At 37.9% G+C, this 72,089-nt stretch overlaps 1 pseudogene; it reads left to right on the top strand.

Moving 5' to 3' along the window:
- Positions 1-9,034: 9,034 nt before the first annotated feature.
- Positions 9,035-54,231, top strand: LOC149207630 (cation/H(+) antiporter 19-like; annotated as a pseudogene).
- The last annotated feature ends 17,858 nt before the right edge of the window (positions 54,232-72,089 follow it).

The raw sequence follows: 72,089 nt of genomic DNA on the forward strand, positions 1-72,089 counted from the left end.
TAAACAAGTTAAAAATGAGTTGAGATTGATAAGTTAATTTTGTAAATATAATTTTTTTTTTTGGTAATTCACAGGATTCAATAATTTGCTACGTAATTATCAGTAAACTTTTGGGGGCTTTATGATCTGTCCAACGGCTCGATTTGTCCAGCTTCATGTAGGCACGCGCTTTCTGTCTAGCTTCCTGTAGGCACTCGGCTTTTTCTGCAATCTAACTATTAGTAAACTTTGGGGCATTACGATCTGTCAAGTTCTCTACAGGCACAAAGCTTTCTTTTGGGAATAGTATTAGATTTTAACTTCCCAAGATATTTGAACCCAAGGCTTCTGGTTTGGTGAGACTTTATTTTCACATATGTAAATATAAAATTTAAATTTACTATAATAATATATTTATTAAAAATTTAATTTGTAGAAATTAATTCTGAATGAGAGAGAATCAATTTTAAGGAATTTAGACTTCTGTCATCCATAACATTGTTTAGATAATCTTCGGCAAATCACATAACCAATCTTTTGTCGACGCGTTTCGAACCAACAAGTGTGGTTCATCATCAAGACAAGTTGAAGAACCGATTCAGCCGAGCTTGTTTAAATAGAGTGTGTAGAGACTCCAACGGCTATATTGCCAACGGCTAATTTAGACCTAATAGTCCTAGTCAAACCACTAATATTCTAGATATATCATTAAATTATGTCTAGTATAATGATTCATATTAAATAATCTCTATATATTATTATTCCAATATTATTTAAAAACAATTAGTATTAAATTACCAAATAGTTACATTAGGTAATTGTATATTACTTAATGATAATTAATTAAATCGAATGGTCCCTTGGTAAACTAAATATATCATTTTCTATTTATTATTTAAATATAATGGCCCATTCAAAATTAATAAGTTATATATAATAATTAATCTTAAATAATCTATATTAACTTAATAATTCCACCATTATTAAGATATAAACAAATAGTATTTAGTAAATAACATAGTTAAGTTATATATAATAATTAATAAGTTATATATAATTCAAAATTAATAAGTTATATATAATAATTAATCTTAAATAATCTATATTTACTTAATAATTCCACCATTATTAAGATATAAACAAATAGTATTTAGTAAATAACATAGTTAAGTACAAGATTATTAATAATTGTCTTAAAAAGAAACTATCATAAATTTATTAATAATATTTTCTTATTTATCATTTAAGTCTAATGGTAAAATTAGATATTATCTCACAATTTTATAATAAATATACTAAATAATATTCGTTAATTAATCACTATGTAATTAGGAAATATATTATTACTTATGAGGAGTAAAAAGGGTTTCTTACTATTAATAGGGATGATGGCTGGAAGATTAGCAGTTGTTGGGTCCCAGCCTTGTCTTCCTAGCCTCCTCATTCCCCTTTTGTTAGGTCTTAGGGTTTCCGTCTTTCCTCTTCTTAGGATTTGTTGTAGGCAGTTAGTCCCCTTTTTTCCCGGGTTTCTCCCCGTCAATCCTTGCATCCTATAGTATTAGTGCGGTTTAGTCCTATTATTATGGGTTTATGTATTAGTAATAGGTTAATTTGGGTATATTATTATCAGATTAGATTTTTGTTTCCATAATTTCATTATTTATACATTTATATTTATTTCTACTATTCATTTAATCATCGAAACTAAATTGAATTAACATTTTAATTAAGAACTTTGTGTAATGATTATAATATGATTCTTATTATTGTGTTTGGATAGGGAATGCATAATTAGATATTTGGGGAAGGTTTCTTATTTCAACTTAAGGTGGATGCGGATCTCTTGACTATCTTTTTTTTAAATTGAGGGCCTAGATTGACACCAAAGGGAATATGCTCATCATATGCTTAGTCTTAATGTTTATCAAGACTTGTTATAAAGTTTGTTAGGTTGCATTGACTTTTAATAAATTAAAAAAAAAATTATTGGCTCCCTATCCACCAATTTCCTATGGATTTGAGATTATCTGAATTCTAATAAGTTCATATTCTAATTAGATGGGGAAATTAACATATAACCAAATTTTGTTTTCCAAAATGGTCCATTTTACAATAAGGTGTGTAATTCCTTTTTTTTCTCAAGTTAAAGGAGACCCATAACCTTTAGCCTAGAGGCTCGTTCTACATTAAAATTAAAAATTATGTTCTCAATAGAAAAATTATATATATATATATATATATATTGGCATATACTTATGTTGTTACACTAAACAATACTAGAATTGCTTTGCAAGAACCCTAGCAGACCCGTGACTGCCATGAACTAAGCTGAGCCCAACCTTAACCCTCTGACGGTATCAACAACGCGGAAAACCAGGGAGACACGTGCCAGGTTGGGATGGCAAAGGAAGCTGGGGGGGAGAGATCCCCTCCTACCAAGACACGACGACAGGGGACTCTCGCCAAAATCTAAGCAACCAGCCGCAAGCGCAGGAGACGAACCAAACGACAGGACCTGTCCTTGGGGTGCGGTGGCAAGCTCATAGCAGGGGAAAATGCCTGCCATGTGCAGCAGAGAAATCGAGATTCATCATTCCGGTGAACCAATTGGAGAGGTACAGAAGCTTTATGAAGGACCACGTGTTGATCTGCAAGTTCATAGGAATGTGGCTGACGGAGAAAGACCTTATCAAGTGGATACAACAGAAATGGCAACCCAAGGGCCATATCAAACTTAAGCTGGGAGCTAGAGGCTTCTTTATGGTAATATTCTCAAACCTGCAAGATAAAGAAAGAATATTTGAAAATGGCCCATATTTCCATTATAATGTTGGTCTGTTTATGAGATATTGGGAAGAATGTTATGACCCAGACAAGGAGAAATTCCTGGTAGCCCCGGTATGGGTAAGATTGTTTGGCATCCTAATGGACTTTTGGGACACATAAATACTAGAGGGTATTGGGAATACGATAGGACAATTTGTCAAAATAGAAGAAATGACAAAAAGAGGCAGATATACATCCTATGCGAGAATCTGTGTATATATGAACATAGTTGAACCCATACCTGAATCTGTGGAGCTAGAATACCATGAAGAGGTTTGGCAACAAACCTTAGACTATGAACATATCCCATTCAGATGTCGAAGGTGCCATGAATATGGACATTTATTTAAGGAATGCCCACTGAACATGGAGGAGATGGAGAATAAGGACAAGCAATAGAAGAAACCACAGGATGACAAGGAAGGGTTCCAAGAAGCTAAAACTAAGAGGAGGCAACCGAAGGAACCCCATAACCCAGGAAAAGAGCACCAAGCCCAGTCGAGTAGTAAAAACAGATTTGAAGTATTACAGGTGGAAGAAGAAGAAGAAAGCGAGACCCAACCCATGGATTATCAGGATAAAGGAAAAGAGAGCAGCTCGATTGAAGTCAAACCAACACCCAAGCAGAAAGCCCAAGGAGATCTCACTGACAAAGAGGACAAAGAAGAATGGGTTGGGATGGAAAACACCACAATGGAAATCGATCCAAGTAAGGGAGAGGAACTTAGCATGGAAGAAAAAGTCCTGAAGAAACTACTAAATGAATGGAGACACTTAGATGAAAGATTCATTCTGGAAGACCAAAAAAGACTGTACAAAGAGACTTTCCAACAATATCAAGCTAAGCAAGGATAGGAACAAGTCGAGACTACAAAACAACTAGGGACGTACTAAGAAACCCAAAAGAGTATCGCAACAAAGCAAAAGGGGGGAAGAAAAGGGGTCGGAGAAACCTACAGGAATCCATACATATTATGGGAGAAATGCTGGTGAACACACGCATGATGGTACCTTTATCAGCGGTATACCAACAATTAAATAAAGTTACCCAATGATAGTAACATACTGTAACATAAGAGGCCTAAACAGCCGAGGAAAACAGAGATACTTAGCAGAGAGACTGAGAAAAGAGAAACCCCAATTAATGTTTCTTCAAGAAACTAAGATCACAGGAGGGAAACTAGATGAAATTCTAAGTAAGATGAAACCGAGGTATGAGGGAATGGAAATAGACGCAAGAGGAAGCGCAGGAGGGATATCAATTTTGTGGAATCCAGCAAAGGTAACTGTAGACTACTGGATAGGCATGCAATGTATCCTCACAGGGCAGTTTCGCCTCATAGGAAATAAAGAATGGTTCCTTCTCTCTAATGTTTATGGACCGCACATTCCAGTAGAAAAGGAAAACTTCCTTCAGAGGATAAATATTTTAAGACAAATGCATGAGGAAAAGTTATGGTTATTAGCAGGTGACTTCAACCTGATAACATCGTTGGAGGAGAAAAAGGAGGAATGCGAAGGGAGGAGCCAGAAATGGAGAAATTTAGGGATATCCAAGAAGAATTGCACCTGGTGGATATCCCAACAATCAATGGTAAATATACTTGGAACAAAAAAAGGGGAGGAAATAGGCAAATTGCATCTCGTCTTGACAGATTCCTGGCAACAGAAAATCTTATAAGCCAAGATGTTTACTATGAGGCATCTATCCTACCATGCCTGGGTTCGGATCATTGGCCTATTAAACTAGAAGTGGAAATGAAACAAGGACATTCAAATAGACCCTTCAGGTTTGAAGCCTTTTGGCTAAGAGAACCGACCTTCATTGAGAAAATGAAGGAATGGTGGAAAGGGAGCGAGAAAGAAGGTAGAAATCTAATGCATACTTTCCAACTCCGTCTCAAAGAGCTAAAGGGTAAAATTAAAAAATGGAACAAGGAAGAGTTTGGCAACATTCAACAGGAGTAGGAATTGATCCAGGCTAAGATGAGGAAAGTACAACATCAGATCATCAATGAAGGTAGAACTGAATCTCTAGTGGAGGAGGAAGGATAGTTGATAAATAAATTGGAGGAAAGGAGACAACAAGAAGAAATATTGTGGAAGCAGAAATCAAGAATCCAATGGTTAAAGGAAGGGGAAAGGAACTCTAGGTTCTTTCATAAAGCCATGATCCAACACAGGCAGCAAAATAGGATATTCTCCCTAGTCGATCAGCAAGGTAACCGCTTACTCAAAAGGAAGACATGGAGAATCTGTTAGTTCAACATTTTCAAAGGCTACTAACGGAACCCAATCTAGACATGGGGGAGAATATAAACAAAATCACTCGGCACATTCCCCACCTGGTGAGCAGGGATCAAAACATGGCCCTTCTAAGGGAAATCTCTAAGTCAGAGGTATAAGAATTTATCAAAGGTCTGGTAAAAAACAAAGCACGAGGCCCAGACAGTTCACAGCTGAATTCTTTCAGGCTACGTCGTCATTCATGGGGGACGATATTGTGAAACTAGTGGAGGAGTCCCAACGCAATAAAAGAATGCATCCAGCCCTAAATGCAACCTTTTTGGCCCTCATCCCTAAAATGGAACACTCGAAAGAACTGCAAGGTTTTAGACCTATAGCGCTCTGTAATGTAATTTACAAAATCATGGCTACAATCATGGTGAATCACCTCAAACCTATCCTACCTGGTCTAATCTCTCAAGAATAGACAGGTTTTGTTAAAGGGAGACAAATAGTGGATGGTATTGTGATGGCACAAGAGGAAATACACTCATTAAAGACCAAAAAAACCAAAGGGATGCTGGTAAAATTAGACTTATCAAAAGCCTATGACCACCTGAGCTGGAAGTACCTACAGGGAATTTTGAAGGCGTTTGGCTTTGATGCAAGATGGATAAGCTGGATAATGTCGATGATATCGACCCCAGTTTTTTCAATCCTCCTCAATGGGACGCCCATAGAGGCATTCAATGCAACCTGTGGGCTCAGGCATGGTGACCTGATATTCCCGTTCCTATGCATACTGGCTGCGGAAGGACTAGGAAGGTATGTAAAAGAGAAAGTTCAAAGGGAATAGTATACAGGCCTCAGAATGTGGGGGAATGACTTACCTTTAACTCACCAATAGTTCGTAGATGACATAATGATGTACGAACAAGCAACCCTTAGGGAAGCCAGAGGGTTGATGGATATCCTAACTGACTTCATGAGCGCCTTGGGGATGAAGATAAATAAGGAAAAATATGATATCTTTTTCTTTAATACGAAAAACCCATCACAAGCTTTTCTAGCAAGAATAATGGGATTCCGCATTGGTAATCTCCCCATGAAATACCTAGGAATACAGCTAAGTGACCAACAAACTAGAGTGGCAAACTGGAAGGCCTTGCTGGCAAAGATCCAAGGGAGAATGCAGAATTGGACATTCAGATCACTGAATATGCTGAGTCGTGTTATATTACTAAGAGAAATGCTCCAAGCGATCTTGATTTACCAATTATCTAGCCAAGAGATGCCTAAAATAGTTTTCCAAAGGATGATTGACATCTTCAAAATGTTCTTGTGGAAAGGGCCCAAAACAGAAAAAAAAAAAAAAAAAAAAAAAAAAAAAAAAAAAAAAAAAAAAAAAAAAAAAAAATGGGCCCTGCTATCGTGGAATTGGCTCAGAAAACCCCTAAAAGATGGTGGATTAGGTCTCAGAGACCCATACATTCTCAATTAGGTCATGGGGGCAAAGCTCTGGTGGAGATGGATCCAGGGAGGAGCAGATCTATGGAAGGAAATATGGGGGAGAAAGTATGGAATGCCGAGCTCGATTGAAGGAAGGCTGAGAGTCCAGGATAATATTAAGGGATCGACCATATGGAACTTAGCCTCAGAAAATAGAGATCTGATAAGAACCCATAGCTTCTAGGAAATAAGGGGAGGAGACAAAGAAAAATTCTGGGAAGAGGTGTGGCAACAAAGAGAAAAACTCAACAATAGACTTGAGCTAGGAGTAGTATGTCAGTATACCAATAACCCTGTAGACCAAACAGTAAAAAAAAATTGGAGCTTGGACCCAAGAGAATACTGGAGAAAATGGAAATAGAAACAAGATTGGCCAGATGCTCCAGAAACCACCCAATGGGAGGTTTATGAGAAAGAGATGGAAACTCGAAAAATTGCAATAGTGGAAGGGCTGGACATAATAAGATGGGGGTATAGAATCAAAGGGATGTTTACGATTAAAGAGCGCTATCATCTGCAAGCAGCGCACCACCTGCAACAAGGGACACAGATATGGGACGGAATCTGAAAAGACAAGTCATGGCCAAAAATGGCTTTCTTCATGTGGATATTCTGACATGGGCAAGCACTTACTTGGGACCAACTTCAGAAAAAAGGTCTACAGGGACCCTCGATCTGAAGTATCTATGCCAAACAAGCAGAAATAATGGAACACCTGACTAGTGCCTATAGATACATTGAAAACCTGTGGAGAAACCATGAACAACTCTTTGGAGTCAATGACAGGAACCAACCTAGTATGAAAGAAACAATGGAAAATTGGCAAGAAAATCCTTACCAAAACCCCATTCTGAATTATGCGTGGAGAATATCCTTAGGCTTCATATTATGGGCAACCTAGAAGGAAACAAATAGAAGGATCTTAAAAAAATAAAAAAGATCAGAAGTAGAACGATGGAAAATGATACTCCAGAACATAAGGGAAACAATCATTGTCGAGAAATGGTATGCAGAGGAATGGGGAAAAAATCCACAGGAAGAATGAATAATGATGGGACTAAGCTTGAAGCCAAGCATGATGAGCCCCACTGCGTGGAAACATCATCCCCCCCATTGTGAGATTGTGAATAGTTTCACACAGCCCCAAAAATAATTCATTAAACTCAACTTCGATGGAGCTGTGAAAGGGAATCTGGGGGCAGCAGGGACTGGAGGAGTGTTTAGAGATGACAAAGGGAATACGATTCACCTGTTTTCCATGGATTGTGGCATTGTGAGCAACAATGAAGCAAAGCTCTAGGCATTGAAGCGGGGATTGGAAATCGCAGTAAGGGAAAGGTTTTAGAGGCTGGAGGTGGAAGGAGACTTGAAGCTGGCAATAGACATGATGAAAAAACTCCAGCAAGGAACATCATGGGAGAAAATTAGCCAAAGTTGGAGGACTACAAGGCTCATCCAAGAGGTTGGTAATATAATTCGATAGATTGGCTACATTATCCTGACACATGTCCGCAAGACGGGCAACGTGGCAGCAAATAATCTTTCCAATTGGGGTGCGGGTAGGTAGGTAGAAACCTGGATATAAGGGGAGAAGAGTTAAGACAAATGGATGGGATAAGAAGGCTAGAGGAGATTCTAGAAAACGACAAGGAAAAGGGAGAAAACCCTCGATCGGGGTGTGGTAGGGAAGAAGGGGAGAAGACAGAAGAGGTGGGCCAGAGGGGATGGGAGCTAGTTGCACCAAAAGCTAGCCACCTGGGCCCAAAGAAAGATGGGGTATTGGGAGGTGGCAGGATGCAACAGCAGGCGGGGCAGCACGCTGGACAAGGCAGGGTAGAGGATGGTACTGAGATAGTACAGGTGTGGTCGAGGATGGAAGAGAGCGACAGAGGCTTGGAGTCAAGCGAGAGGGTGGGCAGACCAATGATGGAAAGTGGCATGGAGTCAGAAGGAAACCCACGGCAGGAGCAGCGGATGGCACGAGTGAAGTAATGGAAGGGTCAGGGGAACCTCATTCCAAGGAAATCGAATGAAATATTGGACGACGGGAAGAGGAAGAGGGCAAGTGGGGGGCCGGATGGAAGTTAGGTGGGGCAGCTGGACAAAGCAACAAGAGGCAAAGGCAGATGAGAGAGAAGGTAGCTGCATGCAAAGGGAGAAGGAGAAAGAACGTGCAGCAGAAGGTGGTGGATGCAGGTTGGAGGACGTCGAGAGGATAATGGGCTTCACTGCAAAGCATTGGTATGTTTTTTCGGTTTCCTTTCTCGTTTGCATCACAGAAATGAATGTTACAAAGGAATTCGGGGAGTGGGTTGAGGGAAGGCAAGACTCAGAATGAGTCGAGCCCTGGGTTGTCTAGGATTCTAACCCATCCAAATGGAGAGTCTATGCCTAGAATGCTAATGGAGGGAGGGGGATCGGGAATTCTATAGTGTATCTCTGGGTAGATGGGATTCGAGGGAATGATCACATGTGGACCTTCATAAAAGCGTATATGGTTGGAAATCAGCCGGAGGTAAGAGCTCAAATTGCAGAGTGGGAGAGGGAACTGAATGACAATATAACCAATCAGGATATAGAGACAGAAGAATGGGAAGCCATGGTGAGAGATCCAGGGAACACCATAGGGAGACACGTTATTTCGGCAAACAATCCAGCAATACTGGGTTATGAAGAACATAGTGGCCCGAGAAATGACATTATACAAGGAATAAGAGGAGCAGGAGGAGGCCCGGAAAAAAGAGGAAGCCCGAACAATGGAACCCAGTATGAAGGATCTTCATAGAGAAATTGATGTTGTCCATATTCAAGTGTAGAAACAATCTCGCACTGAATAGGATAGAGCAAAGCTTACAGGACATGAAGAGGAGCGAAATCTCGGGGTCCAGCGTGAAATCCCCAGCCCTAGTGGACTCATCTGACAAATGAAATAGGTCCTGAAACATATTTTTGTTTTATGCCGGATAGCCTTTAATTTTTTAAGATGAAATTTATAGTAGATAGAACTACAAATGTTGCTTGGATGGTGTTGAAAATTTTATTCAAATTTTGGACAGCATTTAACGCAGACAGGTGGCCAACAAACCTGGTTTCCTGCCAGCAGGTTGAGACCACCTACAAATTTTGTTAAAAACACTTCTATGGTCTGGAAATATTAATAGAGAAAGTACTACCAAGCTTACAAAAAAAAAATTTTATTGACATATGCTTAAAAATATATTAATAATAAAAAAATAATTTTAATTTGAGTGATAGAATTTCTCCATGTACATGTTATATAAAATATTTTAATGTCAATTATGTATTGTATTATATATCATTTTTAATAAATTTATGTATACATCATGAAAAAATTAAGTTTTTATGGTTAAAATGTTTATTTGGTCCTATATATCTTGTATTTAGCATTCAAAAAAATAATTTAAACAAAGAAAAACAACATTGTATTTTTCACTCTAAAGAAGTTTGTATGTGAAGAAATTTCAATTGTGTCAGCTATGTGAAGAAATTTGATCTCTCTCAGCTCATGTTAGATCCGCATTTAAAATGGGTCTATGTTGGTTAAGATATATAATGTACACATTGTTGTAATTATTTCCTTAAGTATTTTGTGATGTATAAATATTCTTTTTTAATTAAGGTTTCATTCTAACAATAAGTTATAGTATTTCTCTTTATCACAATATGATTTTTAAGAGATTATCATTATTATTGTAATAAAAATTTAAATAGCATTTTAACAAATTATGGATAAATAATTGAAATTGAATTTTAAAAGTATTTCTATGGTAAAAGTAATTTTCAAAGGTATATATGTTAGATGTATTTGATTTATTTCAATGAATTATTTTATAGTAATATAGGAAAATGGCATACATAAAGTTTAGTGAATATAATAATACAAAAATTATTAAAGTAATTGTTGTCACCCTCTGTAAAAAAGTTCTTTACCCGTCAAAAAGGTGCAATAGAGAAGAAACGTTTACAGTCATATTTCTAGCTACAAAAGAAATCAAAGCTAAATCAGCCCCACTCTATTTGATAGTGCTCAGAATTAGCTTTCCAACGGTATATGGAAATCCCCGAATGGACCCCAGAATGAAAAGTTAGAGAAAAATGAAGTTTCCTTTTGAAAATCTAAGGACAAGGAGAAATTTTCCTAAGTATAAAATCTCGGATCCCACATATCAGAGTTTTTAAAGAAGTGGTATTGGAGGTCAAATAAAATCAGTGATCAACGATCATTGATATCAGTAATCAAGAATTAGAGGTCCTGCATATCGACGATCCTGCATATCGACAATCCCAAATATTAGAGGTCCCAAGGCGCAACACAATAGCAGAGGCATTTCACCGATATGCGATTAGCAATCCCGCACATCGGCAATCCCACACATCATAGGTCTAAGGAATTGGGGCATCAAGAGATCGGTGCATTGCAATTAGCGATCAAACAGGTGACAACCTTTTAAAGTTGTGACATCACATATAGTTTTGATTGTGATTAAATTCGCCAGGATTTGAGCCTCTAGTGTTAAAGCATCGGGAATGCCTTAATATATTTAACAAAGAAATCAGTCGCAAAACTAGAAGAGGGCTAAACTTTTCTCTCTCCTCAAGGGGGCCACGTGGCTGAATATCATTGGATCCGATAAATGAAACATGGCTACACATGATTGTTTCTGATACATGAAACTTGGAAACACATGGTTGGTTACAATATGGGACATGGGACAGATAAAATTAGCATGGTGTGGCAGTACGGTGGACACGTGATAGGTAGATTTGGAATTTTGAGGGGTCATGAGGGACCAAATCAGTGTGACACATGTCACCACTCACAAGGTGACATGCGGTGGAGGATGACGCCAAATCAGCAATCGGTGATTAGAGGATGAGCATTGTCACTCCTAGTGAAACCTCCAACTGCGATCTACCAATAAGGGGGCTCCGACATAAGGGTTGGCCTGCGGTCACATAAGGAGCTAGAGAAACAAGGGCTAAACAGAAAAGGTAATCAATGTTCAGCGATCAAAGAGGTGAAGTGTTATAAACCCATGTTATGAAACTGTCGATTAGAATTTTCCGATAGAGGCACTCTGACGTGGGGGATGGCCCATGGTTGTAAAGAGATTAAAGGACAAAAGGCATGGGGCTAAGAACCAAGGGTGATCCCTCATATCGGTGATTGCAGGATTTGGAAGGTGCAACCAAGTGCAATGCTATGAAATCACCGATTGCAATATCCCGATACTATGGGCCCAAGGCGATGCATACAAGTGGCATATGTTAAAGGTACGATAGAGGGAGCTCCGATATCGAAATAAGAACAAAGATTTTTTTAGTTTAAAGAATAAAGGGCTTGAAGTAGTTTATAAAGAAAAACAACTCCCAACAAGAGCCTAAATTCCTTAGCTCCTGAGGGCTAAGTTGATGGTCATAGCCCCCGATCATATGATGAAAAAGTATTGAAAGGGCTCAAAGCAAAGGGGGGCTAAAGGGATCAGAGTTTGTTGTTTCACAGAGCTTATTGCAGGTAAATATTGTGATAAGCATAATCTTTAATATTACATTGTGGTTGTTTTATGAGTCATGTTGCGATCCGATAACATGGTACAGAGCTTTGAAAGCATATGGGTCAACAACTGAGGCATTAAAGGAAGACATGGATCAGGTGGAAATTGGGATGGGCTAACCCTATGAAACCCCTTGTAACAAGAAACTAGGGTCAACACTGATAGGGGAATGAATTCGACTGCACTATGCCCATGTCTGCAGTGAGTAAATGAAGGTATGGGGGTTCAGGAGGATTTAATGGCTCAAGCATGGAGCTCCATGCAGTGAGGATATGAAGTATCACCTAGATGACCTCAGTTTTTGCACCATGGAATGTGTTAGGTTCCTATACCAATAAGAGTGATAATTTTGAATGAATAAGGTTAAGCCTTGTAATATTGTACACACCTTTTCTTTCTGCAAATTTTTTCCATATTAAAAAATTAAAAAATGTAAAGAGGGTATGTCCTAAAAGAAATATCAAGGGACAAAAAAGAAATAGAGAAGGTCAAAAAAATGAAAATATATGAACCCCAGAAAACAGAAAAAGACCATGGAGTGAGCAAGGCTAAATGCCACTACTTTTCACTTTTATGCATAATAATTATTGTGTGAAGCTTGTTATTCATGCCAAAATCCATGGTAATCAAATTGTTTAATATTGATTATATCATGCTTTGAATTTTATGTCTATAGTTAGAGAATAAAATTTGACCAAACAATTTAATCTTAGCATATCATTAGATATGTAGAGAAAATAAAAGGAGCTCATCAATTTAATTTGAGCCCTTGGATGATATAAGGTTAGAAATAGATAGTTTGTTTTATTAAAGAAACGATAGAATAAGGGTTTGCTATCCTAAATGCACCCAAAGAAATGAAGAAAACATGTTAAGGTAAGAAATGGGTAAGTAGAAGAAAGGTTGCTGAACTACAAAGTTGATTGGATCAAAACACATGCATCAGGCTTAGACACATATTTCAATATGTATGATCAACTGTGAAAGAAAAAACAAAGGTTTGCAAGTTAATGTGATTAACTCCCTGTCATTCATTTTTCCCCTTACTTACTAATTTCCTATCCACAAGTATGCTCTAACACTTTAAATCCTTCAAGTCAAAGAGGCTCAGAGCATTTATCTGAATTTTGGTGGGACCGGACCCTCGGCTTAATGACTTAAGGACATCAAGTGATTGAATCCCCTTCATAAAATTCATCTCGCCCTCATTACCCTAATAAAACCCCTTTTCCTAAGGTTAAAACTCTTTTGCCTAGGAAAAGTAAAAACAACTCCATGTTAAAGCCCTCTTCATTCAAAAAACCCACAAAATCATCTTATCCTAAGTATTGAGTATATGTAAATAAGGTGCGCAGATATTACATTTACATTTATACTTAAAGTTATACCCACTCCGCTCATCACATTTCATACTAATTTTTAATTTAATTATAGAAATCTCGATATACCTATCCCCGTATATTAAATAAATGCCTTAAATAATATCCCAACCCTTAGTTTTGATAAAAACTATACAATTTACCCCTTATCCCAACAAAATAAATAAAACAGGTCATTAAACCCCACCCGATCAACTAAGTCTGTGATTAAGTCTTAAATGAATCACAAACCGTCGGGAATTAAAGCCTTGGGCCCCCCAAAACCCATGGTCTTATCACCCACACACCTCCCTTGCACGACTGTCGTCTAATCATCTTCCCCTTCATCCAACAGTCCACAGCCATATCAGTCGCACCTGATGGCTGACCGTTACCCGCCCAATAAAGTGATTTTCTCCGATCCCCCGACTGCTATGTGTCACGCTCTGGAGTAGATCAGGTGACCCCTCTGAAATACTGCCCAACCTCCATAAGCGGTGTGATGGCCTGGGAAACTGCCTCCCCGCTCAACTTGCCAAACTGCCTACTGCTCATTCATAAAATTTGCTACCAAAAAGTAACCATCACTCCATAAAAAGGCTGAGAAGCCCTTTTTCAAATTTTTTGCTCGTTTTCTCTATGAACCTCTGTGAAGCAGTGTGATTCTTGCAAATGCTGAATTCACCATTTGAACTCTGAATTCACTCCTGAAGAAAGTTGCAGAGACCCCAGTCGACCTCTCAGTCTGTACCAGATCCATTCAAACCTCTGCAGCTATCGTGAACTCCAAATTTGCAAATAATTCACCCAATTCCAGGTATTCACCGTAAGTTACCACTCACCCTTTCAAATTTGGAAAACGTTCAGCCTGTGAAGTATTTTAATTAAGTAAAATTAATTGAAAAATACTTTAAATTTGAAAACCTGTGGCCAAACCCTCTGAAAAATCCCAGTTTCCGTGAAAAACCTCTGAATTAAACCTTTAAAGCCAAATTTAAATCCACAAGAACTAAATTATGGCTGCCCCTATTGCCATGGATGTTAGACCTATCACAACTCCACATTTGGACCTGGACCACCTTCCCCTGGCTGACAGGGATTTCCAAATTAAAGATACATCTACCCAGACCCTTCGGCTTAAAATCCATTGTTTAAGTAGGGAAAGATACCTCAACCATGCTAATGATATTGGCCTTTGGGAGTCAAATTTGCCCAAATACCAGTTCCCAAAGGTACATGTTTTCCCTGAAATTGTCCACCAGTGCCATGCCTGTTACATTTCCAGCCTGAGAGCTATTATGTCCCATGACCAAAAGATTATGTTCACCATTACAGCTGATTCCATTAATCAAATATCGCAAATCCAACCAGGTCAAAACCTAACCCCGCTCTCCATTGGGATTTTCTAGACCAGTACTCCAAGTTCAGTCTGTCCATGTTAGCCCAAATATTCTAGACATTCATTATAGAAGAGCAGTATATTCCCAAAGATCCCCCTCCATATGTTTCTGCCATGTTCTCCGAAAGGGGCAAACAAATCATCACCATGATATCATGTGTTCTTGGCTACACCACTAATGAATTAGTTGATAAACTTGTCCTAGCCTTCATGTCAATTTATACCCCAGAACAGTCTCCTGCTATTTTGTACAATTATGTTGAGTTCATAGCTTAGAGAATGCATGAATAGTTCACCAGGATGCACATCAAATATACATATGAGACCAGTCAGAGCAAAACACATATGCTAGATCATGTTTCAGAGCAGGAAGACACAGAAGGCTCAGTAGAAATAATTTATACTGATCTATATAGAAGTAAAGGCACAGCTCCATCTGAGGAAACACAGGGGCCATCCACATCACAGACCCAGATTTTGGAAAGGCAGCTAAGTGTAGAAGTATCCTCATTCAGTAGGCCTGCTGATAAGGATAAGGATATAAAAGATAGATATAAAGATATCAAGATGAGAAATGAGAAACTAAAGGCCCAAACTTATGCTCAGTATCTCAAACTCACACCTACTAATCAGACCAGGTTGATGTCTGCTTTCGACATCAAAGAAGGAAAACTACAGATGTCCTTCATAAAACCAACTGCACAACAGCCAAGGACATCAGTATAATACAAGCGAATTGATTTTGAAGTGATGGCAAGGGATATTCATCCCATAGACCAAATTGAGTTTCATAAATAGGCTGGAGAAATGATTTACTCCACCCTTACAGGTAAAGCCATAGCTTCCCATCAACTGAAAAATTCATTGACCAACATCTCAACTCAATATCAGTTAGAGAAGGCCTCCTCACAGGCCAAGGATACTAGAATCAAGTCTTTGGAAGACTTAGTGATTGAATTGGGACATGATCCCAAAGACATTAAAGCCACTGAGCAGCTGATTAAGAAAAAGAACGATGACATTGTAGCACTGAAAACAAATTGAAGATACCTCAGCTGTAGCATCCCCAAACACTGGAAGTTTTGGAGAACCAGACTAGACATGAAGAATTGATGGACCTAGTCCTGAAATTGAATGATCAATTAAGGGAGACAGAGAAGGAATTAGACACTTTAATTCAATTGAAGCAAAGTGATATTGCCACTACATCTGCAAATGTCATCCCAACAGTCTCAACAACAGTCCCTTCCACGTTGGTAGCCTCATTGGCTCCCACAACTCCTATGCCTACAACACAACTAGTTTCAACAGAGTCTACATCAGCAGCAGGTGCATTAGGTGAAGAAGCAGCAAAGTTGGTCAGAACCATGGAGGAAATGTCCATACAGGCTACAAAGATGAATAAGATGAAGGAAAAGATGACAAGCTTGGAAACAGAGTGCAAGCTTGCCAAGATCATGCACAAGGAAGAAGTGCAGAAAGCTGCCAGAATGAATGAAATATTAAAGGCCATGGAGAAAGATCTAACACTAAAGGAACCCCTTGGGCAAGCCAAGGAACTATTATGGGCCAATATCATTGACTTTGTCAATGATATTTGGCCATCCATTCAAGTGATTTTTGAACAGATAGATCTGATAAAGATAGCTATAGAAGCTATCCAAAAAGTCAAGGAAGAACTAGGAGACATGCCTGAAGATGCTACCAGACTTATCCACTTCCTCAATAGTAAAAACAAGTATGAACTTCAGGAATTGGATATAGAGGATAGGACAGAAAAAATTTTGGAGGTAAGAAAGGTCCTTTCCAAGAGAAACTTAATGTTAAACTTGGAGGACAAGTGTCAAAATATGCAGGTAGCAGTTGATAGATTTATGGCCAAGTTTCAAATTTTGAGAGAGAAAGGGTTACCTAGTCCCTTGGTCATAAATGACAAGCTCATGACACAACAGGATTATGACAACAAAATTAGAGAGCTAGCTAAATAACAAGCCAGTACATCATTGATAAAGGCATTGCCAACAGGCAAACTTCTTTACCAGACATTTGAAAACCTATTTTTCCTCCAGCATGAGGTGAAACACCTATTCATCACTAGGCCTAGTTTTGCTAAGTACAAAGAGGCAGATGAGATATATAGGAGGATCTTGAAAATCAATTTACCTAGTGCTGAATTATGGAAAAAATTGATTGATTTACTATAGTAAAATGTAGTAAAAAGGTTAATGTACAGCCAGCAGGGTAAAAGGTAAAGGAAGGTCAGCATGAGAAACGAGTATCAGTGTCAAAGTGTATCAGATGAAAGCCAAAACTAAACGTAGCTTCCAACATAAAAAAACCAAACAGCAAGGCAGCATAAAAGGATAGAAACCCAACTATAAAGGTCAGCAAAACCAAAATACTAGGGACAGCATGAAGCAGTTCAATAACTGTCTCTACCTTCTAGCAAGAAGATATTTTTATTTCCTAGATTAAATCTCAAGTTAGTTTGGGATATTTTGTAATAAACTTTTATATAAATACTTCACAATTCAAAGTATGTAGGGTGGATTCTTAGACATTTCTATAGACTTCTTGATCAAAAGATTGTAAAGTTATTGTATCACTGACTAGGCTAGCAAGCTGGATTGATGAATAAAGACAAGATATTTCACAAGATTCATGTATTAAGCGAAGTGCAGACAAGTATTTTCTCATGTTGTTGTTATCTTTCTTAAAGTTTTCCACAATCTTTAATGTATTTCTGAATCTGAATGCTATAACTGGAACAATATCTCAGAATTTGTTTAATTACACTGTGTTTTAGTAGTCAGGCATTTAAATTTTTTCTACTGATATCTAAGTTAAGGAATTCTTAATTTCTCCTTAGTTTAGGTTATTTCTTGCTAACCCATATCAAAGGATTCTTAGATGCCCTTTGTTCCGACTACCCTCTATTCCTCCTTTATATCTCAGTCTTAGAATTCTTAATTTCTCTATCACCTTGATTAAAACCATTTCACCCTCCTGTTCAAAAGACCTGCACTTTACTCTACTAGCTTTCCCTTTGAAAATTCCCTTTAGTAAGTTGATCCAATCTGGCTACCCTTCTATTGACTCCATAGCCCAATGATCTAAAGACATCATGTTATCCATATGTTTTAAGGATCCCACCATCCAATCTTCAATACAAATCAAAACCCCCCCTAAACATTCATAACTAACCTGAAATCCCAGCAAGCAAAGCTAAATCACATAGAGAGAGCCCTCTCTGAGCCTAGGTTTGCTAGAGCCTATGCCCAAAAGTTGGTTTGTGGTTACCTTGATCATTTTCTTTCTTATAATAACTTCTAGAGAAAATTATAAGTGATAACATAGTGTCAACCACACTGGGGAAATCGAGTCCTCAGTCCTAATAAAGCTTTAAAAAAATTCTAAATCTACATTCTGATCCTCTTAAAGTCATTTTTTATAAGTTATCTTGAAAATATCTTGCAAAAATAATTAAAAATTTTGAAATTCTGGCTTCCAGGAAGACTCATTTTACTAGGGCTTATCCAGAACCAAACCCTACCCTAGTAGTTGATAATCCCAACCTAATTTCAAGAAAATCTAAAAAGGAAGAATGTTCAGCTAGTCAAATACCATTAGTTAAAGCTAATTCATGTCTTGATGAGTGGTTATTTTTAGAAAAACTTCCCTTTGATGTGCTATTTGATCTTTCATTATTTAGAACAAAATCTGAAAGTGCAATCGATGAAATTGTTCTAGATCCTGATTTTATTGCAGACCTTGAAGTTCAACAAGCCAACAAATTAATTGATGAATACATTTTGAAATCTCCACAATCATCCATTAATACTGCCACAAACCCTGAGCTTTCTAAACAATTGTCGATTACTTTGAGTTCACCATTGTTCCCTTCAACTTCCACAATAATACCTTCTAAAGTCAATTCTTTACCACCATTTATACCTACACTCCTCACCAACCTATCATTACCCATTCATCATCTACTAGTCCTAGTTCTTCATCCACTACTGCATCATCTCCAAGTACCTCAACCCCACATCTTAGCCCCTCCCAGCTTACAGCCATGGCAAATAGATATGCTCCTCTTGTTTTACCTGCCCAACTTGGTGCTATGCCAACAGACTACGAAAGAAAAATTGTTCAATTTGATGGCACAGGACATTACACTGCACAGCAACATCTCAACAAGATAATACATTACTTTGAGTTGCACGAGATTGACACAGATAATGTTCAAATGAGACTCTTTTCCCAAACTTTAGCTGGTGATGTTAGGAAATGGTTTAGAGCATTGCCTGCTAATAGTATTGATAGTTTAGATTCATTTTACTAGTAATTTTTGAATAGATGGGAAAATAAATAGAATCCCCTACAAATCCTTTCAGAATATCAGAATATTAGAAGAAAACCTAATGAAACTATTCAAGGTTACTGCACTAGATTCAATAATATATATAACGCCATCCTAGTTAATCTAAGACCCCCACCTAACTTAGCATTAATAAAGTTCCCTGATGGTTTTGACATAGATATGGCATACCAACTTCAGGAAAGAAACCCCCCAGCAAAGTGTACTTGTTAGTGTTGCAGCTAATTTGTTAGCTAAAAGGGTTAGAGTCAGAAATGAAAGAAGAGGAACTGCTAAGGATGAAACTTCACCATCTGACATTAAAATAGATAGTTTAGCCAAAAGTATGGAAAGACTAATGGATAAAATAGATAATATGGATAGGAAATCTCAATGGGATAACCAACAAGCACCTCCAGTTAGAAACCCAAATTTTAGAAAAAACCAAAACATTGGGAAAAATGGACTAGATCAGAACATTAGGCCTCCTTTTCAAGAAAATTATGCAGAGACATCCCAGCCAGAAGATCCAAAACAAGATACACAAATTAACCTAATGGGATTAAATGATGAGGACACGGTCATAGGTGAATGACTTACTTAATGCAATTGAATCCCAAAAATGATATCTAATATAATGCACTGCGTAAACCCCCATACTTAAGATGAGGACATTGTTTTTCTAACCTAAGATGAGCAAGAACTACATATGCTGCAACAATGACAATACAATTTGGAGAATCATTTGATTACAAACAAGGATATGATTCTACCATCTTTGAAGTACATAAATAGTATAATCTAAGAAGCAAAAAGAATGTTGATGTCCCTAACCAAACCAAGAAAACAATACAAAGTCAACCCAAGAAAATAAAAGAAGCCCCTATTTCAAAAATCCTCCAAATTCTCCCTAGGGAAAACCCAAAACCTTCTAGCCCCACAATTCTAGACATAACCTCTTATCAACCTTTTGTTGATCTGCCATCCACTTCAATTCCACCTAAGGAACCAATGGACAAAGCTCAAAACATCAGATTTGAAAATCCACCTAAGGAGGTCCCCAATAAAGGAAAAGAAGACAAGCCTACTCAAGTCCCTGCTGCAAAAATTCAAAACCTTCAAACAGAAAAAGTCTCTTTGCCATTCAATCTGGGAGCAGAGATAGCAAAGCTAAAGATTTCAGTTCCTTTAACAGAACTAATCAAGAATGAAACTTACAAATCACAAATAACCCAGACCTTATACATTGCTAAAAATTAGGATTCAATCAACTTGTTGATGACCAACCAGAATTCATATTTGGTCCAGATGTTAATGGAAAACCATTAGAAGGAGGAGTTCCACCTTTTTACATCATCCTTAGTATCCATGACAAAATTCTACACAATGCAATGTTGGATTTTGGGGCCTCTCACAACTTAATGCCCAAATCAGTGATGGAGAAATTAAACCTAGACATTACAAGGGCTTATAAAGACTTATTCTCATTTGACTCTAGTCAGGTACAGTGTCTAGGATTAATCAAAGACCTATGTGTCACTTTAGTCCAATATCCTACCAAAAGCATCCTTATGGATATTGTAGTTGTTAACATCCCACCAAAGTACGACATGTTGTTATCCAGATCATGGGGAGCCAAACTTCAAGGATCCTTACAAATAGATATGTCATATGCAACAATCTCTGTTTTTGGACAACCTAAGAAACTATACTGTGAAACCTTAATGAAATATATGGTAAGTAGCTAGGATCGACGTCAAAACTTTCCCATCTACTCCATACACTCAGATATAGATTCTTTTATCCTATATAATTCTGATCAAACACAAGAATAAAATTTAGATAGTACTAATACTGAACCAAAAGAAATTGCAGTTTTTACACAAAATAAAACTGACCAGACTACAGAACTGTTCAATGAACAAGATGGTCAAATTGCCATAAATAATGAAAAATTTGTTGCACCAAATAGTGAAAACTATGAGCATGAGATATTATGGCATCTAGAATTTGATGGGTCAGTCAATAGGTTAGGAGCAAGAGTAGGAGTGTGGATATATAATTTGGAAAATAATCACTTAGAAGGCCATGCACATAGATTGAATTTTAAATGTACAAATAATATGGCCGAGTATGAAGCATTAGTTTTTTAGGTCTTAAGTTAGTTAGGAATGTAGGAGTTAAAAGAGTTTCTGTCATGGGAGACTCTGAACTAATTATAAAAGAGATTGATGTTGTATATATGACAAAGGACAATAGATTAAGTTGTTATAGTGGAACTATCGTAGAAAGACTTAACACTTTCCTAGAAACAAAGCGTGCAGTAATCCCTAGAAAACACAATATGCAATCCCATAGTTTAGCAATGTTTGGTAGCACCTGCGAATCACCCTTCCAGCCTAACCATCAGTACATTTCTAAAGTTAGGCATAGGCCTACAATTCCAGATAATTTGAAGAATTGGCAAATATTTTCTGGTGACAAAAAGATAAATAACTTTTTACTTTCAGAAGAAGAGTTTGTAAATAACAATATAGATACTAATACATCAATAGATCCTAACACTAAGGGTGAGATAGAAATAAATGAGATAGAAGCTGATGAACTAGATAGACTCAACCCAACTAAATTAACCAAATTAGATGTAGATAACTTGGAGCAAATTGAGATTTATGAAATAATAAGTGAAGAAACTGAAGTAATCAATCTCAAGGATAATTTCTTACCAAAGGGATTAACCCCTCTGGAAGATTTATTTGATTCAAATGATGTTCCTAGGAAACCTAAAATGGAACCTTAAATATTTGATATAGAGGAATGTGATATAGGCACCAATGAAAATCCTAAACTGATCAAACTTTCAAAATCATTACCCCAACTGAAAAAGTGAAATACATTGAGTTGTTGAAAGAATTTCAGGATGTGTTTTCTTGGAGTTATGAGGACCTCAAATCCTATGACACCAACATCATCCAGCACACAATTCCTATTAAAGAAAATCAAAAGTCATTCAAACAAAAACTTAGAAGGATTAATCCTGTCTTATTACCTACAATTGAAAAAGAAATTCAGAGGATGTATGATGCCAAAAAAATTGCACCAATCAAGTTTTCTGATTGGGTCTCAAACTTGGTGCCAACTACAAAGAAAACTGGTGAGATCAGACTCTGTGTGGATCTCAGAAACCTCAACAAAGTGTCACTAAAATACAATTACCCTCTCCCCAAAATGGACCACATTTTACAGATAGTAGTTGGATCAACCAGAATATCATTGTTGGATGGGTTTTCTGGTTACAATCGAATCTTGGTTCATCCTGATGACCAACCCAAAACTATTTTTACTACTCCTTGGGGCACATCTATGTATGTGAAAATCCCTTTTGGGCTAATGAATGCAGGAGCCACTTTCCAGAGGGATATGGATATAGCCTTTGCAAAAGAAATTCATGACTTCCTTGTGATATATCTAGATGACATTACCATATTTTCAAAATCTGACAATCAACATTTGGATCATCTAAGACAAGATTTTATTAAGTGCAGGAAATTTGGAATCTCCTTGAACCCCAAAAAGTCCTTGTTTGGGTTAGAAGAAGGAAAGTTGTTAGGTCACATAATTTCAAAATATTATATTAGAATAGACCCTGCAAGAATAGAAGCCATCTTGCAAATACAACACCCTAGGAACATTAAAGAGTTACAAGCTTTCTTAGGAAAAATTAATTGCTTAGAAGATTTATATCTAATCTAGAAGAATTAATTAGATCACTAAACAACATGCTGGAAAAAACTCCACCATAAAATGGATTGTTGAAGCTAAAAAATCCTTTGAAGACATTAAACTAGCCTTGACTAAAACACCTGTGTTAATCAGTCCTAAATTTGACAGAGATTTCATCTTGTTTTCCTTTGCTTCTGAGCACACAATTTCTGTAGTTTTATTGCAGAAAAATGACTAGGGCTATGAACAACCCATTTCTTTCTTTAGCAAAGCCCCGAGAGATGCCCCCTTGAAATATAATATAATGGAAAAACAAGCATTGGCTTTAGTCAAAGCCATTAAGGAATTTAGGGTATACATCTTATATCCTCATATAGTAGCCTACGTTCTAAATTCAGTCGTCAAAGACATCCTAACTCAAGATGGTCCTGATGGAAAGAGAGGAAAGTGGATTGCTACTATTTTAGAGTATGATATAGAAATAAAACCTACTAAGTTAATCAAGGGCCAAGTTTTATCCAAGATCATGGCTTAATCGAACTGTCAAGCCTTGGATATAAACTTTATTGCAACAATAGATAATGAAGAGGAGATGTCGATTCCACTAATCAACCAAGCCTTTATTGAATCACCTTGGTATGTTGATATTATTCATGTTTTACTGAACTTACAAGCTCCTCCTGAATTATCTAGGAATAAAAGCAGGTTTTTGAAGATGAAATCCTTGAAATTTTGTATATTAGACAATGCTTTGTTTTGGGGAGATCATGAAGGTATTCTTCTCAATTGCTTATTAAAAGAATAATCTGATAAAGTTTTGCAAGAGTTTCATGCAGGTAACTCTGGAGGACACCTTTACTGGAAGACCACTGCAGATAAATCCTTAGAGCTGGTTTCTATTGGCCTACCTTGTTTTATGATATCAAAAAATATGTGACCTCCTATAACAAATGTCAAATTTTTGAGGGGAAGAAAAAGCTCTTACCTTTAGCCCTCAAGCCAATCTCTGTATAAATACCTTTTCAACAATGGGGTTTAGACTTCATTAGTGAAATTCACCATCTACCTAGCACAAATGGATCCTCACAGCCACAGACTACTTCACAAAATGATAGAGGCCATACCTTCAAGGCAAGCCACAGACACTGTTATCATAACGTTCCTTGAAACACATGTTCTATCAAGATTTGGATTTCCAACTAAGCTCATTATTGATAATGCAGCAACCTTTAAATCCAAAATAATGATAGATTTCTGCAATAAGTATCATATCACCCTGGGCCATTCTACAACCTATTACCCTCAAGGTAATGGATTGGCAGAATCCTCAAACAAAATCCTGGTAAACATCATCAAGAAGTTACTAGAGGACAATAAGAAAACTTGGAATAAAAAGCTAGTCAATGCCTTATGGGCAGACAGATTGACTACTAAGAAATCAATTAGTACTTCTCCCTATCAACTAGTTTATGGGATGGAAGCTGTCTTTCCATCCTCTTTGGGAGTACCAGTAATGAAGATACTTCAAGAATTGCAGGTTGAACCAAATAGTGTCCAAAGAAGAATCAACCAAACTATTCATCTACAACAAACCAGAGAAGAGGTCTATATCAGGTCTCAAGTTGTGCAGGAAAGGGTTAAAAAGATTTTTTATAAGAGAACCAAGGTTGAATATTTCTACCTTGGTGACAAGGTGCTCAAGTGGGATTCAAGGAGGGAAGACAAAGGTAAACATGGGAAATTTGATTTCCTATGGAAAGGTCCCTATGTCATTTATGCTTACAGAGGAAATAATGCTTTCTTCCTGAGAGAAATTAATGGTACATATGCAGAAGGTGGGCCAGTGAATGGTCAAATGCTAAAACATTACTTTGAACCAAGTTACTAATTTTCATTTCCCATGTTGTACATACTTAATTTACAAAATCTAGATTGGATTGGGTGGTGATCATTGAAGTTGAAGCCCGAAGAGAAGGCCCTAAGCTTTAAAATATTTGCTATCATAAGTATCAATAATGTAGATGAATAGAACAACACTTTGCGGTAACATCAGCAACAATTCAAAGGTTACTGATCTTCATTAGTTCTTAACATCTTTTCAAAAGATGCCATCCCCAAGTGGAGCCACTATTAGGTTCCTATACTAATAGGAGTCATAATTTTGAATGGCTAAGGTTAAGCCCTGTAATATTGTACATACCTTTGCATTCTGCAAATGTTTTCCGTATTAAAAAATTAAAAAATGTAAGGAGGGTATGTCCTAAAAGAAATATCAAGGGACAAAAAAGAAAAAGAGAAGGTCAAAAAAATGAAAATATATGAACCCAAAAAAACAAAAAGAGACCATGAAAGTGAGCAAGGCTAAATGCTACTGCTATTTAATTTTATGCATAATAATGTTTGTGTGCAGCTTGTTATTCATGCCACAATCCATGGTAATAAAACTGTTTAATCTTGATTATATCATGATTTGAATTTTATGTCTATAGTTAGAGACTAAAATCTGACCAAACAATTTAATTTTGGCAGATCATTAGATAGGTAGAGAAAATAAAAGGAGCTCATCAGTTAAATTTGAGCCCTTGGATGATATAAGGTTAGAAATAGATAGTTTGTTTTATTAAAGAAAAGATAGAATAAGGGTTTGCTAGCCTAAATGCACCCAAAGAAATGAAGAAAACATGTTAAAGTAAGAAATATGTAAGTAGAAGAAAGGTTGTTGAACTGCAAAGTTCATTGGATCAAAACACATGCATCAGGCTTAGACACATATTTCAATATGTATGATCAACTGTGAAAGCAAAAACAAAGGTTTGCAAGTTAATGTGATTAACTCCCCGTCATTCATTTTTCCCCTTACTTACTAATTTCCTATCCACAAGTATGCTCTAGCACTTTAAATCCTTCAAGTCAAAGAGGCTCAGAGCATTTCTCTGACTTTTGGTGGGACCAGACCCTCGGCTTAATGACTTAAGGACATCAAGTGATAGAATCCCCTTCATGAAATTCATCTCCCCCTCATTACCCTAATAAAACCCCTTTTCCTAAGGTTAAAACTCTTTTGCCTAGGAAAAGTAAAAACAACTCCATGTTAAAGCCCTTTTCATTCAAAAAACCCACAAAAACATCTTATCCTAAGTATTGAGTATATGTAAATAAAGCGTGCAAATATTACATTTACATTTATACTTAAAGATATACCCACTCTGCTCATCACATTTCATATTAATTTTTAATTTAATTATATAAATTCTCGATATACCTATCCCCGTATATTAAATAAATCCCTTAAATAAATATCCCAACCCTTAGTTTTGATAAAAACTATACAGTTTACCCCTTATCCCGACAAAATAAATAAAACCCGTCATTAAACCCCACCCGATCAACTAAGCCCATGATTAAGTCTTAAATTAATCACAAACCACTGGGGATTAAAGCCTTGGGCCCCCCGAAACCCATGCTCTTATCACCCATGCACCTCCCTCGCCCAACCGTCATTTGATCATGTTCCCCTTCATCCAAGGTTCCATACCCATATCGGTCGCGCCCGATGGCTAACCGTTACCCGCCCGATAAAGCGGTTTTCTCCAGCCCCTCGACTGCTACATGTTGTGCTCTAGAGTAGATTGGGTGAGCCCTCCGAAATACCACCCAACCTCCATAAGCGGTGCGATGGCCTGGGAAACTACATCCCCGCTCAACCCGACAAACCGCCTACTATTCATTCATAAAATTTTCCGCCAAAAGGTAACCGTTGCTCCATAAAGAGGCCGAGAAGCCCTCTTTCACCTTTTTAAGCTTGTTTTCTCTATGAACCTCTGCGAACCAGTGTGATTCCTACAAACGTCGAATTCACCATTTGAACTCAGAATTCACTCCTGAAGAAAGTTGCAAAGACCCAAGTCGACCTCTCAACCCATACCAGATCCATTCGAACCTCTGCAGCTACCGTGAACTCCAAATTTTCAAATAATTCACCCAATTCCAGGTATTTCACTATGAATTACCACTCACCCTTTCAAATTTGGAAAACGTTCAGCCTGTGAAGTATTTTAATTAAGTAAAATTAATTGAAAAATACTTTAAATTTGAAAACCTGCTACCAAACCCTCTAAAAAATTCCAATTGCCGTGAAAAACCTTTGAATATAACCTTTAAAGCCAAATTTAAATCCGCGAGAACTAAATTATGGCTGCTCCTATTGCCATGGATGTTATACCTATCACAACTCCACATTTGGACCTAGATGACCTTCCCTTAGCTGACAGGGATTTCCAAATTAAGGATACATCTACCCAGACCCTCTGGCTTAAAATCCATAGTTTAAGTAGGGACAAATACCTCAACCATGCAGATGATATTGGCCTTTTAGAGTCGAATTTTCTCAATTACTAGTTCCCAGAGGTACATGTTTTCCCTAAAATTGTCCACCAGTGCCATGTCTGTTACATTCCCAGCCTGAGAGCTATTATGTCCCCTGACCAAAAGATTCTGTTCACCATTACAGCTGATTTCGTTAATGAAATATTGCAAATCCAACCAATTCAAAACCCAACCCCACTCTCCATTAGGGATTTGCTAGACTAGTACTCCAAGTTGAGTCTGTCCAGGTTAGCCCAAATATTCCAGACGTTCATTGTATAAGAGTAGAATATTCCCAAATATCCCCCTCCATATGTTTCTGCCATGTTCTCCAAAAGGGGCAAATAAATCATCACCACGATATCATGTGTTCTTGGCTGCACCACTGATGAATTTGTTGATGAACTTGTCCTGGCCTTCATGTTAATTTATACCCTAGGATAGCCTCATGTTGTTTTGTGCAATTATGCTGAGTTCATAGTTGAGAGAATGCATGAACAATTCACCAGGATGCACAATGAAATAGTGTTTAAATACTCATTTTTCCTCTACCATATGTTCCTATACTATCAACAAGACAGATTTCCTTTTTCCTGTCAGAAGCTGGATACCAAAGGCTAGCCCAGGTTTGTCATTTTTTGGACCCCACTGTTCCATAAGTTTCAGTCACCATATACCTATTCAGATTTCCTAGATTCTTTTGTTCATCCAGTCATGACTATGCTAACAAGAAACCTCCACCTAGGATAAGTCTAGAGATCAAAAGGGTCCTTCAGTTGTCTACACAAAGCAAAGTGGGAGATTGGTACATTTTCCAAAACCACACAGAGATAAGAATTTATGGTTGCCAACTTGCACCATATAAACTACCCAAATACCTCCCCATGAGGTTATTTGCTCTAGAGTACTATAGACAAATAATGAACTCTGATGAGATAAATTTTGTCTTGACCAAGAAAACATCACAATTCAAAGTAAAAAACCAGTTAGGCCCCTTCATCTGCAATTCTAGAGAGGCAAGGGAGGAGGTAGACCAAATATTGCAGCAAACGAAGTTCCAAAAGATTTTCATGTGGAGGTATGACCCTCAAGAATTCATGACCAGATTGAGAAAGAAGGTCAAGTTGGGACCTTATATTCACCACCCCATACTAGAGATAGAAAGATACTCCAATCAATTTAAGTGGGTGGAAAATACTCTTGTAGGCAGAGACAGTACAAAGGTAGATGTAGAGAATAACTTATGTGACTTAGAAAGACAGCTTGATGAGAGCTCATTTCTGCAGGTACCTGAACAACAAGAAGTAGCCATGAGCACCCCTCCTATCATGCAAACTCCTCAGAATGAGGAAAAGAACCCCAAAAGGACCAGGGAGGAACCCTCAAGTTCAGGAATGGGCACATCAAATATACAATATGAGACCAGTCAGAGCAAAACACCTAGGATAGATCATGTTTCAGAGCAGGAAGACATAGAAGGCTCAGTAGAAATAATTTATACTGATTTGGATAGAAGTAAAGGTACAGCTCCATCTGAGGAAACACAGGGGCCATCCACATCACAGACCCAGATTTTGGAAAGGCAGCTAAGTGTAGAAGTATCCTCATTCAGTAGGCTTGTTGATAAGGACAAGGATATAAAAGATAGATATAAAGAGATCAAGATGAAAAATGAGAAACTAAAGGCCCAAACTTGTGCTCATTATCCCAAACTCACACCTACTAATCAAACCAATTTTATGTCTGCTTTCAACATCAAAGAAGGAAAACTACATATTTCCTTCATAAAACCAACTGCACAATAGCCAAGGACATCAGCAGATTACAAGAGAATTGATTTTGAGGTGATGGCAAGGGATATTCATCCCATAGACCAAATTGAGTTTCATAGACAGGTTGGAGAAATGATTTACTCCACCCTTACAGGTAAAGCCATAGTTGCCCATCAACTGCAGAATTCATTGACCAACATCTCAACTCAATATCAGTTAGAGAAGGCCTCCTCACAAGCCACGAATACTAGAATCAAGTCTTTGGAAGACTTAGTGATTGAATTGGGACATGATCCCAAAGACATTAAAGCCACTAAGTAGTTGATTATGAAAAAGAATGATGACATTGCAACACTGAAAAAATAATTGAAGATACAATAGCTGCAACATCCCCAAACACTGGAAGTTTTGGAGAACTAGACTAGACATGAAGAATTGATGGACCTAGTCCTGAAATTGAATGATCAATTAAGGGAGATAAAGAAGGAATTACACACTTTAATTCTATTGAAGAAAGTGATATTTCCACTAGGTCTGCAAATGTCATCCCAACAGTCTCAACAACAGTCCCTTCCACGTTGGTAGCCTCATTGGCTCCCATAGCTCCTATGCCTACAACACAACCAGTTTCAACGGAGTCTACATTAGCAAAAGGTTCATCAGGTGAAGAAGCAGCAAAGTTGGTCAGAGCCATGGAGGAAATGTCCATACAGGCTATAGAGATGAATAAGCTGAAGGAAAAGATGACAAGCTTGGAAACAAAGTGCAAGCTTGTCAAGATCACGCACAAGGAAGAAGTGCAGAACGCTGCCAGAAAGAGTGAAAGATTAAAGGCCATGGAGAAAGATTTAACACTAAAGGAACCCCTTGGGAAAGCCAAGGAACTATTATGGGCCAATATCATTGACTCTGTCAATGATAGTTGGCCATCCATTCAAGTGATTTTTGAACAGATAGATCTGATAAAGATAGCTACAGAAGCTATCCAAAAAGTCAAGGAAGAACTAGGAGACATGCCTGAAGATGCTACTAGACTTATCCACTTCCTCAACAGTAAAAACAAGTATGAACTTCAGGAATTGGATATAGAGGATAGGACATAAACAATTTTGGAGGTAAGAAAGGTCCTTTCCAAGAGAAACTTAATGTTAAACTTGGAGGACAAGTGTCAAAATATGCAGGTAGCAGTTGATAGATTTATGGCCAAGTTTCAAATTTTGAGAGAGAAAGGGTTACCCAATCCCTTGGTCATAAATGACAAGCTCATGACACAACAGGATTATGACAACAAAATCAAAGAGCTAGCTAAAGAACAGGCCAGTACATCATCGATAAAGGCATTGCCAACAAGAAAAGTTCTTTACCAAACATTTGAAAACTTGTTTTTCCTCCAGCATGAGGTGAAACACCTATTCATCACTAGGCCTAGTTTTGCTAAGTACACCGAGGAAGATGAGATATATAGGAGGATCTTGAAAATCAAGTTACCTGTTGCTGAATTATGGGAAAATTTGATTGATTTACTATAGTAAAATGTAGTAAAAAGGTTAATGTACAGTCAGTAGGGTAAAAGGTAAAGGAAGGTCAGCATGATTAAAGAGTATCAGTGTCAAAGTGTATCATATGAAAGCCAAAAGTGAATGCAGCTTCCAGCATAAAACCAAATACCAAGGCAGTATAAAAGGCTAGAAACCCAACTATAAAGGCCAGCAGCAAAAAAATACTAGGGACAACATGAAGCAATTCAATAGTTGTCTCTACCTTCTAGCAAGAAGATATTTTTATTTCCTAGATTAAATCTCAAGTTAGTTTGGGATATTTTGTAATAAAATTTTGTATAAATACTTCATAATTCGAAGTATGTAGGGTGGATTCTTAGAAATTTCTATAGACTTCTTGATCAAAAGACTGTAAAGCTATTGTATCACTTACTGGGCCATCAAGCTGGATTTATGAATAAAGACAAGATACTTTACAGGATTCATGTGTTAAGCGAAGTGCAGACAAGTATTTTCTCATGTTGTTGTTATATTTATTATTGTTTTTCCGAAATCTTTAATGTATTTCTGAATCTGAATGCTATAACAAGAACAATATCTCAGAATTTGTTTAATTACACTCTGTTTCAACAGTTACGCATTTAAATGTTTTCAACTGATATCTAAGTTAAGGAATTCTTAATTGGTCCTTAGTTTAGGTTGTTTCTTGCTAATCCATATCAAAGGATTCTTAATTGCCCTTTATATCTCAGTCTTAGAATTCTTAATTGCTCTATCACCCTGATTAAAACTATTTCACCCTCATGTTCTAAAGACCTGCACTTTACTCTGCTAGCTTGCCCTCTGAACATTCCCTTCAGTGAGTTGATCCATTCCAGGTACGCTTCTGTTGACTCCATTGCCCAATGGTCTAAATACATCATTTTATCCATCTGTTTTAAGGATCCCACCATCCAAACTTCAATACAAATCAAAAACCCCCCTGAACATTCATAACTAGCTTGAAATCCCAGCAAGCAAAGCTAAACCACATAGAGAGAGCCCTCTCTGAGCCTAGGTTGGCTAGAGCCTATGCCCAAAAGTTGGATTGTGGTTACCACAGTCATTTTCTTTCTTCCAATAACTTCTAGAGAAAATTCTGAGTGATAACAGAATGAAATTGATTGTCGATCACTCCTAGCTCTAGAGGATGAGAGATTCAAGAAGTAATGGTGAAAGCGAAGGGAACTAACTGAGTACCAAAGGAGGGAGATCATGACCAAACAGTGGCCTTATCAAAGGCGATCACAGGGATGGACCTACAGATATTTTTTTGTAGATTTCATTTATTTTTTCCCCTTGTTTTGTTATTCTTTACTTTGTCGCAATTTAATGGAACAATTTGTTGTAATCATTTTTGGGCACAAATCCATCATAGGCCGAGACAATAATTCGTCAAACAACTAAAGCTTGGCTGAAATAATTGTTATAGCTATTTTTAAAATCTCCCTTCTCCTTATAAATAGAGGGAAACAACACTTAAGAATGGTTTAGAATTTTGGGAAAGAAACTCTTAAGAAGAGCCTTTTCTTGTTTCACAAAGGCAATGTTAAGAACTCTCTCAGAAGATTAATACATGATTTGTGGCAATTCTGACTTATTGGATTGCAATATTTTTTTCTCCCCTAGTGTTTTCATATATGGTTGATATTATTCTCAGATTGCATGTACATAGAAGCTAGATATATTCCCATTGTATCTAGATTCATTTAGATCAAGTCATTGATAAAGAATGCATGTATTCATATGGAAATAAGGTATTTAAAAAATGTTCCATGCATCTTAGCATTTCATAAGCCTTTCATTACTCTCCCTCTCTCTAAATCTAGAGATATAAAATCTATAAATTCTAAGGTTTTTTTGATGGATTTATCCTCTATTTTCTTATACAATTACATCTACCTTAACAATTGATTTGCTGCAAGATTACAATCTGCATTGGCCACCACTCATTAAGGATTACTCCCTATGTATTTTAGTGCATACGTTTTTTCTTACATTATGCTTTCATGAACAGTTTTGGATCAATCCCATTTAAATTAATTGTGACAAAACTATCAGTGCTACAAGTCCTCAAGATAAATCTGATAGCCTACATAAGATCCAGTGGTTGTCTTTAGGAGGCTTTTATATCCCCTCAAGAGGTGCTAGAATTAGCCACAACATATTTTTGACATCGTTATTGGGGAACAAAATTAGAATATTTCTCCTTGGGTATGACATATCTTTACATTCCCTTTGTCAGGTAAGAAAGGGAAGTGTGAGTTGAAGATATCTCACCTTGGTGGCTCCACTGTGTGGATTCATATATCAGCACTATGGTGACTCCACTATCTATATTTTTATCTAATCATTTTGGCTCCTAAGAGGCCCCATACCTATGCAAACCCCTCTCAACAAAAACTACCAATTATCTCTAATCCAGAGAAGCATATAACCAGAAAGACTAGACAGGAAAAAATCCTCAATATTGAAGTTATTATGTCCTTGTGTCCTGAAAAATCCTAATATATTTCACATAAGGTTGTAATTCATGTTTTGAACTACCTCCTAGAGTTTTGATATATCATCTCGAGAATGGTCAGCCCCTCAACGCTGTCTCCATAGAGGAAAAATAAGAGGATGAGGACATAAAAGACAAACCCCAAAGCAACCCTACCCACAGTGTGAACAACCTCTCATTCCACTACCAGTCAGTTGTCTGACCAATGGTAATACCTCAAGCTCCTCTAGGAATTCAAGCACCATCACCTCTGATCCAAATGGTTATCCCAGGTTTCTTTCTAAACAAGTATGCTCCCTTAAACCTACCTCAACCTCCAAATTCTATGCCACAAGACTACCTCAGGCTCATGCCCAAGTACAATGAAAAAGTTGACATAACAACTCAAAGACACATAGAAATTTTTTGTGCCTTTGCATAAAATCTGAATGTTGAGCACCAGGATGTAGTGTTGAGGCTTTTCGTCCAATCTTTGGATGGAGAAGTCAAGAAATGTTTTAAATCCTTGGAAATGTTACCATTAACACTTAGTAAAGAAATGGGGAGATCCTTCATGCAGAAATGAGGCGAGAAGAGAGACCATGGGTACATCCTCATAGATTTTAATACTATCAAGAAGAAATTTGGTGAGGATATTTTAGATTTCATTAAAAGATTTAACAAATTGTACAACAACCTGCCTACCGAAATCAAACCTTCGTAGTCCATTGTTGAGTTGTCTTTGTTGGGACCTATGATTCAAAATTTGGTTTCACTCTTAGAGAAAGGAAATCTCCTACCTTGGACTAGAGTCAAATTGTTTCCCTTGAGGTAGAAGCAAACTTTACCTCCATGGGGAAGCAAAGGAGGAGAACTGACCCTGGAGAAAAGAGAAGGGGAAAAGAGGAGACATATTCCTCAGGTCAAGGAAGAGAATCTCAATCACAGAGATTAGAAGAGATGGATAAGTTGGTAAGGAACTTATCAAGCAAGCTGATAAAACTAGTCCTAGAGAATAAAAACCTTCAAAGACAGAACTTCTGAGCTACCAATCAGGGTTTCAATTCCCAATAGAAGGCCTCCTCTATAGTTGATGCAAATGGAAAGGAAGGAACTGCAAGATAATGTCCACCCCCCACTATATATAGAATATGATCTAGAGGAGCATATGCCAAATGCCAATGAAGTTTAGGGGAATGTGTATTCCTCTGTCTCTGATGAAGAGAAAGAACTGACATTACAAGAAGAAGAGGAGGAGGAGTTGGTTGTAACGATGAGTGATGATAAGATCGTTGATTACTACAAGTAGATCACTGATCTCATGCAGGATCAACTACACAAGAGATACAATATTGGGTCATCAAAAAAGAGATCAATAGGACAAGACCAAGATGAGGGTATTTCTTCCCAAGAGCCTCCTACACTGGATGACAAGGGGAAAGGGTCATTAGATCTAGACAAGCAAAGAAAGAAGGATTCCTTAGATTCGAGTTTCCATAAGCCCAAAGTCCTCAAGGAAGGGCAACTACCTCCCCCTCCTATACCTATCCATGAAAAAGAGAAGGAGCCGATAGAGGTTAGCACTACAAAGAAGGGCCATCATGTCTTTAATCTTCAAAAAGTGTTGGAAAGAGTCAAAATCTTGGTACCCTTATGGGAGCTCTTGAAGCAACCCAACTATACAGCTCACGCTTCCCAGTTCATGTTTCCATTTGTTCCTGACCAATCACCTGATAGCTTAAACCTCCAAGAATAAAGGCCAATGGTCGTCTTTGGACCTCATGTCAAACAACATGATCCCTCCATGCCACCTTTTTATGTTACTCTAGTAATACATTATCTCTTACTCCATAACTGCATGCTAGACTCAGGAACTTCTCACAATTTGATGCCACTATCAGTATTGGAACAACTACGTTTGGATATAACCAGACCATAAAAAGATCTCTACTCTTTTGACTCTAAGAGGGTCATGTGCTTGGGAATGATAAAAGACTTGGTGGTAAATTTGGCTCAGATCCCAGCAAAAAGTATGGTGATGGACATTGTGGTGGCTGATATCCCTGCAAGGTTCGATATGCTTTTTTCTAGATCTTAGGGATCGAAGGTTGGAGGTTCCATCAAGATGGATCTTACCTATGCTACCATCCTTATTTTTGGTGGAGAAGAAAGGTGGTTGTGTAGGGAATCAAGGTTTGTTAAAACATTCACGAAAGATAATTTCCCATACAATGCTCCCATGTATGGGAAAGAAAGGGATCTCTCCTGCCTAATGCTAGAGGAAGATGATTTCATTTTAGAAGAGACACAAGTACAACTACCAGCCAGGTTAGATCAGCAACTCAGAAATTGTAGAAAAATCTGGAAGTTGTATTTCGATGGTGTCAATTCTAAGGAGGGAAATGGAGCCAGAGTGTTGTTGATATCTCCAGAGGGTAGCTTGATTCCCCTCTCATTCAAACTAGAATTTGAGGTGACCAATAATGTAGCAGAGTATGAGGCATTGTTACTTGGCCTGCAAGCAACAAGAAATTTGAACATCAAATGTCTGACTGTGTTCGGAGACTCCGAACTAGTGTTAAAGAAGATCAAGGACTAGTATCAGACTAAGCCCCCGAGGCTAAGGGCTTACAGAAATGAGGTCTAGGATCTAATGGACAAATTCTTCCTAGATTTTAATGTCCAATCCTTACCCAGGGAAGGAGATCAAATCATTGCTTCTTTGGCTATAGCTACCAGTAATTTTAAGCCACCGCAGAATCCACTTCTCAGATATGAGATCAAAGTCAGGTACAAACCTTCAATGCCTGATAATGTGAGACACTGAAAGGTGTTCGAATATGACGAGAAAATCAAGTGTTTCATGGAAGTCATCAGAGAGTTCTCAAATTCTGTAGTTGACTAAGAGGAAGAAGAAGTGGCAAAGGAGAGGCCCACCACTTGGGAGGAAACTATCGTTGAGCATAGAGTTTTGAAGCTTAAGTGAAATTCCATTCCTTGTGGCCTAGTTTTTTTGGAAATGTTATTCAAGCCAAATGATGTAGCCTCAAAACCAACTAAACAAGAAACTGATGAATAGGTTGAATATTGCAGCATTGGCTCAAAAAATGAACCTTGGATGATCAGATTTTCAAAAGGGATCACTCCACAATACAAATAAAGGTATTTAAATCTCTTAAAATTCTATAAATATGTGTTTTCTTGGTCATACAATGATTTGAAGAAACTTGACACTAACATTATTCAGCATAAGATTCCTTTAAAGAGTGGAATGAAACCCTGTAAAAAGAAACTCAAACAGATTAATCCTCTTCTTCTTCCATCCATTGAGAAGGAAGTGAGGAAGCTTGTTCAATCCAAAACCATAGTACCTTTGAGTTATGCTAAGTGGGTGGAAAACATAGTTCTATTTAGAAACAAGAATAGAGAAATCGGGCTATGTGTGTATTTCTAAAACTTTAACAGAGTATCATTAAAAGAAAACTACTCATTTCCTAAGATGGACTACATATTACATAAGGTAGTTGGATCATCTCAGGTGTCCATGATGGATGGTTTCTTAGGGTATAAGAAAGTAGCAATGCACCGTGATGATCAAAACAAAATGACTTTCACCATGCCTTGGGGAAACTTCATGTATGCCCGAATGCCATTTGGTCTTATAAACGTCGGATCATATTTTCAAAGGGTCATGGATATAGCATTTCTGGGGGAACAAGACAAATTTATTGTGGTCTACTTGGATGACATCATAGTTTTCTCTAAAACTAATGAGGAACATATCCTGCACTTAAACTTACTTTTGATAAGTGCAGGAAATATGGACTATCTCTAAAGCTAAAGAAATCTTAGTTCGCCCTTAGAGAAGGTAAACTATTTGGTCACATAGTGGTATAGGAGGGGGTAAAAATTGATCCCAAGTGAGTGGAGGATATTAACTACATTTCCTTACCCAGGAACAAGAAGGAGATTTAGGTGTTTTTGGGAAGGATTAACTTCCTGAGAAGGTTTATACCTAACTATGCCAAAATAGTGAAAGGTATCACTCATATGCTAAAAAAGGAAAATGAAGTAAAGTGGAGCCCAAATTCTTAGGATTCCTTCTCTAGAATCAAAACAGCTTTTGCAGAAGCATCTCTGTTAGTCAACCCTAATTATTCAACAATTTTTTACATATTTTCGTTTTCTTTCCCTCATACCATTGTCTTTATGTTGTTACAAAAGAATATGGAGGGTCACAAGCAACCTATATCCTTCTTCAATCAAGTATTGAGAGAAGATGAATTGAAGTATAAAATTTTGGAGAAACAGTCTTACACTTTGGTCAAAGCATTGAATGCCTTCAGAGTCTATGTATTGCACTCTAGCATTGTAGCTTATGTTCCAACACCAACTGTTAAAGACATTTTGGTACAAGGAGATAGTGATGGAAAAAGAGGAAGGTGGATCACTAAAATCCAAGAATACGACTTGGACATTAAGCCTACGAAGCTTATCAAAGGGCAGGGATTGGCCATAATCTTATCAGAATCTAATTGTCAGGCCTTGGGTCTATTAACAACAGAAGGGGAAGGGACATTGTAGCTGCAAATTAAGACATCAATCTAATAGATTCATATTAAAGATGAAACATCTGGCTGGTATAAGGATGGAATCCACTATATTCTATTCTTGAGGAGCCCAGTGAACATGGATAAATCCAAGTACAGAGCATTGAGATTACAAGCCCGGAAATTTGTTATATCTAATGGAAAACTATACTAGAAAGACCCGATGGGAATTCTTCTTCTGTGTTTGGTAGAAACAAAGACTCATAGGGTAATTGAAGAGTTCCATAGTGGCATATGTGGGGGACACTATAACTGGAAAACCATTGCTCATAAGATATTGAAAGAAGGGTTCTACTGGCCCAAACTATTTATAGAAGTTCACTCTTATGTTTGAGCCTGCTAGTAGTGTCAGATGTTTGCGAAAAAATAGAAATTAGCTCCACTCCCATTGATCCTAGTTTGTGTGGAAGAACCCTTCAGGTAGGGGGGGTTAGACATTATCGGAGAGATACATCCCCCTTCCAGCGTCCAGCGCAAGTGGATCCTTACAGCCACAGACTATTTCACTAAGTGGGTAGAATTAATCCCATCTTGGAATGCTACTAACACTGTGGTGATAAAATTTCTATAGGATAATATCTTGGCCAAGTTTGGATGTCTTGTGAAGATTGTGATTGATAATGCCCAAGATTTCAAGTCTGCAAAATTTAACACCTTTTGTCAAAGGTTTAACATCATACTTGGCCGCTCTACTACCTACTATCCTCAAGCAAATGGATTGGCTAAGTCTTCCAACAAGATGGTGGTGAGGATCTTGAAGAAGACGATTGCAGAAAGTCAGAGAAATTGGGATTCAAAACTGAAATTTTCATCATGGGAAAATAGAGTCACTCCAAAAAGATCTACAGGTAAATCGCCTTTCGAGTTGGTTTATGGAAAAGAAACCATATTCCCTATGCAACTTTCTATGTCAAATGTTGAGATGCTACAAGACATGGAAGAAGAACCCAAATCCCTGACCTAAAGGATACATAAATTAGTGAAGCTTCAAGAGAAAAGAGAGAGGAAAACCTCAATTTAAACAACTACCAAGAAAAGATCAAATATTTTTTTGACAATAAGGTCAAAGACAGACCTCTTTAGCCAGGAGATCTAGTCTTAAGATGGGATGAAAGAAGAGAAGACAACGGGAAACATGGAAAATAAATTTGACCCCTTATTGTTTGGACCCTTCAAGATTGTTGAGATAAAGGGAAACAATGCTTTTTTGCTGGAAAAATTGGAGGGTGAAATGATTGAGCTGCCTGTAAATGGGCAATTCCTAAAATCATACTTCCAACGTTAAAAGGTCCATCTCTCACCCATTGTACACACCAGCGAGATATTGTAAAATATCAGTAATACTTTTAGTCCTTTACATTTCTATTTTTTAAATATATACTAGAATAAAATGACTCCATGCCCAATGGATAGAAGGTTACTAGTCTTCAGGTTATCAACACCTTTCTAGTAAGGCATTGTCCCCAAGTGGAGCCAAGGTTGTCACCCTCTGTAAAATTTGTCTTCAGCTATCAAAAAGATGCAATAGGTCAGAAAAATTTTCAGCCATATTCCCAACCACAGAATCACTCAAAGCTAAATAACCCCCCCTCCATTTGATATTGCTCGAAATTATCTTTCCAACGTTATATGGAACTCCCCAAATGGACCCCGGAATCAAAAGTTAGAGTAGAATGAAGTTTTCATTTAAAAATAAAAGAACAAGGAGAAATTTTCCTAAGTATAAAAACTTGGATCACGCATATCAGAGTATTTTAAAGTAGTGGTAGTTGAGGTCAAAGAAAATCAGCGATCACCAATCACCGATATCGATGATCGGTGATCAGAGGTCCTGCACATCAGCGATCCCGCATATCAGTGATCCCACATATCGGAGGTCCCAAGGTGTAGCACAACAGCAGAGGCATTTCGCCAATATGTGATTAGAGATCCCGCACATCGGCAATCCCACACATCATAGGTCCAAGGAATTGAGGAATCCCAATCACTGATAAAACATGTGACAACCTTTTAAAGTTGTGACATCGCATAAAGTTACGATTGAAATTAAATTCGTCGGGATTTGAGCCTCTAGTATTAAAGCGTTGGGAATGCCTTGAAATATTTAACAAAGAAATCAGTTGCAAAACTAGAACAAGGCTAACCTTTTCTCTCTCCTCGAGGAGGCCACATGGCAGAACATCATTGGATCCAATAAATGAAACATGGATACACATGATTGGTTCGGATACATGACACTTGGCAGCACATGGTTGGTTATGATAAGGGACATAGGATATCTGACGTCAGCATGATGTGTCGGTATGGTGGACACATAGAAGGTAGATTCAGCATTTTGAGGCATCATAAGGGGCCAAATCAGGGTACCACATGTCACCACTCATAAGGTGACACGTGGCGGAGGATGACATCACATCGGCAATCGACGATCGGAGGATGAGCAATGTCGCTCCTAGTGGAACCTTTGACTGTGATCAACCGATAAGGGGGCTCTGACATAGGGGCTAGTCCATAGTCGCATAAAGAGCCAAAGAACCAAGTGTTAAATGGGAAAGGTGATTGAAATTCGGTGATTGGAGAGGTTAAGTGTTATGCAACCATGTTATGAAACTGCCAATTATAATTTTCCGATAGAGGCGCTCCGACATGGGGCCTAGCCCACAGTTGTAAAGAGATTAATGGACGAAAGGCATGGGGCTAAGAAACAAGGGCAATCCTACATATTGACCATCGCAAGATCTGGAAGGTGCAACCAAGTGAAATGCTATGAAATCACCGATTGTGATATCCCAATACTATGGGCCCAAGGCGATGCAAATAGGTGGCATATATTAAAGTTATGATAGAGGAAGCTCTAATACCAGAATTAGCATGCAGCGTTTAAAATTTAAAGAAAAAAGGGATTGAAGCAGTTTATAAAGGAAAACAGCTCCCGGCAAGAGCCTAAATGCCTTAGCTCCTCAAGGCTAAGCCAATGGTCATATCCCCCGATCATATGATGAAAAAGTACTAAAAGGGCTCAAAGCAAATGGGGCCTAAGGGGATTAGAGTTCGTTGTTTGTAAAGCTTATTGTGTGTAAAGATTGTGACATGCATAATCCCTGATATTACACTATGTTTTTTATGAGGCAAGTTGTGTTCCGAGAAACATGATATAGAGCTTTGAAAGATACTAGGGTCAACATTGACAAGGGAAATGAATTCGATTGCACTATGCCAATGTTTGTAGTGAGTAAATGAAGGCATGGGGGCTCAAGAGGATTTAATGGCTCAAGCATGGAGCTCCATGCAGTGAGGATATGAAGTATCGCCCGGTTGACCTATGTTTTTTCACAATGGCATGAAACTGATTGTTGATCACTCCCATCTCCAAAGGATGAGTGATTCAAGCAGTAAGGGCAAAAACGATGGGAACTATCTGAGTACCAGAGGAGGAAGATCATGACCAAGCAATGGCCTGATCAAAGGTGATCACGGGGATGGTCCTAAACATATTTTGTTGTAGATTTCATCTAATTTTTCCCCTTGTTTTTTTATTCTATACTTTGTCGCAATTTAATAAAACAATCAAATCTGTTGTAATCATTTTTGGGCACAGAGCCGTCCCAGGTCAAGACAGCTGAAACTCGGTTGAAATACTTGTTGTAGCTATTTTTCAAAGCTCCCCTCTCCTTATAAATAGAGGGAAGAAACACTTAAGAAAGGTTCAGAATTTTGGGAAAGAAACTCTTGAGAAGAGCCTTTTCTTGTTTCACAAAGGCAGTGTTATGAATCTTGATGTAAGCACTCTCTCAAAAGATTAATACAAGATTTGTGGTGATTTTGACTTATTGGATTGCAGTATGTTTTTCTCCCCTATTGTTTTCATATATGTTTGATATTCTTCTCAGATTGCATGTACGTAGCAGCTAGATATATTCCCATTGTATGCAGATTCATTTAGATCAAGTCATTGATAAAGAATGCCTGTATTGATATGGAAATAAGGTCTTTAAAAAGCACTCCATGCATCTTAGCATTTCATAAGCCTTTCATTACTCCCGCTTCTCTCTAAATCCAGAGATATAGAATCCTTAAAGTCTAAGCTCTGTTTGATGGATTTATCCTTTATTGTCTTCTACTATTACATCTACCTTAACAATTGATTTATTGCAAGCTTACAATATGCTTTGGCCACCACTGATTGAGGATTACTCCCTATGGATTTCTGTGCATATGTTGTTTCTTACATTGTGCTTTCATGAACGGTTTTGAATCAATCCCATTTAAATTACTTGTGACAAAACTATTAGTGCTACAAGTCCTCAAGATAAATCTGATAGCACTATTTAAGATGTCATAAGCACTGGTCTATAATCAACCCAGAGGTTGTCTCTAGGAGGCTTTTATATCCCCTTAAGCATTATTTCTATAGATGCTAGAACTAGCCACAACAGTAATGATGGTGATAATGTAGTTATGATTAATGAGTTTAATGAATTTTAATTAAAATATATGGGAGTCATATATATATATGATTGGAATTTGATGATATAGAAAGTTTTTTCATCAATTTTGGATTTTAATCAAATCACTCTCTAAGCTTTCACATTCTATATGTGAAATGTAAGAGTGCAAAACACAGATACATGAGACAATTATTGAAATAAAAGAGCTCCACGCTTCAAACTATACATGGAGATGTCGAAATATGACTATTCTAATAAAAAATATAAGAAAGAGAAACGCAACTCTTTAAGCTTAACATTCTATATATAAGATATGGAAATACAAAATTGCAAAACGAGAAAAATATATCCTAAAAAAGCTAAAGTACACATTCCATAATAGATGCAAAAAATGAAACAATATATAAAATGGTAAACAAGATTAAAAAAATATTTTATTTTTAAATGAATTCAATAAAAATTCTTATCAATAAAAAAAATAAAAATATCCTAATAATTTGAAAATAAAGAGCTTAGGTGACACCGATAAGATTGTTCATGAATTTATGTTTTAACTTTGACATTATTTACTATTTACAAACTTTGGAACTGATTTCGGTCTAAGTGGAAGACCAAATAAATGTAGTGACTTGGACTTGGTTAAGTTCCTGAGTATTAAAAGAAAGTTTTATATATTCTTAATTGAATAAAGAAAAACTCTCCAGACAGTTAGGTTAGTTGAGTCTCTTTCCCTCCCTAGAAAAGGGTAGTTCCAAGGAAGGTTTTCTCTTCTTTTTGTTGGGAAAAGGAGGGAGGGAGCCGGAGGGACGAGGGAAGAGCGAAAGGATACACAGACCTAACACAAGATGTTGTGTAGGTGAGTAGTGTATTGTTGTTCTGAGGAGATTCCTGAGCTGGACTTGGGCCAGTGGAATCCTCGGTAGATCCTTACAAGTTGGGACTCTAAAGTATAGGGTCTTGAGGTTTGGAGACTAGACGACTTGGGATTTGAACCTATACTGTCTGGATGAGTGGAAGCTCAGGGGGAGACTGGACATCATTTCCAGTCTCAAGGTTGGGAGGAGAGACTTCTGGTTCTTATTGGTATAGTTAATGAAATTTACATTATTGTAAATTTACTTTACTATATTATTGTGTTTTTCTGTTACAGACTAGTGACTCTAACTGAAAATAGAAGAAAGAAAGAAAAAAGAAAAAAAAATAGATGTCCATATCTCTTGTTAAGAATATATATAAGTATCCAGTGTTATATGTTTCTATCAGGAATTGAATTAGTTAAGCAGGAAAGAACTGTGTAATGGTGTCACAATAGTATGTACATTCTTTTAAATAAATTCATAAATATAGATTATAAATAGTAATCTTTTGTTCAAGAACTGGGACTATTTCTTTAATATACAAATAACAAAGTTCATGTGTAATAACCAAAGCTATGTAATTTGATACTAACCGAAGTGAACGGTGAAAATATCAATAAGTAAATTGCATACAATTCCATGTGAGTAGTCAATAGTCTGCAAAAATGGAAATTCATGCATGCATATAACTGGCAAAGGAGAAGCAATGTTGGAGCAATTCTTTAATCAGTGTTCCATCAAACTGAATATGGATCTGACACGTTAAGACCTGGTCTCAGGATACCAACAGAAGGTTCCTCCAAACCATTGGTCAGTGTACACTAAACTAAGCTGCAATTCGGGAGGCGAACAAAGTCTCGCAACTCCATTTTCCCCCACCATACTTGCAAGGTTGTTGGGTAACAAATTAAGTGAGAAGCGTTATAGATATTAGTAGAGACTGTGACGGTCTCAGGAGGAAATAAAACCAAAATGAAAAACTATGCATTTGAACAAAAACTAACTGTACCAAATTAATTATAAAAGAAAATCATTCTCTACATGTAGAACTATGGAAAACACAAATAGTCTTGTGATTTAACAATAAATAGAGCCATCACTGGAAGTAATTTACTCATAAATCCAAATAGAGCAGTGTTTTTGTAAGAAAATGAGAGACATTTGTAAATTAAAAAGGACAGAAACTTTGACAGTCGAGTCGAATAACCAGATTTCTTCTCCATGAACTTAGTCAACTTGTAAGGGGTTTGAGTGGTCCTGGTAGCAAGAACCCCATTTTGAAAAAGACCTGGAAGGGAAACCTCCATGGGAATGTGACAGATCTCTATCTTTAAAAAATAACAGAGCCATTATCCAAATGACTAATATGCAGTCATGTCTATTAATGAGAACAATATAAAAGAAATTCCTGAAAACCATTAGCAAGTCAAACCCTTTCTTCTAAACCAACTAATAACCCAGGTGACCCCCTCAGCCAGCATAAGGAAGTTTGTAGAGTAACCTAGCACAGTAAATCAGAAGAAGTGTTGAAATCCCTGTTGCTGCAAAGAAAACCTGGCAGCAAGAGGATGGGCAAGGTTTAGATGAATCCACTGGTAAACAAAACATTTAAACCCGAGGTCAATAAAAAAAAAAAAACATCATAAGGAAACAAAAGATTGGGAATACTTAACTGTTGAAGAATCAGGTAGAACCCATCACCTAGGTGGGTTAGATGGCCAGAATCCATGGAAGAAGAGAACTTGCAAATTCAACGAACAATGTAATTAGCAACTAGATGAGTATCATGACATTTTATGAAAGTCACATTAAGAAAAAAACTAATGAGTGTTGGAAGGAAAATATGAACCTCATGAATAATTATTAAGCAAGAAACGATTGGGTTGCAGGAACCATGTCTCCACCTTTAACCTTCCATGAACCCTACCAACATTAGAGTTGCATAGCGGTGGAGGGAAGGTGCGAAAATAGCAAGCAGAGAACCAACTGAGGGGGCAAGAAGTTACCTCAACAACCCTGGAATGATCTCTACTGGCCATCACCACCTTTCCAGATCGACAATCCAAACGTTGGCACACTAACCCAGAGGAGAATTCGAGAGATTTTTTGGGAATCATACCTATACTCTTACATAAGCGACAAGTTCATTTCACAAGCCCATTAATCAGAGGAAATTATAGTAAGTACAGAGAAATCTTATATGTAAATATTTTTCCAACGAGCGACATATAAAAGTCAACAACAATATGTCATGGATTAAATTCTATGATAAATGTAGGTAGGCCAATGACTATTATATTAAACATAAATATCAAAATCATAATTATTTACTAGCTGGATAATTGATAGTAATTAATAAAAAAAAATGTGATTGACATGGTGTTTGCACGTTACAAGTGGTATCAGAGCCAGTGTTCAACACTGTGGCCAAGCAAGGTAAACTAATTATCAACATTGCTACTGTGCACAGAAATAAAACAAGATGTGGAGCGGAACCGAACCACGAGCAAGGGGCCATGTACCATATATAGAAACCAACCTAGAAATGTGGGTGTAGTTGGGAGAAGAGTCTCGACAAGCAAATGCAACATTGTTGGAGATAGTGCAATAGCTATGAGAAGAAATGAGCAACCTTAGAGCTGACAATGAAAGACTCCGACAGGAACAAGAGAGGATTCTAAAAAGTCTATCAGATTGACAAAATCATTGGCTACCTAACCCACGAAATGGATACCGCACAGGGACAACTCATCATGAGGAGTACCATGAGGAATCAGAAGGGGGACATAACGACAAGGAAAGAAGGTCAGATAATGCCTCCTTTGGCAGAGGTCCCAAGAAGAAAAAAATTGAACTGCAAGGCGAATTTAAGAAGATAAGACCTCTGGTGTATGATGAAGAGGTTGAGGAAGCTGCCGAGGCCTAGCTAATTAACATGAACAAATATTTCCAAGTATATGAATATGATAATAACATGAAAGCTCGATTGGCTATTTTTCAGCTATAGGGAAAGGCTACCCTATGGTGGGAGGAGGTCAAAGCTGTCCGGGGAATTGATGATCAGGAGGTCACATGGGACGAATTCCAGAAGTACTTCAAGGACAAATATTTAACTGAACGCTTCTACGATGAGAAGGCAAGAGAGTTTCATGATTTAAGGTTGGGCCCACTGACTATTGATGAGTTTATCACTAAATTTACGTCCCTGTTGAGGTACGTCCCATACCTTAGGGAGGAAAAAGCCAAGATACAATGTTTTATCAGCAGCCTGCCTATGTTTATGAAGGAAAAACTGGAGTTTGATTACCCAAAAACTATGGATGAAGCCATTCAGAAGGCCTGAATTTGTTACCAACAGATGAAACAAAAGGGAGAAGGTAACAAGGGGGGGTTAAACAAAAAGGGTCAAAGGAATTCTCAGAACTTTCGAGGGACGAGATTCCCCAATGTCAAGAATATGAATCGGAAAATGCAGACAAAAGTGGCTGGGAGGAATCAGCAGAGAACAGGGCAATAGGTTGAAAACAAACAATCATAGGTGGTAAGTCAACCAGAGACCAGTTAGTAGCCAAAACCCCCTCTGCAGTGTTGGGGTTGCGGGGAACCTCATTATTTCAAAAACTTCCCTCACGTGCTCATACTGAGCAGGTCACTAACCTTCAAGAAGCCTCCATGGTTGGGGATGTAGCTAGAAATATTCCATGGATTAATGCAACCTTGGACGATGGCCAGGCTGAATATCAACCTACGATGATAGAGATGGAAGGTAAGCTATCTAAACATTATGTTTCCATTCTAATTGATCTAGGCACAAGCTTGAGCTACATTAGCCCAAAATTGGTAGAATTAAGTAACTTACCAAAAATAAAATTTAAAAACCCTTGGTTGGTGCAACTGGCTACTAGGGCCAAGCGAAGGGTTGTTGCTAAGGTGGTAAATTGCTCCCTAGAGGCAGCAGGGTAGAAAATCATAGTTGATTTGAATATTTTTCCTTTGGGTGCATATGATATACTGGTTGGAATGGACTGGCTAGAGAAACATTGGTCAATAGTGGACTGCAAAGAGAAAATTGTGAGCTTCCTTGGAGAGAGAGGTGAAAGGCAAGAAATTCAAGGAATTAAGAGAGTTGTTAAATTACGACCTATCACTGCTAATCAGCTAGGAAAGTGCATTTGAAAAGGCTACCAAATTTATGCAGTTTAGGTGGGTTATACAAATTCTAAGGAAAAAATAACCAGTCTCAGAAATATACCCATAATTCAGGAATTTACTGATGTATTTCCAGAGGAAATACATGGGTTGTCGCCTAAGAGAAACATTGATTTTACCATAGAGTTGATTCTAGGTGTGAGCCTGGTTTTTAACCATATCGTATGAGTGTGCCTAAATTAACAGAACTTAAAATGCAATTACAATAACTCCTTGACAAAGGGTATATATGCCCAAGTGTGTCACCTTGGGGAGCCCCTGTATTATTTGTACGCAAGAAGGATGGTACACTGTGGTTGTGCATTGATTATAGATAATTGAATAAGTTGACTATTGAGAATAAATATCTGTTGTCAAGGACTGATGATCTATTTGATCAAGTTAAGGGGGGAACGGTGTTTTTGAAAATTGACTTAAGATCAACCTATCATCAAATACAAATTAAGGAGGAAATTTTTGCAAGACATTATCCAAGACTCTACATGGGCATTATGAATTGTAGTGTTACTCTTTGGGCTTATGTTGTAGCGGCTACAACCAACCTCCAGAATTTTTCCTTAGCTTCATTTTGGAGCCTCCCTACCAACCTTTCACAAAACCATGTCTTGCTTCGTCAAGTACACAAGCTTCAGTGATTTTCTTGTAGAAAGACAGCATGTCTATCAAAGCTTGTTGCATACCCCTCACAGGTTATTTTTCCGGACTTGGTCTACTTGCATGTTGAGCAGCTCCCTCAAGAAATTGTGTAATTCTAGAGGGAAACCAACCTTCCCTCCAGAAATTGCACAATTCTATCTGGCAACCTGCTGGGCTCCAAAATTGCGCAATTATGTCAGTCAAGCTTCATCCAAAAAAATGGGTAATTCCTCCTAGTAGGGCTGCTCAGCGCAGGAATTGCACAATCTTGGGCAGTAGTCAACTGCTCTCCCTAGAAGTTGCACAAATCTCCTGAGCAGCCAGCCGATCTCCCTTCTAGAAGTGTGCATTTTTCCCCAACAGTTGAGCAAGCTCTTCCATGTGCAGTTGATTTGACCAGTTCCACCCGAGACCAAGGAATCTTGACTTGCATGCATGGGTTGCTTTTTCCTGGAATAGCAAAAGGCAACATGCAAAAATAATCCCTTGATTCAAGGAGTTATTTTTATCAGCTGGAGGTTACATGCAAAGATCACTTTAGAATCTTTCCTCCAAGTATTGCTCTTTCCTATATTTGTGGCATGCGCGTCATGAGCTTCAAACTTATTTATTCGATGCTTCAAAGCTCATTTCTTCACATCGATCTTGGAGCTCTGACATCCCACAGCATATCTAGGACTCTTCGACACATCCAGCTCATTTATTCATGGGTAAGTGGTCTCAACTTGTCTTTTGTAGCATTTATGTCGCTTTTTGTGTTTTCTCTTGTGTGAGTGTTGTTTGCTTGATTTCTTTGAATGCTTGTTTTCATTTACATGCATACTAGCTTGTACTAGCACCATTTCATTTTTCGTTAGTATCTCATTGTTGTCGCATGCATGAAATTGTTTTTCACGAACCGTCATCGATTTGGTGACTCATTTCACCCGCATGCATGTTGTTCCTTTTTCTCAATATTTCATTCACTATTTTCATGCATGATCATTTTATTTTGCTTACACTCAGTATTGCCATGCATTCACTTTCACATTTGCTTTCAGTTGCCCGTCAGCGGGTCTGGGCAACCTTGGCCCGGACTCTGCCTCACCAAGATAGCATTGCGTAATCTTGAGAGGGAAGGCTCTATCTTCCCCTTAGGGAATGCACATTTTGACCCAGTAAATTCCCCATGCCTGCTTTGCGCAATTCTGAGGGATAGTGGCTGCTCGCCAAAAAAATTGCGCAATGTAGTTACTGAGCTTACAACCATTGCCAGCTAAAATTGCGCATTGCACAATTCCAGCAGTCAATAGTCAGCCTGGATTGCGCATGCACAATTCCAGCAGCCATTCATGCCTCCCAGAAATTCCAGACTGCTTTTGTGCAAGTCTGGCATCCAGCCTCCCAAAAGAAATTACGCAATCCTTGCCAGTCAATCCCCAGGTATGTGTTATGTAGCTCCCAAATTTTCTTTGGTTTTCGCTGACAGATTTCTTTCCATGCATGTCGCTTTATCTCCAAATCTATTAGGTGTTCGTCCACCTCTTAACAATTTAGGATCAATGGCCTCCAAGAGAGCAGGATCAAAGGACTGATGGAAGTGCAACTGGAGCAGCAGTTGAGTGAGTGTCCGCAAGTCTACCGATTTATGTAGATACCAAGCTGATTCTCGACAAGGACATCAATCTGAAATGGAAAGAGATCAATGATGCATTTTCAAGCACATTTGGGGAATACCTCGAAGACCCTTAGGTATACGTGAACATCCACAAGTTCGGCTTGTACCAGATTGCATGCAGATACCCTGCGTTCCCATGCGCGGACATGATACACTGGATCGTCTCGCACACTGATCCCGAGACAATGACCTTGAGCAGTGTTAGTGGTACAAAAATTGCAACCTTTAGGGAATGGGATTATGATGATATGTATTAGATGTCGAAGCCTGTGACTATCATGGAGACTGTTATAGCTCTGATACCACATGTTATAGATCTAACCCAAAGATATTATGATAATAGAAATAACCCAAGAATAACAAGATAGAAATAGATAGAAATGCTTCTTTATTAATCTCAAAACCCTTAAGGTAGGGCAACACCATACATTCACTCCTTAAGGAAGGAGAACACTCCACAAGCCATATGCCTGTTCATACAATAATCCTTCACTATTCCTTGACATGGAGTCTCTAGCCTCTATATAGGCCTCATACATACAATACCATGGGCCATTACCATGGTTCCCTCATACCATCAACTAATACCATGGGCCTATTACATTATTATTAACTACTTGTGGTCCCTTACATGATATGGGTTAACCACCTTATTTATTACTATGGCCCATCCCATTATTACATTATTACCTTGGGTACCTCCCTTGGTACCCCATATTATCTCCCCTAGGTATATAACACTCCACCCCCCTTAGCATGTTTCGTCCCCGAAACATGGGAAGAACACAAATAATAAGATCTACTCAAAAGAGTAGTCCACTAGTACCATGCACGTGCATCTAGCCATCCAAGAGAAAGGTGAACCCTCGATCTCGTTGGTGCCTCACTCGCTTGAGATGGAAGTTGACCATGGCAGCTCTTCTGTGTTGATGTGTAGTAGGTGGATCTTCGCTCCTCGCTATCTGTCATATGGGGGTTGTTGTCCTTGTGGCTAATTGGTTGCCATCTTGTTGGTTGTTTTCTTGCGGGTTGATGTGGGTGATGATATGTTGAAGTTTTAACCCACGGTGTCTTTTTCTTTAATTCACCCTGCTGTGGTGCCTGTTGTGGTGTCTTCTTTTCCAATATGACTTCAACCACTGAGCCCTCCTCTGATGTATCAACACCTGTAACCTTTTCTGCTTCAGCCTCTGTTTGTGTTTGATTGTCTATCATCATTGGCTCATCATCTAATATGTCAGACCCTGGAACATCTTCTCCTTCAGCCTCCTTGGACTCTACCTGTTTATTAATGGAAATATCCTGTAATGTAATTTTCTTCTTTTTATACCAGAGTTTCAGGAATTTCTTCTGCACATTAATATTGATAGTACCCATAGATTCCATCCAAGGATATCCCAAAACAACATCCATATTATCCATCTCTGAAGTATAAAAATCACCATGCAATACATACTTATCCATAGAAATCTTCAAATCCTTGTACACTTCAACATCCTCATCATCCACCTGTGTGTTTTCAATGTGGTTTGCGGGAACTTGCAATTTTTTTGCCAAATTAATATTTATGAGATTTTGCTTGCAACTAGGATTTATAGACAATGATTTTATCCTTCTGAATCAATCCATGAACCTGCAATAAGGAGATACCAGCAGAAAATAACCCTTTAGGTTCCTTGGTTTCCTTCTTTCCTGTAAAAATAAAATCTTTGCTAGGTTGTGTGTCTGTCTGTGTGAGCTTATCCACAAGATTAGCTTTACAGTCAAAGTGGTCCATAAGAGCTTTTGTGAATTTGTCCCAAGTCAAGGGCCTTCGATAGCAACGTTGATGCCCTTGCCACCATTGCAATCTTTCATTGTCCAAGTACATTGTTCCCACACTCAGCTGAGTCTCATCATCCATGATGTAATTCAATCTAAAACATTTCTCCATTTGTGCTAGCCATTTGGCTGGATGAGAGCCATCAAATGGATACAAGTCCCTCAAATTTAGATCTAGGCCCACCATTACAAAAAAAATTGGCGAAAATTTGAAATAGTCACAATTCCGTCAATATTGTTCAGAATCCCTATTATAACTTGTTTTCAGAAATGGAACAATCATTCTGCATCTTCCCATGTGATAGAAATCTTGATCCAGACACTAGAATTTCAGATCTGTGCTGTAACTCTCCCGCCGTCACCAAAATGTCTGCAAAAAAGAGCTGATTTTAAATCAATGATATCTCCCTCATCCAGACTCCGATTCGACTGATTGTTTTTTGAATTTGGGTATTTTTTCACAAAGAATCCATATCTAAAATTATATTTTGCAGATCGTGCACTAGGACGTCCAGTTCTGCGCCGTAAACTCGCTGCCCTGAAAAATTGTCTGCAACCCCACTGATTTTTAGATCAGCGATATCTCCTTCATCCGGACTCCGATTCAACCGATTTTTTTTTTGAAATCGGCTATTTTTTAACAAATAATACATATATGCAATTATAATTTGCAGATCTTGCTCCAAAACATACAGATCTGATCTGCAAACTCGCCGCTCCCGAAATCTTGCAAAAAATTAAAAAAAAAATCTCCACTTTTGTGCCCAAGAAAGTGCTCTGATACCACTTGTTGTAGCTCTGATACCACTTGTTATAGCTCTGATACCACTTGTTACGCCGTAAGGCATTTCCCTCTGAGATGAACACCCCAAAATTTCCACTTGACACAAGTCTGCACCCTCCGATCAAATGTTAGACGATTAAAGAATAATGCGCCGTCAGATTAATATAGTTTTAATACAGTTTCATAGTTTAGTTTTAATACATTTTCACAGTGTTAACAATTTAAATGCCGTTTCAGTTTCAGTTTCAATACCGTTTCAGTTTCATCATGCATGTTACAGGCTTTTTGGATTTGTTGGTTTGAAGAAAGAGGAAAGACCACCAGAAACCTTAGTAGTAAGAAGGGTTCGTGAAACCCTCACTGGGTTTTTTTCGGAGGCAGAGCGCCCAGGGAAGAGTTGAATGAGCGACAGAAGAAATTTTCAGCATCCTCCCATATTGTATGGCCTCTTATTTCTGTTAAATTATTACTAGTTTTCCCAGTATTATGGGTAGAGACATACAGAGCAGCATCTTTTCCCAGTATGATCCCTGAGGTTATCTTTTGGAGCTTATTTTACTTTTAGATTCTGCGATGAATGAATTGCGTATTAGTTGCCTATCATGTATTTCTTTAACAGAGCAATATATTTGATCCGTGATTTCCATATCTTCTGGACAAGAGTATCATTTCCTTGTTTGTTTTATTTTAACAGGTGCTGAATGACGAAACATTTGCAATGCTTGTATTGATGGCTCTGGTCATGAATTGCGTATTAGTTGCCTATCATCTATTTCTTTAACAGAGCAATATATTTGATCCGTGATTTCCATATCTTCCGGACAAGACTATCATTTCCTAGTTTGTTTTATTTTAACAGGTGCTGAATGACAAAACATTTGCAATGCTTGTATTGATGGCTCTGGTCACGACATTCATCACGATCCCAATAGTAATGGCCATATACAAACCAGCACGGAAACAAGTCCCATACAAACACAGAAAGATACAAAGAGATAAACCAGATGAGCTGAGAATTGTAGCCTGTGTACATTGTTCGAGGAACATCCCAGCCATGATAAATCTAATAGAGGCCTCCAGAGGGGTTGGAAAATATGCCATGCGCCTCTACATTATTCACCTAGTGTAGTTGTCCGAAAGGTCTTCTGCCATCATGATGGTTCACAAGGCAAGGAAAAATGGTCTTCCATTTTGGAACCACAACCGATCAGAAGAAGACTAGATTGTGGTTGCATTCGAGGCGTACGGACAGCTGAGCAAAGTGGCGGTCAGACCCATGATAGCAATTTCTCAATTTCAGGACATGCATGAGGATATCTGCAAAATTGTGGACCAGAAATGGGCCACCATGATCGTCCTCCCTTTCCACAAATACCAACGCGTTGATGGTGTCCTGGAGTCTGTGAACCTAGGATTCAGGAGAGTGAACGAGAAAATATTGAAGAACTCACCTTGCTAAGTAGGCATCCTGGTGGATAGGGTCCTCGGGGATCAGTCCTAGTTGGCGCCTTCCAATGTAGACCATAACATTGCGGTTCTCTTCTTTAGAGGTCCAGATGATCGTGAGGCTCTGGTGTTTGGAAGAAGAATGGCAGAGCATCCAGGCATTGCGCTCACAGTCATAAGGTTCCTGCCTGGAACAAAATTCAACCACACTCTCGTCAACCTTACTCCTCTGCCTGCCCATGAGCGTAATACAACAACAGTACAAATTTTCCACCGCAGAAATGAACAGAGAGCATGAGATTATTCTGGATGAAGATGCCTTAGTCCCTATCACGAAGAAAACCCACTCACCTGATGGTAGTGATGCAGGGAAACCCATTGTGTCTGAAGAGCAGGTGATCAATAACACGGTGCATTCATTTCTGGCAATTGCAAAGAACAACAAGTATGACCTGTTTTTGGTGGGAAGGGGGCATTTTCCATCCCCGCTAGTGGCAGACTTGGCGGATCAAACTGCGGACTATCTAGAACTAGGTCCAATTGGGGATTTTCTGGCCTCACCAACTGTTCCAATCAGTGCATCAATATTAGTGATTCACCAACATGATGATATTCACACTGATGAAGCGCTCTTCTCAAAAAAACGTTGACTCGACAAGCGCTGTCAGCATTTAATTTGCCCGAGTCTCGTCACATGACAAGGTATGATCGCTTAGGCTTGATAACTTTCACTTTTGTTTATCTTCCTGACTATTTCCATATAGATAACAATGTCTCGAAAAATAATTGACTTTATTATTTTCAGTTGGTCTTTTACAATATCTCGGTGGATCCACCTCTAAGATAGCGTCTTAAAAGTTTCACATACTTCCTCTATAACCCAATGAACCTATCACTCTAACATAATTAAACACGAACTATAAAAGACAATTTCAAGAAGATCCATAAAGTAACCAATCGTTCTTCTAACAGCTGACTAATAACTTGGCGTAACCTTGCTAACTACTACACATGAATTAATACAGTGGTATCCCCTCAGCTAGGCTATACAAGACGGTATATAAGTAGGGGTATTGCTCTGATTTATGGCTTTCTCAATATGGAATGAGCATGGTTTCCACTGTCTGCTCTCTTAATATGGAATGAACATGGTGTCCACTGTCTGCTTCTGATATATAGTAAGCCTACTTTGTAGGTCCCAAGTTAGCTGTGGACACAGTGGTCTCATAATGCATCATTAGAGATGCAATTGCACACCGTTGACATTAGGAATTATTAAGAATTCTTCAGGCATGGCATTAGGTCATTGGTAGCATTTCCAAAAGCTAAAGCTAAAATAGCATATCTTATATCTAAACTTTAACACTGGCCTTGCAACCAACATCCCCAATACTACCAAAACAGTAATATCAAAGTGCATCTTACACAAAGAGCAACTAGCAAGCTGCATCTAACAAAAGGTGATTGCATGTAGTACATCTTTAACTTATTGGAGAGGTGGCATGTACATCTTATTGAAATAGTTATTTGTCTACTAATGTTATAATACAAAAAGGTCATGGAAATGCTATAGTATGGCCTCCATTTGGTCTGTTTTTGGATGTTACATGGTGCGACTGACTCACTCACGACCAATGACAACAGTTAGAATTCAGTCATTGATACATGCAACCGCATTTAATTAGCATTGAGTGGTCAATTAATGTTTTGGCAAGAAATATGAATATTGCAGAAATACGGCTATGAAAATATGATGTTAATGAAGCAACAAACAATTCTTAATTGTCCTTATTTTAATAATAGCCTTCATGGTTGTATTTATGGACTATTTGTAAATTCGATAATTCCTACTTATCCTCCTTGGAATGCCCAAGATTCTCAATTGTAGAAAAAGAAAAGGATAATGCCAAATTTGTAGGGTTCATACAGAGCTCAGCATAGCAATCCCATGATCCTTTGTCTATTTTGAGTACTTTTCCATGCATAAGTAGTAAGTACAGTTAATGTAGGCGCCTCATTCGAACGCATTTGGCAGTGGGAATCTGGAGTGATTTCAGTTGTTTTCTACTCAATCATTCTTAAATTTCTAATATACCTGGCATAGAGGATGTTGTATGTATTTTGTAGATGCTAGGGGCAGCATACAGGCCAGCCCCATAGCAATCTGATTGTTCTCACTTGTTTTCTGCATTTGCCTCACCATGCTTGTACTAAAGAAAATTGTGCATAGTATTGGCAACATATCAGTTTATTGTATGACAATGGGAATGTTTCCTTTGATTAGAATTATTCCCTACTCTGTGCTACCCTGTCATGCATCTTTACACGGGTTTTACCTCAAATCTGATTATGATATGTTACTTGAAATAGCTGGTTGTAATGGCAGAGTTGCTATTTCTTCTCTATAATGTAAGGTACACCTGAAATCTGACAATGATATTGAAGAAAATGACATTAACTCAGAAAAATATATAAATCACATATAAAAACCAGAGACACAATATTGACGGAAAAAGGCTAAAGCCTCATGCTTCTCTCACTCTCATTCTTATATGCAAATAATTGAAATAGTGTTACAAATAAATAGATGAGAGATATTGGTCTCAAGATAGTGCGTGCTATCTTGGACATCTTTGGTTGAGATAATTTCTCCTTTGGTTGAGATAATTTCTCACCAGACACACCAATATAGGAGTTACCTAAACTAACTCCTATCTTAGAGGAACAACCCAAGAGTTAGGCACAAATTCCTAACTTGGAATATTTAATTAATTAATTTATTTTTGGATTTATTATTGTTTTATGAGAGAGTCTAACATTCCCCCCCTCAATGATAAATCAAAAAACGAGAACCATCTTCCAAGTTCTCATGTTGATCCTCAAAAACATTGCCTGAAAAAACCGCCAAAACTGGATGCTGGAAAAAACTCAAATCTGAAGAGAACATGAATCAGCTGCATGCTTGATTCATCTCTGAAGGATGCTTGACAACTCCATCATGTGCCAAGCCGCAAAAGGATCCAACTATCCTTTGCTTGAAAACAGCATCCGGTGTCCACTGACACAATTTGATGATGATTTCCCACTGGCTGAAGGTGTCGAAAAACAACTCAATGTTGCTTTTGCTATGATGAAAGCTGCTCACTGCTGCTTTGGTTGTCGATCGCCCACTGGCGAATTTGCTGATGCCCACTGGCTGATGAAGATGCCCACTGGCTGCTGATGAAGATGCCCACTGGCTGATGAAGATGCCCACTGGCTGCTTCGCTGATGTTGTCGAGACTTTCAGTCTGACAACCACTTGTCAATTTCATTGACATTTTCCCCCCTTTGTCAGCTGAAAGGAGAGACAATCTGCTCCAAAATATATTTGAACTCCCCCCCTTCAAGTGTAGGAGAGTTTCACTGTTGTACTCCCTCATTCAACTGCATGAGAGTACCATCATCTGTTCACTCCTGGCTGCACTATGTAAGATTGTAGTCAGTTGTAGAACTGAGACAACCGTTTGACTGTGGATGACCATTCCCAAGGATCAATCCAGTCATAATGTATCTTCAATCTGCCTGATTTTTGTTGGTTGCGACGTTTCTCTGAGGAATGATTGTGCTTGCCACAATGGCAACACGGATGGAGATCAAAACACTGATCTTCCAAATGACCAGCTCTTTGACAATGAGAGCATTTCGGTTGAACGTGAACTTCAGGTTGCATGCAATTTCGTTTGTCTACAACTTTCTCAGAACCTGCTGAGGTGAGTGGTTCAAGAAATCCTGCACTCACAAACTCAATTGGCTTGGAATAATCTGGGATTTGTAAGTTGGTGTCCTCAGGGACATATCCTAAGCCACGTCTAGTCTTGTTATTTTGAATTTCTTCCCAGGGCTTGATGATGGGTTTGGAAGAAATTTGAATTTGATCAGGAACAACTTCGACACTTGAAGTTGTTGGGATGAATGACTTGGAATCAACATTTTTATCTTCATCTGTATGGTTGAATGACTTGAAAGTATCACTCTTTTCCTGCAATTCATTCCTTTGAAGTTGGGACTCAAGCTGAAGAAACTCAATGGTTTCATGCGTTTGCTGTAGATGCCGTGAAATATCAGCAAGAGTTTCTTTGCTGACGTGCACCATGTCTTCATCACTAGAGATCATCAAACTGTGAAGAATGTTTAATAACTGAATATGCTGCGCCATCTGAACTTGCTCCCTTGAAATCAGGCTCTGTTGTTGTAGATGTCGTGCACTTGATTTTGTTTCACTTTACTTAAATGACTGGCTCGCTTGCTTGACTGGCACGCTCGCTTGATGACGACTGTGAACTTGTTTCTTATTTGCTTTAAAATTCGTACATTCAATAGAGTCTGCTTAAAGAAAGGGTGTCGAACACTGTCGAAAATGCACCCAAAAAAGCTTACAATGATTGTAATGACTCACATAAAACAAGGAATTCACTTGTCTTAATTTGACTAAGTGGAAGAGAATGGACGTGCTTGACTTATGAACAAATCAAAACGTGGGTGTCGGTTTCAACCGAAAATGCACCCGTACAATGCAATGTAATTGGAATTTGATTCACAAGTTCTTAAATTTGTTTGCAAGAATGTTGATGTAGACTTTGCTTTGAAATGCTTTAACTTGATTAAGTGAAGTTGCTTGTTGATGTAGAATGTTGATGTTGACAATCTTTAATTATTTGTTGCAAATGCACGTGTTGAGCTTAATTAACCTTCCTTGAAGCTACTTCGTTACATGTGTTGTGCTTGCTGGCATTGAACTGTATGTGTGTGGTAAATGCGATCATTTATGTGTCACAACTAGACACAAATCATAAGCAACAACATGAAGCCATAAAAACACTCGCCATCACAAATACACATGGTGTACCTAAGATCCCCTTATTCAATTTCGGGCGAATCTAGGACACAATCACCACAAAAAATATGATATCTTTATTAATCACTGGAGTACATTTGAAGCAATGATAATGCCAACTTGACAACCCTTTGAAACAATTCGCCGTCAAAATCTGAATGGAGAGTGACACAATCTTTCTCAAAGTAAGACAAGACTTTGAGTTACAAATCACACCAAATACTATGCATCTTATTACTCCAAAAATTTCAAAATATACTCCTTATCTCTCCAATTTCAAAGAGCGAAATACCAACCTTTCAACTCACAATCTCACCACTCTCATGCATAAAAAATGCATCTCCAATTTCATGTCAAATAAATCCACTCTCACTCATTTACCTTTCTTCCATTAAAAAACAATTTTATGGATTTTATAAAATCACTTTATGAAAGGTGAATTCACGTAAATCCACTCTCACTCATTTACCTTTCTTAAAAATTACATTATTCTCCACTCATTCTCTCACATTCCACTCACTTATCCCTCAAAATAAAAAAACACACCTTATCACTCCAATAATTTCTGTTAAACTCCCATTGAATAGAATTTTATGAAATTATTTTAAAAGGGTGAATTAAAATGTGAAGTGAGTCACTTTAAAAGAGAACGTGTCTCCTTCAGAAATGGAAGACACACTTTTTAAAACAAAATGTTGTAAGTAACCGTATTAGCAAAACAACCTTTGCTCAACATTTCACCAAGCAATTGATTAGCTCGTTCAACATTACCTCTCTTGCAATACCCATGAAGAAGCGTGCTGTATGTTATGCTGTCTGGAACAACTCCGTTTCGAAGCATCGCATTCAGGATCCTCTCGGCATCAGATAGCATACACTCCCTACACATGCCGTCGACTAATTTTTGCAGATACAAATGGTTTGATTCAATAAAATGAAATGGATGTGGTTGTACCCATCTCTGATCCACAGATGGGGATAATGAATATAACCAATAAAAATCTCAGCAACAACATTATAAACTTCAAATTTCTTCCAAAGCAGCAGTGAGAACGTGTGCGCCTTATAAACATTGAGTTATTCGAACCTTGAACCTGCTTCTGATGCAGAGCAGTCCTCGAAGATATCACTGAAAATAAAAATCTGCAGAGAAATTAAATTCTGGAAATACTTGTCTGTGACAGAGTGCACTTGGCACTCAACTGCGTCTTCTCTTATTCCCTTCGATGAATCTCTTCTATCAGCGCAGTGATCCAATCCTAAATGCGCTAGGCACAAATCTTTCCACTTTATTTCTGCACCTTCCAAAGGTAATAGATTACTTCGCCCTTTTCTAAATTCCTGGCGCTGGGGAAAGCGGAATTTTCACTTAACCAAAGAACATGATTTGCTTATTCGTGCGAGGCTTCAGCACTTAATTACAAGAATTTTGCTTTGATGCTATTAAATATTACTCCTTTCTGGATTTAAGTAAGCGCAAGACCTCAATTCTTTTATAAATCAACTGCATATCCCTATAATGTGCAAATACGTGCAAGACATACCACATGAAGAAAATGACATTAACTCAGAAAAATATATAAATCACATATAAAAACCAGAGACACAATATTGACGGAAAAAGGCTAAAGCCTCATGCTTCTCTCACTCTCATTCTTATATGCAAATAATTGAAATAGTGTTACAAATAAATAGATGAGAGATATTGGTCTCAAGATAGTGCGTGCTATCTTGGACATCTTTGGTTGAGATAATTTCTCCTTTGGTTGAGATAATTTCTCACCAGACACACCAATATAGGAGTTACCTAAACTAACTCCTATCTTAGAGGAACAACCCAAGAGTTAGGCACAAATTCCTAACTTGGAATATTTAATTAATTAATTTATTTTTGGATTTATTATTGTTTTATGAGAGAGTCTAACAGATATATGGTTACACATATACGTAGAACTTGGCCTCGTGCTAAGTAATTTGAGGGAATTTTTTACCAATTATAGAATCTAACCCTAAGCTCATTCAAGTATAATCATGATGAATGATTGCATGGCTGGGAAATGGTACCTTCTGTAGAGTTGTTTTCAGTTTACTTTTCCAAGATTTCAAGGGATGTTTTGATGAATGGTTATAGCAAATTAAATGGTTAGGATATGGCACTTATCCAAGATATTTTGGTATCTCGGGCATGATTTTGTTCTATTTTTAAGAGCAAATGCATGCTCAGTAGAAGAGACCTATGAGTTTATTGTCACTGCTCAGTATTTCAACTTGCTTATCCAAGATATTTTGGTATTTCGGGCATGATTTTGTTCTATTTTCAAGAGCAAATGCATGCTCAGTAGAAGAGACCTATTAGTTTATTGTCACTACTCAGTATTTATTAAGGAAACAATTGAAGGATAAGGCATGGTAAAATCTTCGTCACACGGTAAAATCTTCATTACAGGGGGCTCAGTATTCTGGCTCTACATGTCTCCACTATTTAGACGCTGATATCTATATCTGCATATATGTGTAAGTAGCATCTCAATGCGTTGCACCCATGACTGTTGTCAAAGAGACCATTCAGCAATGTGACTCTCACCAACTTGCTATCTGTGTATGAGTTGAGGGAGTATGTTCAACCAGTGGGAGTGTCTTCTTCTAATAGAAGCTAGTGGTGGTTGCTTCTTAGTAAGAAATGTGGATGACACTCCTTTTGATTGACTCTATGGTCAGAGGGGTTGCCAAAAGTTCTCATATACCTGGTATAGAGGATGTTGTATGTATTTTGTAGATGCTAGGGGCAGCATACAGGCCAGTCCCATAGCAATCTGATTGTTCTCACTTGTTTTCTACATTTGCCTCACCATGCTTGTACTAAAGAAAATTGTGCATAGTATTGGCAACATATCAGTTCATTGTATGACAATGGGAAAGTTTCCTTTGATTAGAATTATTCCCTGCTCTGTGCCACCCTGTCATGCATCTTTACACGGGTTTTACCTCAAATCTGTGTATGATATGTTACTTGAAATAGCTGGTTGTAATGGCAGAGTTGCTATTTCTTCTCTGTAATGTAAGGTACACCTGAAATCTGACAATGATATATGGTTACACATATACATAGAACTTGGCCTCATGCTAAGTACTTGAGGGATATTTTTACCAATTATAGAATCTAACCCTAAGCTCATTCAAGTGTAATCATGATGAATGATTGCATGGCTAGGAAATGGTACCTTCTGTACAGTTGTTTTCAGTTTACTTTTCCAAGATTTCAAGGGATGTTTTGATGAATGATTATAGCATAATAAATGGTTAGGATATGGCACTTATCCAAGATATTTTGGTATTTCGGGCATGATTTTGTTCTATTTTTAAGAGCAAATGCATGCTCAGTAGAAGAGACCTATCAGTTTATTGTCACTACTCAGTGTTTATTAAGGAAACAATTGAAGGATAAGGTATGGTAAACATGAGCCCTCAAAATGGTAAAATCTTCTCACACAGTAAACTCTTCATCAAAGGGGGCTCAATATTCTAGCTGTACATGTCTCCACTATTTAAACCCTGATATCCATATTTGCATATATGTGTAAGTAGCATCTCAATGGGTTGCACCCATGACTGTTGTCAAAGAGACCATTCAACAATCTAACTCTCACCAACTTGCTATCTATGTATGAGTTGAGGGAGTATGTTCAGCCAGTGGGAGTGTCTTCTTCTAATAGAAGCCAGTGGTGGTTGCTTCTTAGTAAGAAATGTGGATGACACCCCTTTTTATCAACTCTATGGTCAGAGGGTTGCCAAAAGTTATCATATACCTAGTATAGAGGATATTGTATGTATTTTGTAGATGTTAGGGGTAGCATGCAGGCCAGCCCCATAGAAATCTGATTGTTCTCAATTGTTTTTTGCATTTGCCTCACCATGCTTGTACTAAAGAAAATTGTGCATAATATTGGCAACATATCAGTTCATTGTATGACAACGGGAATGTTTCCTTTGATTAGAATTATTCCCTACTTTTTTCCACCCTGTCATGCATCTTTACATAGGTTTTACCTCAAATCTGTGTATGATATGTTACTTGAAATAGTTGGTTGTAATGGCAGAGTTGCTATTTCTGCTCTGTAATGTAAGGTACACCTAAAATCTGACAATGATATATGGTTACACATATACATAGAACTTGGCCTCCTGCTAAGTACTTGAGGGATATTTTTACCAATTATAGAATCTAACCCTAAGCTCATTCAAGTGTAATCATGATGAATGATTGCATGGCGAGGAAATGGTACCTTCTGTAGAGTTGTTTTCAATTTACTTTTCCAAGATTTCAAGGGATGTTTTGATGAATGATTATAGCATAATAAATGGTTAGGATATGGCACTTATCCAAGATATTTTGGTATCTTGGGCATCATTTTGTTCTATTTTCAAGAGAAAATGCATGCTCAATTGAAGAGACCTATCAGTTTATTGTCACTACTCAGTATTTATTAAGGAAAGAATTGAAGGATAAGGCATGGTAAACATGAGCCCTCAAAATGGTAAACTCTTCATCACACAGTAAAATCTTCATCAAAGGGGGCTCAATATTCTAGCTCTACATGTCTCCACTATTTAGACCCTGATATCTATATCTACATATATGTGTAAGTAGCATCTCAATGGGTTGCACCCATGACTGTTGTCAAAGAGACCATTCAGCAATCTGACTCTCACCAACTTGCTATCAGATTTTGCAAAACTTCTTAAAAGACAAATACCTTGTTATTGAAGTTCCATCTTCCAAAACTTTAGCTATTGGAAAACTAAGCAAGAATTAATGGCTAGAAGGGTCTCCAATTATAAGAGAGATATGCTATGCATAAGAATATATAAAAGGGCTGAAACACAAGTTGCTCACATAATAAGAAGCACCAAACAAAAACATAAACCATAAATCCTCTTTTTCCTTTACATTAAAAATGGTATTAAGTTTGATTCCATAATATTACGAGTTCAGGGCCCAAGGGCTAAAATCTCACATCAGGGGACACAAAAAAAAATCACCCCTCTATTGGATAGATCAAAGGAAATATACACCTCTACGCAGTACTTCTGTCCTTGTTTCCTTTCCAGGACTTTGCTTTGTGATACCAAAATGCAACAAAAGCATTTCAATTATAAGCCAACATTCAAAACGAGTCCACTATCAAAAATGAAATGGAGTTGGAGTTGAAGCTGAGCAAAAAGACTTAGAAAATTAAAAGGCTCAAGCAAGAGATGTTGGTGGAAATCTAATATAAAGATATTATTATACACATAATTTTGAAAGCATGTCATTGTTCACTGTTACTTATCAACAGATATCATTTACCGACTGATGGTACTCCTTTGCTTTTTTAGTGGAAATTAAGTTTTTGATCAATTCTACAGCCTGATGTTGAGAGTAGCATCTGTTTTTGGACATGTCATTGATCAGGCGTCCCACAAATCATAGATTAACCACAAGATACAAAGTATTTGCATCTTCATGAATAACATTCAGTGTGACAACATTAGGATGACCAATTTGTCCCATCCCAATTCTCAGTCCATTTTTTTAAAAAGAAAATCAGTGTTTACTCTGCAGGTTCGAAAATAACTGGGATGGATGTTCATGTCCTCACCATGTTGAACTGAAAGAGAAAGAACAAAAGTAACAAAATTGAGAAGCTGTTCTTGAGTAAAAAGTTGAACTGGAACAACATTCCAAAGAGGACCATGAGAATCGCAGATACAAAAGTGAGGATGCCGACTACCCTAACCATTTAGGAACCGCCTGTTTTACACCTGAATGTAATTTTAGATACGAAGGGGTATGGCTTGTACTAAGTGGATTTAGACTAGTTTAGGTAGGGGCTACATCAGAAGGCAGCCAAGGTGCATATTCAATAGATGGAAGGAATGCTATGCTGTACCTCCATTCATCTATTGAAGTGTGGAGGCGGCTAAGGACAGACTTGTTAAGACGCATGAAAATCTACTTCAAGGATGAGGTTTTCACACATGGGTTCCATAAAAAACCGAATTTAAAAGAAACAGAAGCGTGAAAGAATGGAAATCTTACTTTGCATCTTGTAGGATGTACACCCATTGTATAGAACAGTCAACTTGTAAAAATGATTTATTAGTACTCGACCGAGTTGAAGATTGGCACTTCATTGAAATATCCACGCAGAACCCTTGATGCCCAATGTTCCCAAAAATTTGTTAACAAATGGGAATTATCCCATCATTTTTCGGTATATTAGGCCATCGACATTGGCATACCAGAATATCATGTTGGCCAGAACATGTGGTGACGAGACCCTGTAATACATATGGCAGAGTGCATGTATAAACTTAACGCATGTAGTCGTGAGACCCTGCAATGCATCCGAAATCTAATATCGGACAGAGTGCATGGTGATAATTGTTAGAGTTAACTAGTTATTAAAGGAAACATATTAATTTAATTAAATATGAGTTAAAATATAAAAGCTGGCCCATGTTACAACCATGTATATTAAAGGAAATATATTAATTTAATTAAATATGAATTAAAATGTAAAAACTGGCCCATGTTACAACCACGTATCTATCAGTGATGAGCACCAACATGCATACATATCACTATTTGACATGGTGATACCTATTGATGGCAACTGGATCACGCTCACGCTGTAGAACCAGGGGGTGTAGGCTAGCTAAAATGCAAGCATGCTCGAGCTAGATAAGAAATAAGGGAGGGGTCGGTTGAAGAAGGGAGGGGTCGGTTGAAGAAGGTAGGCGCTGGCATCAGCGATTTGCTACTGTGCTGGGCATCTGTTTGCTAAAAATATTTGAGATCCCTCAAGTAATTTTCTCTCAATTACAAAAAGGATGGAAACCAGATGCAGGGCAGAAGATCCATCAAGTAATTTTCATGCGTATTGGGCAATTGCACTTATAGAAGGATGGAAACCAGACGCAGGGCAGAAGAGCCAGCCAAGCTAGGTCGAAGAGAAACAGAGAAATAAGGTGGAAATAACGCAGGTTGCATGGTAGGTATAACGCTTACAGGTTAGCAGGTGTTCTGCGAAGTCTAAGCCCGACTAATAACCTGGCCATTTTGACAGGAGAGATAACGCTTATTAAAATCTGTTGCATGTATTACACTTGTCCTCACCATTGAGGTTTGAAGTCTCACCTTGTTCATTGTATCTCACCGCAGAGGGGGAGCTTGAGTTAAATACACTTCCAATTTGCATGCACGGGGGACAGGAGCCTAGTTTTGAGAGATCGCCTGCCCAGTCCAGGGAAGTATTTTTCACTTTGCTAATATGTTCTGGCCGAAACAGTTTGCCACCAAGTCGAGTTGTTGTTGATTTGTTCTGAGACAAGAAACAACAAAGTCATTACTTGGAAATTTGAACACAGATTTCTCTTTCAAATACTAAGCTAGTCCTACGTCGAGCAGGCTCCAAAATTTGCCGCGTAATACCATAAGCAAAACCAACCTGAACCAGATGCATTACACTGGATCAAACTGACAGAGGAAACTCTAGCATGATTCCAAAGATGCAACCACCGACTTCAACACATGAGTCTCTATTTCACAGCAATTTCGATTTCAGCACATATGTGAGTCCCTGTTCCACAGCAATTTCAAGAATCATAGCATCTAATATTCTTTTCTCTGCATGGATATGATACACTGTTTTTCGTGTTTGTGCATATGCCACCACTCTTGCAGATATTGTAGCAAATTGTACTCTGATCAGTTGGAATCATACAGCTTAAATGTATGTGACTGGTGCCTAGACTTAGAAGAAAACGAAAAAAATAAGAGACAGAAAAGAAATGTTGAATTGGAAGAAATGGATAGTAGGAATACTAAGGACATAGCTGCTACTGAAGCAAGCACCATGAAGGAAGTTGCATCGATAGCCTCTGAGAAACTCAGGAATGCTAATGCTAAGCTCACGCATAATCCATTCAATGTCTGCATCCATTCAATGGACACCTGATGGACACCTCCTTACATGCAAACATAAGAGATGGAACCTGGAAGTTGTGGTAGGCAGGAGTGGCAGGCGTAGAAGCTGGCAGGTGTACCCTAGCATACAAGCAGGGCTGATGGTTCCTCAATGGAGCCTCTATTACTCTATTATACCATGCAGCCCATGGAAATCCAAAATAGCGGAGCTAATATTTAGTGCTGTCGAACTAACGCCAACATTAGATTATTTAGTATTTTTGCCAGTTTGAAAATATCATGCAAACACAAATATAACTTGTGCTTTAGCTTCAGGATTAGCTTCGGTCCTCGGGAAAAGGCCAAATAACATGATTTATCAATATGTCTCTACAAAGTTCGTTTATAGTTGATAAGGCTTCAAACTTCGTTTATAGTTGATAAGTGAGGAGTAAAAGCAGCACTAATAATGCTAAAGTGTTCATTTCCGATTACTATAGTCCATGCCTGGACAACAGGGACTAATAAGAATCGTAATGAAAGAGTAATTATATTTTCTATTTTTCTATTTTGGGTCAGTGGGCATTGAGATGGGTTGGGTAGGTCATAAATTGGTGTGGTCTTTTATAATCAATGCTGACGCTGTATTAACTTTTATGGTAATATAGTCATAAATCTAGTTCGAGAGTCTTTCAAGAACATCAAACGCGTGTAATAAAAAATCCATGTCCAAACTCCAAAAATTGACCATGTATTGTTGTCGGGAGTGTCGACGAAATTTCTAAAATTGCCATTACTATCGGGAATGTGGCTACCTAGTTTACAGGTATTACACATACAGAGTTGTCATGGCTTAAAAGAGTTGGACATTGGAAATGGTGATTTTCCAATGTTAAAGGAATGGTCTTTAGAGCACTTATAGAGCATCATATCATCAAATGGTGTGTGGAAGGAAAAGGCAATATCAAAACTTGAAAATGTAACCATACATAATTGCCCATTGTTAAGGAGAATATCAAAGACGATGATAAAGCTATTCAAATCCAATAAAATGGATTGGGATCGTCACGTTGCTTGAAAGATGAGGGAAACATTGCCCATTGTTAAGGAGAATATCAAAGACGATGATAAAGCTATTCAAATCCAATAAAATGGATTGGGATCGTCACGTTGCTTGAAAGATGAGGGAAACATTGATAATGATGAGGATGAAAGTATTGTACTTGAATTTCAGCACGAAGAAGATAAAGAGTATTATCAGTGAATTAACCGTTTATTTTATACTTTGCTAATTTCAACTTAAAAGGCTTTTTATATGTCTCTCGTTAATAGAATATGAGCTTCAGCGCATTCAAATTTTAATATTCGGCGTATGCCATGTTCGTTGAAATTTCCAATCTATGAATATTTTTTTCAAATACTATATTATGAATTAAATTATGATGACAATTCCTTGCGTGAGCCGGTGTGATAATGAGCAGGTGTGATAATGATAGAGGGAAAAACTGTGTACAACAAACTAAAGAAAAATTTCACGTCCACCACGTTGTTGGCTCGCTTCTTATACTTTGAAATCTGTTAGATACATATGTTAATACAAATAATTTCTTTAAAATATACACATGTTTATTAGTGTGATACAAACATGAAATAAAATAAAAATACAAAGTTATCACTTTATAAACTTTATGGTTGTTTGTTTATTGTTCGGTATAGATGTTATTTTATAATATTGAGTTGAAAAGTGTACTTTTTGTCTTAATAGTTAAAATAGAATTTTCTATAAAATAAGAAATTGTAACTATAAAATGTTGCTAGAATCTGTAGATATGAGTTGATGTGAGTAAGAAGTTTAAGCCTTATATTTCTCAAAAATATTTTAACATGTTATTTAAATAAATTATTTGAAGATCTATATTAATCAATTTATATGAATATCAATTTCATATATAACAAAAATGGAGGCATTGAATTTGCAATTGAAACTACAAACTTAGTTGTGCATACTTAATGGCAATGTCACTGCTAAGATAGCAATAATATAGGTTATTGGAGAAACATTTTTTTTGGATGACACAAATTAAAAGAACAAAAAGAGAGGATACAAAATTTCATGAGCAATAATATAGGTTATTGGAGAAACATTTTTTTGGGATGACACAAATTAAAAGAACAAAAAGAGAGGATACAAAATTTCATGAATCAATAACAAGTAATAATACAATGGTCCAAAGAGAATAAATAATACCATTATTTTATAGTTTTCACATATTACATGACTGAAATAAGGATAAGAAGCAACAAGTAGCCAAATTAACAACATTATATAACAAATAATGAGGGAGTTTATTAATGTTCCCCTTACTACTAAAGCCTTTCTATTAAGTTTTCGTCATAAAATTAGGCCAATTTTTAATCAACAAAAACTATTATCCATTGCCTTGTGAATTAAGGTGATATGATATTACTTTGTTATGAAATGTTTGATTTAAAACATTTACTTATAACGGTTCTAGAATTTTAATGAAGAGCATTTTCGTAAATCCTTTGGAGTGAAGTGTTCTGCATTACCTTCACTTTGAACATATCTTAGTTGGAATCTCCCTAAAACATAACATATGATAAAAAGAAACAAAATTGCTAATGTTTCTTATGCCATTGCCTTACGACGTTTCTTTTGCAACATGTGGTGCAAATGCTAGTTATAGATCTAACCCAAAGATATTATGATAATAGAAATAACCCAAGAATAACAAGATAGAAATAGATAGAAATGCTTCTTTATTAATCTCAAAACCCTTAAGGTAGGGCAACACCATACATTCACTCCTTAAGGGAGGAGAACACTCCACAAGCCATATGCCTGTTCATACAATAATCCTTCACTCTCCCTTCACATGGAGTCTCTAGCCTCTATATAGGCCTCATACATACAATACCATGGGTCATTACCGTGGTTCCCTCATACCATCAACTAATACCATGGGCCCATTACATTATTATTAACTACTTGTGGTCCCTTACATGATATGGGTTAACCACCTTATTTATTACTATGGCCCATCCCATTATTACATTATTACCTTGGGTACCTCCCTTGGTACCCCATATTATCCCCCTTAGGTATATAATAGAGACTCCCTTGAGCTTACCCATTAACAACGCCAACTCCAGAGACATTCTAAAGAATTGGGTAAAGGAGCTGGCTATATTTAGGATGAAACCCAACCAGATCTACAAGACAAAGATATCGCAGAAGGCATATCAACACTTGGTCATCTTTGCATGTTAACTGTATGGCCAAGAAATCACGTAAACCTTCCCACAGAGTTGGGTGGTCGCACTGGACCAACTGGGCAAAGAAGGAAAAGTATGCAATTGGTCTCGCATGTTGGCTCATCAGCTGAAGGAACAAGTAACAGGGGCTCAATAGCGGCCCAAAGGTATGCAAGAAGATATCTACATGTCCACCTACATCTTGGATGCAGTTTGTACCCGACAGGAGTTTCTAGGTTTGAAGTGGGCATTGTCACCGGTGGAGACTGTTGTGAACACTTATTATAAGATGTTGTCCGAATGCAGCTTCAGAGGAGTTATCACACGACTGCCTGATCATTTTTTCACCCCAGTTTACAAGAAGATATTTGAATAGGATCCACCCTTCAGGTCGATGGCAGCAATGGAGGCACTGATAGACATAGCTGATTGGTATGCCTCACTGTGCAGCACCTTCATATGGATGTACAGCACGAAGAAGCCACCCCATTTTCTTCCAAAGTTTTCCTTGGACGTACTTGTCATGCAAGAAGTAGCATATCGCATCTCGACAGGATTGACAACTAGGCTACTGTAGAAGAAGAAGGCACCTTGGCCCACTCTTCCGCTACACATTGGGTTATGTGAGAACCATAGTTTCAAGCATGCAGATGTCGAAGCAGAGAAGATGAATAAGTATCCATTCTACCTCCAAAGTTACAATCCATATGACCCACATTGTCTTGTGAAAGATCACTGCACGAGAGTACAGTTCAACTAGATTCGTGGGGCATGTCATTGGGCGGAGGAGGACCCATGGAGATATTGTTACAACTCCTCCAGACTCAATGAACTGGTCGGCTTTGTTGTGGAATGGTTAGAGAAGCAACATGAAGTAGCATCCTGTAGAGCACTAGAAGCAGCAGCAGCAGTAGAGGTGAACATACTGGTGGGCGACAAGGGTAAGAGGATGATTGTCGACCGCATGGAGGAGGAGAAGAGTTGTAAGTTCTGAGAAAATCCACTTGAGCAGAAAGCATCCATGGCCATAGAGGCAAAGAGGAAACAATGTGATAAGTGAAACGCACAAAGGCAGAGAGAGAAACAGAGAATGGAGGAAACAGAGAAGTATTTGCATGAGTTGAAGGAGAAACTCCAAAAGGAATAGGAGTTGCGCAAACATGAGAGGGAAGCGTAGCAGAAACAGGGACAACAAGGGGCGCAACATGTGCAGATGGATGAAATAACGCTTGTACTAGTAGTGGACTCATCATAACAGCTGGCATCAGAAAAATAGGGTGAACCATCGCAGGATCAGGACTTTGCTCAGGAGATAGAGTGAGTGCTTGAACAAATGGATACAGACATGGACCAATAGGAGTTAGAGTAGGACATCGACCTCATGCCTCACCACCAAGGGGTTGACCCACTAGCTTCACTGCATCCATAAGATGAGAAATTCGCAAGTAACTAAGGAGACACTGAGATCCTTGGAGATCAGTGGGAGGGAGAGATGCACAATATCTCATTCGACAAGTCTCAACATAGAGTTGTGCAATCCCATAGAGTGTCAACTCTGGAAGATCATACATCTCCTGCACAATATGAGGAACGAGTGATCATGTATGACATGTGCAAACATCTAGCAGCCTTGGCCGATGCCACTAGAGCATATGCCGAAGCCACTAACTCAAGTGTTCACTTTCTGATAGCTAAGAATGACGAATGTCTAAGGAGCTATAGATGGCTAAGAAAGGAGGAGAGTTGGTGACAGTGTCTGCCCAGGAAAAAATGAAGAAGGAAATACTAGATGAATTATTGTCCCTTGACACAGTCATGTGGGTGTTCTATTCCAAGTTTGTTACAGTGCATAAGGAAATCATCCATCTCAAAGGATGGCAGCAGCGATGTGCTAGGAGAGCACGTATCTTGTCAAACGTGCATGTTGGTGTTGATTACATGCAAACGTGTAAGATGAGATACAAGGGAGCCCCACTTCACTTGCCTAAGATGATGAAGCCGAGAGCAGTCAAGATAAAGGCATGCATCTGGAGTTAGATCTGGAATGATGAAGAGCTCCAGCAGCTCATCACTAGTCTATAGGTTTCCCATGAACGTGTATTCAAGAGTATGGATGTTATGGTGCACGCACATGTCATCCCATCTATTGGGACTCTCACCCAGGCGAACACAAAGGCACATGTCCGACTAGATCTTGACTCGTACTTTGACGAGTTCATGCGCATAGCCACTAGCCCAAACTTGTCGATCAGTGCAGACACCATGCACAAGTATGTTGTTGGGTCTGTTGTGTTGAAGACAATGATGTGCATGATTTCAGACGAGTTGGACATAGGAGCCTGAGCAATGTACCCAAATGCTATGGAGGCAAGAGTCAGGTTCCAGAAATATGTCACCTTGGAGTACAC

The sequence above is a fragment of the Pinus tabuliformis genome, chromosome 1_2 (genome assembly GCF_031772625.1).
Source record: "Pinus tabuliformis cultivar Carrire ecotype Pingquan chromosome 1_2, CPIR1, whole genome shotgun sequence".
Taxonomy (NCBI): domain Eukaryota; kingdom Viridiplantae; phylum Streptophyta; class Pinopsida; order Pinales; family Pinaceae; genus Pinus; species Pinus tabuliformis.